The 72089-nt window shown below is 36.0% G+C and overlaps 1 protein-coding gene across 1 annotated transcript; it reads left to right on the forward strand.

Annotated features, from left to right (window-relative positions):
- Nucleotides 1-2993: 2993 nt before the first annotated feature.
- LOC112693392 (transcriptional repressor scratch 2-like) lies at nucleotides 2994-49126 on the forward strand. The gene is made up of 4 exons (XM_025568433.1): nucleotides 2994-3824; nucleotides 30499-30601; nucleotides 34165-34637; nucleotides 45905-49126. Exons 1-4 carry the CDS (start codon nucleotides 3647-3649, stop codon nucleotides 46570-46572), a joined length of 1422 nt encoding a protein of 473 aa, XP_025424218.1. The 5' UTR covers nucleotides 2994-3646; the 3' UTR covers nucleotides 46573-49126.
- Nucleotides 49127-72089: the final 22963 nt, after the last annotated feature.

Consider the following 72089-nt stretch of genomic DNA (forward strand, 5'->3'; position numbering starts at 1 on the left):
GCGAAAGACGTATTGTATGAACACGTTGTCATCATGACTGTAAATATTCAAAAATATTCCAAAAATCGTTCATGATTTCGCAATATTTTCCAAATCTCAGATAATATTATAGTATTTGGTTTGTTTGTTTAAATCAAGATATTTTCTCGCTTCTTGAACGTTGAATGTTCAAGACGAAAAGAAACTTCATCGATCAGATTTACACGCGAAAATAACGACTGAAGAAGACGAAAAAAAAATGGAAGCAGATGTTTAACGAACTACGGTTATGCGTTGATAAGTAAAAAAAGAGAAAAAACAAAGCAAAGGTTGAAATTGGACTTGTTCTGAATTTCGTGTGTTTTCAAAGGGTTCATTAGGAATATTTCTTGTTATGCGTTTATCGTCGATCATCACTACTGTGGGGAGGGGGGGATAATACACTTGTGGATCATGGTGGGCAAATGTTCGCATGAAATACGCGTATCGGTTAACAACTGTCACGACACACAAGGGTGATACGTGCAGAACTTCTCACGATCAGTAGCAGCTTGTAATAAATATTTTGGAGAGACTTAAATTATTTAACATAAACTCTGTAAAAAAAAACAAAAACAAGAAAAACCTTTTTATTGGAAAATTAATTATACTCAATACTTAATTTAATATTTAGTTGATATTTTTAACTTAATTTAATTGTAATTTTTTTTGTAAACTCGCGCATTACGTCTTGTGCATTATCGTGGAACCAGACAAGATCCGCGACGGTACACCGAGAGTAACTGGTACACGTGCGCGTTAACGAAACGCACTTTTCGATCGAACACCAAAACCGCCGTTGGTGTTCCTTTCCGTGGCCATCGCGGGTAGGGTACGGCATGTGTTAGTGGCAGTTATAAGGGGGATAGGTGGATCGTCCCCTTGGGATTTGGTTTTTTTAATTTAGTATATCGCTGGGCCAATAGCGATTGTCTGCAAATCTTCGAACTCATGATAAGACAGTGAAATATTTTTTCGTTCTAACCGCAGATAATATATTATCATATTGTATTTTATCATACTCTAGGTCTCGGTCACGCACAACCGATATAATTACAACTATAATAATATTATTTTTATAGTTATTATAAGATACATTTTACAAGTCAATACATTTATATCATTTCTTATAATACATTGACGTTAAAGTGTTTAATATTATTAATATATAAACATTATTATATATTTATACCTATAATCCGTATATATATATATATATATATAAATGATGGGAAGGGTTGGCTCTATTTTCGCCCCCCCCCTTGGAAATCATGTATAACCACTACTGTTGTGCGTTGGTATCTCGCTCGTCGACCGTTCGTCGGTTTCACGACGTGTTCACCTTGTTAAATTGCTATCGGATTTCGACGACGACGAAAACGATGACGTGAAGGACCGAACAGAAAACGGGATCATCACGGTTTGCCTGAACGCGGGCAAAGCGAAAACATAAACCGAAGAAAAAATAAAATAAAAATCAGCATCTCAACTGCACATCAATAATAAAATTGCAAACTTACGTGTATGCACATCGAACCGTATTATATTTTCATATCGTTTCGAGCGTATGTTTTGTAATATTTATGACTTGCGAATGTCGTTGTCGTCGGTTGCGCTCAGCTTCAAACGGTCCAAAGTCCTTGTAGCGAAAAAATAAAAACAAAATAAGGGAAAAAAAACAATTTAAACCCCTTTCAGTCAACGTCGAATAATCACGGTATACAACAATGTTATAAATTAAGTATGGTAGATGATTAAATTAGGTGCTAACATTTCGAGAAAATTCTATTAGAACATGCATAATCACTTCTTCTAATTACGTTATTACTTCGAGTATCAACTGAATACAATGTTCGAAACCTATTTTACGGATTACTTTGTTGATGAATCAGAATTTTTTTCGATTTATTATTGTTTTAGAGATGTAATAATTGAATTGAATGAAAAAAAAAAAAAACAATAAATAATTATAAGATAGATCTTACGTATTTAAATGTTGTGAAAATATAATATTTTATTACAAGTCGTCTGACTGTTGTACATTTCGTTCAAATAAGTATTCTATTATTTGCACAAAATAATAAATAACGGTGAATATATACTTTTATTCCACACGGGTCATTTAACGGAGTAATATATTTCTATTTATCATTGAATCGTATACAATTTCTAAGGAAACGACGTATTATACTCGCATACATGTAATATATTCGTCTTCACCATCGATTCTCCAACTGGGGGTCGCCAACAATATTATTAATCTATCCATTATATAAAATAACTAATGAGGTGTTCTTTTATATACATTTCATAGTTGATAAAAGTTTAGGACTGTCAATATAAATATTATACTAAGCATAACATAGGTTAACTAACCTAACCTAACTAACCTAACATTTATCATTAAATTTATAATAAAATTTAATGATATTTTCATAAGAAAAGGTTCGCTCAAAATCTTGGTAACATATAGGGGTGTTCCTATCGAAAAATTGAGAACCGCTCTTTAAACGTATTATATTATTAAATTTCGACAACGTATGTATTTCATGATTGTACGGAATCATTCGATCTTCGGAGATTATCAAGAACCGGTTAATTATGTATATTAATATTTATGTACACTATAACATTTATTATTTGATATATATGTGTTGAGTTAATTCGATTTGGATGTAAAATTTATTTCGGGGTCACCGTCAACGTTCGGTCACACGACTTCTTTAAATTCAAAATAAATGTCACATACGAATTATTAAAATTACTTGAATAAGATCAAAACCATTAGTGTAAATACTCGATATTTTAGATTCTCAATGATACTCAACCTGAACGTAGTATCTAGAACCATATAAGTATTGCTGTGCGCGCGACACATCATGAATCACTGATTTTTTAATAATTGCATTTCGACGTTTTTACATTATCGTATCTTACGATGTACATGGTTTGACAAATACGTGTTTATGTTTCAGGTGTATCAACGAAGTCTTCCGTGCGGAACTTAATCTTCTTCTTCCTTGGACAGCAGAAGCACATTACTTCTAAGCATTTTCCGCTGGCCGAAAACGCTACATTGTTGCTCGCGAAGCATCCGAAGAACTTTCCTTCTCATTGGAACACAAAGAGCGATAATAAATATAGCGCACGCGAGTCAAAGGAGAAACGAAAAAAGAATATAAATTAAGAAGTAAACCCACGTGCAAATAAAAACGCAAACGTGTGTACGCACAAAAAAGCTCAATACTCGGTAAAACCCGAGGTATTACAAATTGAAGAACAAATCGTACGCGAAAAATTATAGCAATAATAACAATTAGCGATTAATCGCAGTTGATGTAAATTTTATTTTTTATTTCAAACGAGAAACAATACGTTTACATAGATTGAGAACCAGAACGAATCGAGTTTATGTACTCTGCATTAGCAATAGTTCCTTCTGTCCGTAATCATTTAGTGCTCAAGTTGTTTACATTTGTACAATATAAAGTAGAAATCCGGTTTTCCATTTTAAAACTATAATCTCATATAATTTCGTTATCATCACACATAATATATAAATATATATGTGCTGACGATAAATTATATTTTCGCCACTCCCACGGTATCGTCATCACGCACAACAGTCATGCCCCGGTGCTACATGGTGAAGAAACTTGGACCGAAATTAATGCAACATCAGTCGATGATGGACCTGGACGAGTGCAGTTCTAGATCCGGCACAGAGTCTCCGCCGCCGTTCACCGATCCCACGTCCGTCAAACTATACAAACCGCTGGAGTCCGTCACCATGTCCAAACATAAAGGTAAGGGTTGTTTTTCATTTTGGTCCGTCCCCCGCTCGAAAAATCGCACTCGTTTCCCCGCAATGGGAAATGGTTCCAAGTGACCGCGTTCCAAGTCGAAACGTCGCCCGGGAAGTGTAAATATTCGTGTCCATGGAAAATAACTCGAAATTCCTCGCACAATGGGATTATGAGTCGTTCGAGGAACACAGTCGGGAATCGTCACCGTAGACTTATCGTGCGATTTCGGACAGGTATTTTTTCGGAAACGTTATTTTCCGTCGAGAGCGCGGACTTTTTGAAAGCGTTGAGTCCCGGGGAAAAGAAAGTAGTTGATTAATTGGTCCCGGCTAATAATCTGATTCATTTTCAACGATAAAATGTCAGTGATCTATTTGATTACGCCTAATTAAGATACGTATATTTTGTTCGGTATACTATTGTGTATCAGTTATCACCGATTTTTATGATGGTTTATTTATTTTTTTTTATGGATATTTTGTGATCATACACTAGGTACTTAATTCTCAGCTGATGCTTAATTTCCCACGAATATTTGGTTTCACTTTTCTGCTACCACCGTGCGTACAACCATTAGCTGTGAATCAAATCATTCACGATTTAAACCTTACGATGATAACAACTCCGAGGAACGGGGAACGCTGGTCGGTGGCGAACGTCGCGGGCACCAGGGTAGTGAAATTGCATACCCGGAGCGCCGTGTCTCCGTCACTGTACACCAGTTGTACACGTTTATGTAACCGGTAACGTCGATCGTTCGGGCATTATGTCTGACGTCGCGTAGTCTTAGGAAATATACACAATCCCAATAGCTTATCGATTTTTTTTTTTTTCATATTTCGATTGGGAATCATGTTAAATCGTTGTTTAAAGTTTAGATTTTACATTGGACTCGAAAATATACAATGTTTACACGAAATGCGATGGCTGTTCGTCGACTGATAATGGTTCGAACGATTGGACATACGGTACGTCAATCGTGCAAATTACCGATTTATGAGTACGATTATTTGATAAAAGTCGTAGTGTACTCAGATAAAATTAGACTGCAGATGGTCAAAATAATGGAATGCGTATCGTTCTAGGCTTACACGTCTGTACGTGACTTCTTACCTATCAGTACACCTCAACACCAAAATCGATTACTTATCACGTTGTCTAATGAGCATTGAATTCGCAATGCCTAGTCCGTGTTATAATTATTTAAATTTCCCTGTGTTTTTCGGCATTATTTATGATGCGTAGGCAAAATGAACAGTGCCGGATTATTCGCATTTCCGGTAACTTATATACATATTATAATGCAGGTATTATGCGACAACAACAGCACACGCCGTGTGTACTATAGCGAGCGTATACGCAGTGGAGCGCAATAATAATAACGGAATTATCTCATTGTTTCTTCCCCCCCCCTCACCGACAATCAGTGACAATAGGTTCGAATATTAAAACGCAATAATATTAATACAGAAATAAAAAAAAAAAAAACAGTTTATGTATTGAAATAAATATATTAAATATACATTTTTATTTTCTTTATAGTAAATTGCCTACACGTAAAATGACTAATTGTTCTCAGTGTATTTTCCTTCCTTTATTATTTCTTATTCGGTTGCGATTTTTTTTTCATGTCCAGTCACAGTTTTATTAACTTTGTACATACCTGATAATGAATTTTTTCAATAAAACAAATTTTTATTCCTTATTCAATTTTGAACTATTTCTCTATGAAATAACATTATAACACGGTGAATTATTAAGGCTTCTTTGCGTCAACGACAATTACATATATAGGCATTTACGTCATACTCGCGTAGCACTCCGTTGCCGTATCAATCAATTTGACGAATCGTGTACGAATTTTTCGGTTGTATCAACGTGTGTGCATCATCCGATAGCATCGTTTTTATGTTCGCATGTAATAATGCCATCCAATAATCTGCGAAAGTGTGGCGCTCATCTCGTCTCGATCGAAAAACATTGATTAGCATAATCGTATCATAACGTATTTTCAACCAGCCGGGTGGATTTTATTCAATGCCAATCGATCAATGGGACGTAAACCAGGAGCGCCTTCAAGAAAGGTAAATGGGGCGGTCGCTCTCCCATGGCCATTTTTCCTTATTATTTAGTTATTTATTATTTATATCACACTAGGAAAACACCTAAATGTAAAGAATACATGTGAGAATTTTGCCTCCCCCGTCACCCAACCACCCTATTTAAAAGGGTCTACGGACGTCTTTGACGTAAACGCTAGTCGATCACAATCGGCTACGTTATTAACATGGTTACCGGTCAATGTACGCAGATGGTAATTGACGTTGTGCGTGATAAGAATGTCATGTGCACAACAATCGGCCGTCGAAGCCGCGCCTACCGTTTTATTGATATAAAAATAAAAAGAATTATCGACGATGGACTTCTGCTTCCGGTCGACCTGTACCAGTGTTACCACGTTCTCGTAACGGTTTTATTGTTTTTAATTGATACGGTTTTTACCGGCAACGACGCATGACACGAGGTGGAAGGATCACGTTTAAACCGTTTTACACGTGATTAGGCGTCAATGTCGGCTTTAAATTGACCCGCCGCCCGTCGGTATTTTTATCGACTCGGAAATTGAAGTGATGCGTTCCGGAGTTTCTGCGTATCGCGCACTACGTATATATTTTTAATCCGTACATGCGAATCGCGACCAGTGGACCCCTTGGTATTCAGACTACCCACAAATACCTTTCCGACGAAATTATAGATATTTTAACCATGATAACGGTTTTCCGTTCGAACGTATTCGGGTAATAATAACCCGTTTCGTTTCGCGCATTTTTTACTGCATTTCGGAAGAAAAACAAAAAAATAAAAAACCGTTGGACTAACAATAATAGCCACGGTTCATATATACGAGTATATTTTAATGTCAAAATCGGTTCACGCGACATATATAATTAATAACGACTAAGCTGTGAGTCCTGTTCAATTTACCCGATACCCAATATGATGTATCCGTTCAGGCCCTACAAATCGAGTGACCGTTTTTTTTTTTCTCTCCTCGTCATTCAGTTAGGCGCGATTATACCGCGGTTATAATACAAACGAAGTTGTAAACGACAACAAATGTATTAAGTTGTTTTTACATACCAATAATATGCGACTTGGAAGTTTTAATTGAACCGATTCGGGTACGTCCGTACGGCAATCTTTACGTGGTCGTATTTAATTTTAATATGATACGTTGTAAAGCACGACTTACAGACTATAATTATGTTATACAAAAAAAAAAAAATCATAATGTGGTGTTCGAGTTCATTTTTTGTTTTAAAATTTTCAATTTCACAGTTTTTGTTTTCAATTGTTCATGCACAAATAGATAATGTTAAGTAGTAAACCGCGTGAAACCGTAAAAATGTAATTTGTTTTCCAATTGTTTTACCGTTCTAATCGTTAAACGTGTTAAAAAATAACCCCCCCCCCCGTACCACCAACTAGCGGAAAACCCAAAAATCTGTGACTGCAGTTATTGTACAATATTTTATAATCGGCACACGTATGCACTTCTCTTGTGGTCGAACTGACAGATAAAAAATCGGCATACTATATATACACGCGCACTTGAACCATACGATCTATCACACGCCGTCGACATATAACGATGTTGTAATATTTTTAAAACCTGCTTATACGATTTCCTTCGGTGCTGGAAACGGTACATTTTCCGAAACGTGACACTCGTATCTCGCAGAAAACGTTTGTGCTGAATTTCGGTCCCGAAAATGTTTACAGTGCAATAGAAACGCGTACGGGTGTACCCGGATGCACAACGGGAGGATAGGTGATACGCTACAGACAACCGGACGTCATCGCTGTAATTTTACACGAAATTTATTTTACTTAAAAATATTCAGAAATTTATTTTATTACAGACGCTATATTTATGACTGTTCCGAGCATTTGTGGTTTCGTTTGGTGGAACGAAAAAACAGAACAGCTCATTGTGTGTGTGTGTGTCTACATCTGAGTGTATGTATTTAAATTACGCCATTGTATGGCAGCGTGGCCACAATGGCAACTGTCACGTGACAGAAGCTTTCCGCTATCCATTCGTTTTCGCTTGGGTATACGCCTATGTTATACGATAGACAAAGTAAAAAGCGTGATCCTTAAAAATCTACTTGTAATCGCGATCGGTTTGTGCGAATATCTGCTTTGTTAAAAACACGTATATATCGATTTCGCTGTCTTCGCTTTTTGCGACTTCGAATGTGTTTTATGTGTAATATTGTTGTGGTTGATAAATTTGCATTATGCTCGGTCCATGTGTACATAACCTACATAACCGATCTACAACTGTCAATGTCCACGTTTCGTCGCAATTAATTAATTCAAATTAAAAAAAAATGTCTATATTACATAGCGTGTCAGAACGAAACTAGTACGTTATCCAACTGTTATACGGATGGTAAAATAGTTTTATCATGCATGTTTCGAACGTGTTCGATTTAATATCTTTGCATGAATAACCTTCAACATTTCGACCGTACATTTACCGAGGACATCTCAGTCGGTTTTATTTTTATTTAAAAAAAAATTTAAACCAATGCATACGAACGCGTCATTGTATAAGTTTCGGTGGTTATTTGTAATGGGATTTTTGTTTTTCTTCGATCATCGTACCGATTTCAATGCGACCGAAAAAAAATCGTGTCGTCTGAAGTACTTGCGGCAAAACCTTTCAGTCGTCATGGACTTTTTGTGTACGACGACAACGACGACGGTTGAAATCCAACCACTGCAGGTGTGTTTCGAAACACATACTGCGGCTGTTCGTGGAGATAGATTCCGCAGTCACGGGTCACGTTTCCAGGTCATCGTCAACCTTGAATAATACATTTTTGACTACCGATTCCGAAAACATTCGAACATTCCGAGTATTTTTCCCGGTCTATTACGCACGTGTGGCTTACTTTGGACCAAATATATTTTTAACGGACCATGTTACGTGGGTGTATGTTAATATTGAAAAACCCTATTGTTCTCTCGATTTCTTTTTGCCGGCGTGGTGACGTTTCGAAAACAGTATACTTGAAAACATTTCGGTTTTTGCAATTGTATTACGGTCTCGCCAAAAGCGTCGAAATAATAAAGTTGTGGACATTCTCGGCGTAAAAGGATTATGATAGTTATTTTTTTTTTTTACTCTGGTCCATAAATTCGTTTTGACCGTGCAAGTTCAGAGCTAAATTTCAGATCTAACCAATTGGGATATTTAAGTGAATATAAATTGGTATTCGATAGATCATGTAGTAAATATGACCCATAAAGTTTTTGCATAGCTTTATCGGCTTAAGTTAATATTCAGAGTAGATGATTGGTAAAATAAAATTAATAATATATTTGATGTTTTAATACTCTAGGTCTTGCGAATCAGAAGCAATAAATATTAACACTGTGTACACACTATTAATAGTATTATAAATTATATAAGAAGTGTAAAATTAGTAAAGTTAATTTTTATTCGGCCCGGATACTAATTAAAACAGTAAATCAACGTTTTTTTTCTTGTTTAATAAATCTCTTAATTGTAACTTTGAATTTATAACCTAGTCAAATTTAATACTTGTACTCTATAAACTTTTAATTTTAAATCCCTGCAGTTTTAACTTAATTATCTCGAGTAAATTGGTTTTTTTAACCTTTGTTTTAACCGGTATTGTTTAGTTCAAACATCGTGGTACACGTGTATATTATAATCTGGAAATAAGAAATATAAAAATTTTAAAATAACTCGTATTGCGACAAACAACAACATAACGTACAAATTTATTATTATTATTATATATATATTTATATTCGATAACAATATATTACTATTTCTATAACGCGTATTAAGTTCTAAAATGTATTACATATTTTTCTTTTTTTTTATATCCAACTGTAGATATCTGCACATATCATAGTATAAACGTACAATTTACCATTGCTTAATAACTACGATAATTATTCTGGACGCTGTTGTACTTCATCGTAATGATATAGTCTAAGTCTTGGGGCGAGCCTGTGTTACAGAGATACCGTTGTAATCCTTGGATAATCACTTTTTTCCTCGTATACTTAACACGAAAGTACAGCTATAATTGCTATTTTTATTACAGGATTGCGAAAAAAAAAGTTACCCCTCTCATTTCAAGTATAATCCCTCAATCATTTATTATACTAAACAGGAAAAAAAAATCTCTTTTATTTCATTTATTAGTATATTTACTCCTACCGTTGCCATGCATATTAATACCGTACATACATTTATATAAGTGTGTGTAATTAAACATTTTTTTCCCCATTAATAATAAAATATTTAAATTAAGCCAGACTATATGATGCTGTAAAGTCTTTTTCAGAGTAAAAAAAAAAAAAAAAAAAAATGGAAGGAGCGTAAGGAACGGTTGCACTTTAATTATAATTTTTTTTTTTTTTTTATAACTAGTTGAAGGTATACCAATCGGGGTCTGGATGAATATTTTTTTACTGTAGACTAAAGTCTATAGTTTTTGGCCGTAAAATATAATAGATACAAATAAAAAGAGATGGGTCGGAACCCATATTTTTCTACACTGCCCAGTTAAGCTATTAAAAACGAAATAATAAAATGCGCAACATATTGTTTTGTGCGATCGTTACAGTCGGAACGTGCAGTTGGCAAATCTCTAAAATCGATTCGTTGTCCTTTTCCTTCGGTTCGACATCACACAGAACATATTTATAGTGCAAATAATTTTCTTCCCACGGTAGTAATACACAATATTTTAATTAGAACCCCGGTTCGCTTTGTGCGTCGAGTTGAACATCGAAATCGGTATTACAACGCGTGATCAACATACGCCGCGAGCACCTTCAGCGTAACCTACGTTTAATTTGTCACCCGCAATATTTTCTTCAGCCGATATGCAATCGGATTTCCTTACGAAAGACTCGGTGTTTTTCTCTCTCTCTCTCTCTCTCTCTCTCTCTCTCTCTCATTCTCCCCTCGCGATTGTTTCGTCTCGCAGTAATCACCTGTGCATACACTCCGTCGTTCGTTTCACTCGTCAAGCGCATAATAATCTAGCGAGTTCTTTGAAAATCTTAAGCACAATAAAATTATCCTCTCGCAGTTTATTAGCGTGTATAAATATTGCTGATGCTGCTGTTGCATCAGTCGTACGCGTGTAGGTACACGGACGACGACGTCGCACGATGAGGGCCGGCCGACGGGAACATACAGTGCAATATCAAATAGAATTACGCGACGACAGCTGAATATTATTCGCACAGCACTCAAGTGTATAAAACTTTCTCCTCAAGGAGACATCAAAGTGACGGCTCAGCCGTGTTTACGTTTAGCGGTGCGCGATGTATTATGACGTACCGTCTCGCTTTGTTTCTTCGTTATGGATATGTATAAACGATATTTACATCGTATCCGGTTCTGTACACTCAATCGTTTGTCGGATCGACTTTTTGAAACATTTTAGTTCACCATCACGCGTACTCCGGCGCTCGTTTTGTGTCCGTTGCTGCCGAGACGATGACGGTGTTGCGAGGTGGAGGTAGCAGATTACCATTAAAACCCGACAGCATCGCAAATGTGCACTTGAATAAGTATTGCACTTGCACGTGTCATATAATATGCTCTCATATAAATTCGAGGTATGATTGACCTTGATTAGACGAAGACACGATACAGCGGTAACGTGTATAAAATATTCCAGGATATTATTTTATCAATAACATAATATTAACGGTTTTCCTTGGGCACGCTAACAGCCTTGACAGTTCTATCGAGTAAACGCATTTTCCGAAATAAAACCGTTAACCATAGGACCGAATGTTATATAATGATATGTGGTTGTCATAATTAATGCTATGAAAACCGTTAATCAACATTTTACAATTATTTAAAATCTCAATGGTATATAAACGAATAAAATATAATGTGTTTTATTTTTACCGTGAAATAACACGGCACAATGTGACTTAAACCCCGCCCAAAAAAAAAAAAAAAAAACGAAGTAGATTCCTAGGTCGGGTGAGATACAGAGACGGATGAATGATATTACCGTGTAAGTCTTCTGAACTTGAAACTAACGTATTTACCCTCTTAACGTTGCTCTCGAAAAGGGATTCTTCATGAAAGAGTTCCGGGGAATTAATTTTTATTTCTTAATAATGTAGATTTAACTTTAAATCGACAATTTCAAGTTTAATAAGTACAAATTGCATTTAAAGGTTTAAAAATTATGAAATAATTATCAAATGGTAATATCAATATTTGGTGAATGTTTCAAGTCACTATGATTAATATTCATAAAATAATAACAGAATAATTCTGTTAGATATGGAATTATTTCATATCTATGTCATACACTCAAATTCCGTTATTATATTCAATTTTTTTCAAAATGAACTATACAAATTTTACATTATTTAATATTAAATACATTTCGCAAATTTATAAAACATATATCTTGGCAATAGACATTCGTCAATAGTATATTCAATTTTTATACCTTTATAGTCCAAACTTTGATGAAGTAAATTTTCTGTATTTAAAATAAACTTTGTATTCAATTGGATCGATCCGGTTTTAGATCTCAAACACTGTGCGTTTGAGAGATGTTTGAATCCATTTGAGAGAACGTTTTTCTGAATAATTTGTAAATGCAATAGTAACAGTATTTTTTTAAATAAATCCATGGACTCTTCAACTAAAAGTATTCGTTACGTTCATCATTTACATTCTGTCACTTTTGATATCGAAAGCAAAACGGTTTATAAATGGCAATAATAATATTATTTATTAAGATATTGACGAAATAACAGTTAACTCAGTAGGCATTCAGTTATCATGACGGAATTTGTGAATCGTATTTAAAGCAACATAACAGCGACATCACATCTTTACCCATTATAACAAGACTCGGAAGGTAGGTGCCTCTTGGTACAAGCCTACACGTCAATCCACCCCTGCGTGTACTTTTCTTTTTCTTTTCGAATACACACCGTAAAAATTTGATTTCCTCGCGGTCGCCACTTTATGACTTACGTGTTGATGGTGTAACACGCTTGTCACGTTTATCGAATTGCGAAACGAACACTATAAGAGGTTGGCCCCCATGTCGCCACGGTTCGTGCGAGGGATATTTCACCCCGGGATATGGTGGTGAGAAAACGAAAATCAAAAAACACGACATAAGTTCGTACTATCGTCTACGAAGGATTACACGTGAGACGGGCTCGTGTTAGGCTTTCTGCCACGGACAATTTCTGCAAACGGACAGGCGCAAAATTAATCACGTGTTCTCGATGATCGTGTTTGTTCCGTCCCTTTCGTTGTGGTGTCACGCGTCGTGGATTTCTTTCGATCTGTGTGCCGTGATCACGTATTCTTTCCGATGCCGTCCATTTCTCATTCGACGTGCGTCGCACGCGCTTTTACGCGTTTAAGGTCGGGACAAAAAAGCACTCATGATGGTAAAATCAATATCCGTGCAGTCGTTTATACTCTTAGCTGTAATAACTGATATAATTTGATACATACAGTACGGGAGTTTCGCCGAAACATTCGATTTTAGGCCATTAAACCCGGTTTGTCATTAAAAACGATTTTTCCTGTCGATACCGTACGCGGGATGTGTTAATCGAAAATTTCGAACCACCCACACGTTGTCGCGCCGGAAAAGGATAGAGAATCGAAAAGAACGGTAACACGCGTTTAACGCAATCGGTTTAAGTCAGAGACACGATCGCTTCGCGTTGAATTTACGATAGATACGACATAAATCGCGTTAACACAAATCGTTTGCGCATAGAAATCGGCTGTTATTGTGCGGCGTTTTAGTTTCACGAGTTTTGCGATATATTGTACGGCAGTGGCGTTGGACAACTGTTAATGATCGTATTACGAAGGATTTTTCGATCCACCGATCGAACGGCTTCCGCGGGATCGCTCCCGGATTTTCGAACTCACCGTTTTCGACCAACACGCAACACACCAAACGCGTACGCGTGATTTTACATAGTATTATCTTACAGTTATACTATCACTCATTATTATTGTCATTTAAAATTGCTGTTGTTTTCAGTTCGTTAATCACTATATAGTCCTTGCCGAAAGCTCCTGATTTAATAAAAATGTTCTACAGTGTACACTAGTGTTCACTGTTTGTGTTATAAATATTTTTTTTTTTGTATTATGTATTATAACCACTGCCGTCGTTACATCGTTCGCTGGGTTTCGTGGTACGCATTATAATATAGTATTTGATTTTCGAATATTTATTTCAATTTTTATCAACTCATCCTGTTCTCGTTCCGCGTGCGGAGCAGTTTTCCGCCAACGCCACCGATAGACCGTTGATTTAGTTAACGTGCGCCCGTTTATAATCTTTATATGTGGGAGACATGGTTATTATTATTATTATTATTGTTATTATCATCATCGTCGCCAAATCGAAAAACTCTGACGTGAAAACGCTCGTGCTGCATCCGTGTTACAAAACTATGTTCGTTCGCCTCCACCCGTCCGTGTAGAATCTAGCCGATATTATTGCAGACTATTTAATATTGTATTAATAACAATATAAAGTCTTATGACGTTCAGTCATAATATCCGAGTAATTAACTCGACGAACGTTATCTGAAAAGAGCATCACATCTTCTAGTTTGTTCTTTTTTTCAATTATATTATTTCAAGTTATTAACTATACGATCATATTTAACACGAATTGTGTTTCATCTCTTGCAACAAAAATAGAATACTGAAAAAAACTAACTAATATTGATTTAATTAAACTAAAATCACATACTTTTGAGCCTGATACTTTTGATAAACACAAGAATAATTTAAGGCAGAAATTAAGAAAAAAAAAAATACTTTTGTAAGCTTATTTTGGCTTATTGCATTCGAAATCAACATAATACCATTCGTCGAAAAACACGTAAATGTTAGTTAACGTTAGTCAAGGAACTAATCACCGAATTAAACCACCTATAGACGATCTATAAAAGTATTTCATAGGTGTTTCTTCAAATATAATGTTACGTGTAATGTTTTGAACTCATATAAATCATTAATATATTGAAATATTTAAAAAATGTACAAAACGACATTAGGATGCCAAAAACATTTTAACAAATATTACAGAATGTGAAAAATTCATATAAAGAACTTTTCATATTTAGTTAATATTCTGACTCAAAAAAGTTCTTCTTAGAAATCATTCCATCAACAGGACCGTTCAAAATAAAATCGTATTCGAAGCATTCGAATCCGACTGCTAAAGTTTTTACAGTTTACGAGAATATTTGTTTGAACGGTAACCGCAGTACACGATCGGGTTGTCGTTAATAATACGATGCATGTGCGGAAGATGGGTGACGCGGTAACCATAAACTTGTATCATTGCAATAATAGTTTCGCGCGGGTGCAGAAAGCCGCAAAACGTAATAATTCGCGAACGCGGACCCAAAAAACGGCGGCTGAAATACAATCTGCTCGTTGTCCGGCGGCACCGCATCGTTGAAACTATAAAACTGTCCGGGGCACGCATTATAATAATAATAATAATAATAATAATAATAATAATTGTTATTGTTGTACGAAAAGCATTTTGCAGTTCGACCGACCATATGTGCGCGCGGAGGAGTGGAAAAACATAAAGAACGGACCTAACCTTAATTCTGCTGCGCACGTAACGGGCGTGTGTTTGTGTAACGCTACGGGGAAAGCACGAAAGAAAGAGGGGTAGCGATAGAGGGTGGCAGGCAGAGAGCGGGAGGCAGCGAGAGTGATGAAGAGATGCGGAGTTGTCACCCGAACGAAACAATAGGAAAAAAGGGGTTAGAACTTGTTTTTCGCACCTCCTCGTGAAACTCGCATTACAATATATTACGAACATTGCGGCGTCATCGCGCGCTCGTATTCCGGTGGTAATTTATGTGCAACCGCGGTTATCTGCACCGGGTCGTGTACGGCACTGGTTTGTTTGGCGAACACAATAATATTTTATAATAATACGTACAAACGCACGTGCATAAATAAATAAATAGTGCCGGGTCGGTGAAAGCGCTCTGTGGGTGTGTGCATAAATTCTACACTGGTATCACTATTGTGGCGTGTATTGTATTGTTATTATCGTCGGAGAGTCGCCCGTGCACGGCCGCGCAGCGCACAATTGTCGTCGTTGACCCGAGACGGACAAAAGCGCGCGCCGCTATTTTTGTCGCACGGTCGGCCCTGGCCCGGGGCGCCACCGCCGGCGGAGAGAGATAAATTTTCCCCGGACTCGGTGTTATTTTATCTTTTTTTTTTTTTTTTTCCCCCTCCCTCCCCCCGCCCCCCCCTCCCTCTCCCTCCCCGCCCCCCCCCCCCCCACTCCACCACGTACGTACACGTAGGCCTAACCGTTTCCGCGGACGGCGAAACGAAAACTTTTCCGTAACGCGCACGTGCAAAAGCAACGCGATACGCGTTTGCTCTTGTCGTGTAACCGTCCCGGGAGGTGCGTCGCACACTCGGGTGTACGTACACGGTCTTACTAATAACCGTTTACGCGGCGGAGCGTTGGCGGCCCGTCGCCCGAAAGTTTCGCGCAAGAAGGCGAACAATAATTTTCCGGGGCAAAAGCCGTACGCACGCGCACGGGTACGGTCGTGCGTGTACGCGTACGTGTAACGTTTGTCTCGACGTCGTTCGGAATATGTTAAAACTGTTTTCGTCGCACAACCGTGTCGGTTGTTGCCGCTACTACCGCTGTTGTTGTCCCCGTGATGTAAACAGCAGCTGCCGTGCAAGTGTAACTCGTGACAAACACACCGTCGTCCCGGGCACGAGTTAATTAATTCGCGCACGTTTGTCGCCGTAGGACATAACGCGTAACGTTTGCGCACACGTACACGCATTAGGTGCACATTACTGCGTACATTTATGTATATATATATATATATATATATATATATATATATATATATAAATATATATGTATATAGACGCGTACGCGAATTAAATCTTCGGCGGTCGAACGCGGTCGAAATCACGTAAAACAGTCGCCGTAAAGCTGCCCGTTGTTATCGTCTTCGGGGCTGGACCGTGCGAGATAACGTATGTACCCGCGGGGAATACATTAAACCTGCGTTTCCAAACGGACGACGGAGTTAGTCCTTACTCAGGACGGAGTATAGGATCTCGGAAGGGGATCGTGGGATAAAATAAAAAATTGAATTGGGAAACTCTGCATTGAACGAACACAACGACTATGAACCGTGAACGCGCCATGAATTCTTTATACGTTGCGTTTACGATAACGTGTACGGATCACTCTCGATGCGAATGCGCCGAAAACGTTTACCGTTGACACACGGCTGGTTCGCGTACGGCTCTTAATTGTAAACGATCGTGTCGTTAAAAACGTACGCTCGTTTTGTGGCATCTCCCCCGTGCAAATCATTTGTGATCGAGAATTTAAAAGGAAAAAAAAAATGAAACATAATCGCCATAACTACTATGGCCGCTATCGATTTAAACATTAAGCCCGTGAAGTCGGAATATAATATCCGTTGTTAAGAGTTTAACGCTTTTAAGAGTATAACGCTGCACAAAAGAACATAGTATCAAACAAAATGTATTGTTTTAAAAACAACAAATCTGTCGTGGCCTTGGGATCTTCGAGAAAGTAAAATATGAATATATTTCTCACACGTAACCGATTTCAAAATTCGATTGTAAGACGTGTGATTGTTTTTAGACTTTGGATTTTTTTTCAATCGACCGATTATCGCGAGTTAAGTTGTTTTTTTTTCTATTATATAAGTTTTATCATCGTTTTTGTACATGAGACTCACAGGCATAATTGAAATTTAACAAAGCGAGTGTATGTTAAGTAACTTGTTTAAAAAATTCACACCGACATTAAAGAGGTTGTCGACTCGCTGAAATTACCTTTTAAAACGTCTAGAGTGAACCGTTTGACAAACGGTTTAGTTTGTATCCCTCTCCCCATTATATTTTTCCTACAAGTTTCTTTTCACTTAAACACGAGTGCCACATAGTAATATCAATTTATTTCTAACTATATAATAATACCAAACGCATATTGCGATATCGATGAAAAACTTTTATCCACGGTTTCTTACTTTTATTGATCCTGCCGCTAGTATCTGGTTTACCTGCAAGATCTTCTGGATGATTTCATAAATACTGTTTTTTCCCTCGCTCGTCGTACAAGACGTATAACAATTATAGTTCCGACACGTTTTTACGTTATACTTACCAAAAAAATATTTTTACGTATTCTTACGCACTCCATCTACAAGTATTTCCCAGTCATTTCCCGGTAAACCTCAAAAATGGTATGTAAGCATATATGTGAGCTATTCATTTTCGACCAACCGGATTTTGATTTTTTTTTTTTTCAACACAAATCGTAATATTATTCGATTTACCCGGAAGGGCTCAACGATTTTCTGTCGATGGATTTCATGGTATGGTTTTCTAAAAGTATACCGCTTAGATACGTCAAAAAGTAAACCAGCCAGTAAATAGCACGCGGTACGTATATATATATAGATAATGGAATGGGTGTTATTGTTGTCTACCGCGTACGAGGACCGTACATCAGATTAACCGTTCAGGTTATTTCACGTTGTTGTCTGCGTCAGCAGTTTCTAGGGCAACGTAAAGTGTTTCCATGGTCACAGCCATAATACTTACACGTATGAAATATAAGTGGACGAAATTGTTGTGTTAATGCAAGTACCGAGAGGAAAATGCATCAAACTTAACAAATATTGGTTGCGGTGTTATTGAAATTTTAATTAAAATATAATTATAAGACAGCCATCGTTTTCGTATAAATCTACAACAAATTATGTACGCGTATAGGCGTATTGCGTTGTAAATCCGTAGACAAAATGGTTCTTAAACTAGCTGCATCAAGTTGGTATTGTTAATAGCTAACTCAATTCCGCTTCAATCCGGTCTTCATGAAGAGAATCAGTGGCGTGTTTAGTAATTAGGAGAGCATATGATTTAGACAGTATTTCATTTACCTGAAGAGGACTTCACTTCTTTATCACCCATTACCACAATTCTTAAAAATGTTATGATTAATATTATTAATACAAACACAAATCGGTTAAATTGATTTTTCCAAAAAATAATAACGACTCATATAGCATAATATGGGACATAGAAAATCTGTAACTAAATCTTTTATATTATAAAACATATTTTTTAATTTTACTTTTACTGTAATACGAAATCTAACTTCCTATTTTTTAGACATTGCTTATCGATGATCTTGTAATTTACTAAACTGATGAGTTTTGAATAACATGAAACATGATAATAAAATCAAAAAATATAGTATATACAATGTATATGTATATTATACATATACTAAATAACAAATTCACATATCTATAAATATAGTGTAATTAAATTTAAATTAATATTAGAGAACGATAAGATATTAACTTCCGTCATATATCAAGAAAACTATCGTTCCGGATTTACTGTAGATACTGGTAATGTGCAGAATATGTTAAGTATTTACTTTCTATCACAAGTATCTAAAGCGTGAAATCCGAAGAAGAGAATTATATTGCCCGTAATTTATTAAATTTTTCCATATGTTCAATTTAACAATGCATTGCTTTCTGTGTTTGTACATTAAATAAGGTGAATACAATTCAAATAATTTTCGAACTACTCTTTTTTTAGTTTTTTAACAATATTGACTGTCGTTTTAATAATAAAAATAAAATTACAGTTAAATCCTAAATAAATAAAAGTGAGGTATATCATTTTATTTTATTCTCAAAAAGTTGCATCATTTATTACCGTCAAATATTGTTTTATGGTTAATAAATCGTTCTGTCAGTTGTATTGTATAAAAATCAATGTGTGATGAAAATACTGCGACACAATAGTAATGTTAAATAGAACAATTCTGAATATTTGGATTGGCTCTTTGGATTTGTATAGAATTACGTAGCATTCGCGTTCACTATTGAAGAATGTTAAAAACAACGAGCGTTCAGACATTGAATTCTTATTAATGTATTTTCTCTATTAGGTTATCCTGGTAAAGATCATATTACTCGTTATAAAAAAAGAAAGAAAAAAGTTCATAGTAAGATCTGTCTCTATATCTTCTCCACTCCCCCCCCCCCCCCCCCCCCCCCCCCCCCCCCGGAAGTACGCTACTGAAAAAAAACAGAGGATGATCACGTTTTAAAGTGAATATTTTACTTAAGTCTTGAAATAAATCTTCCCCTTGATAACAATTATGTCTTTTTTGGTATAATCCCTTGCTCCGAAAATTAAGTTTACACTAAGAAATGTTGGTGTTTTTTTTTTTTTTATAACAATAGTAAGAATTGTTTAACACAGACGCTTGATAATCCAAAAACCTGTTTTAATTGAAATGTGATTTTTTTAGCTTAGTAGTATGCTGTTTTTTCTTTGACGGTTATTATCGTATTTTTTATTCGACCACCTGTGTCTAAGTTCAACCACAGTCAATGCGGTCATTATTAAATATATAATATATTATGGTAATCATATACTGTCTGTAGCGGTATATACGACCAGTCAATGACAGGGGTGTAATAATTGAATTGAAAATACCCGTCTAGTTTGATAAAATTACGATCGCATTCATTTGGTCGAATATTCACGGTCGTTCGGAGGAAAGTCGGAGAGTTCGGTCGAAACAGAACGACGGCGTCGTGCCCGCGGTCAGAATATATTACGTTATATCAGTGCATACGATAAAGTCGTCTCTCTACTTCCCCAACCGTTTGCCCGAACGTTTCCCAACCGACTCGTGTATTTCAAGAAAACCCTTCATGAAGCCTATACCTAGTAAACGTAGACTATAGTTTGTTTTATGTATATTTACCAAGTATCGTCTATCCGTTGCGAAAATGTTCTTCCAGTCTTGCCGTTATAGGTTCAATCGCACATTACTGAAAAATCCATAACGCATCACGCGCGTTATAACTGCCGTTTTCCACGTTGAGAAATTTCCACCGTGATAAATATATTTTCGTGACGGATAGACGTAATATTTCGTTCGGCAGATTTTGACACGAGGCTCTAACGAACGAGTTTTACACATTTTTATCGCAGTCAAACACACGTGTACCGTTACATACAACATTATGCGTAGCAAAAGATAGGTAATATGTACCATCTGATTTAAGCGGCGATTCGGTTAGACATCTTATAAATACTTTATACATCTTCCCAGCAGGAAGTCCGGGCCGGAGACGCGTAGTGCAAAGTAGTTCCGTATGCCGAGAGATGATATGTAGAGACGCGCAAAAAACTAGCCGTCAAATTCGCGCAACGGTGATCAAGGTCGAAAAATTATTATTTAAACACTTGTCATCGAAGAATACGTTAATTGTGATAAACGGGTTTAGACCAAGTGAGTTACAATATCAGATATTCGTTCCACATCTCAGATAAGTGCAAACTTTGTTTTGTTCATATCTGTTTCCATTTAAAACGCTCGCATTGTCGACGATATCGGTCGATATGTAATATCCTAAGGATTATCGTGAGTTTTTTCGAATTTACCGAGTTGAAAAAATTGTTAATAAAACTTTTATCGGCGGAACAGCGTTAACACGTGTAGGCTGACTTTACGAATATTCTTAAACAAAATTTATAGAACTCTATCGAAATTGAATTATAAATAATATATGCGAACAAAACGTTTCTCGATATCGAATTTATGGTTAAATTCATTTTTAACTCGATATTCAAACATTTAACCTTCCGAATCAGATAATTTTCAGCATCGGGTAGTGTAATGATATAGCCGACATGTATTTTTGAAAAACATAACCAAGCGTTCTGTACTGGGATCCGTTGATGGAAATACTGGCTCGTACACAAGCGTATAAGCTTGCAATAGTTTTAACAAGTTTGCAACCACCTGCAGTGTTCTATCGATTTGTCACGACTACGCCCGAAGGGAAAAAAAAGCAAAAACTCGACCGAATCGCCTCGCCGTATACCGCACGACCGCGAGCACTAACCGTCTAAAAAGTTTGGAGGCCGTGTACAACAAATACGCGTGTAATCGAGGGAGGATTCGAGGCACTATGAACTATGCGGTCGCATAGGGTGACACATTTTAAAGGGTGGAAAAATATGATTGAAAATTGATTTTTTTTTTTAATATAATGAACTTTCTATATATTTTAAACGGCGTATGAGTTTTCGTATTCGTTTATTTTTAGCAAAGTAATATTAATTTATTTCCCAGGAACTCGTTGATAATCAGGACGATGACAACTTTATTATAGCTTATCTCATTGTTTATAAAACATAGAAACTACGATTCTATACATATATGTTATACACTGAGGTCTAGGTAGTCTACACTAACTAGGAATCGTGTATGAATAAAATCAATGTCCCCCCCCCCCCCTCGCGTCTGGACTCTGCAGGAAAACCGTATAGTTTATTTAATAAGTAAATTAATTTATCAATTGTAACCAAACTATTTTGAATTTCGCTTATACAGACAGACCGTAAACGAATCGTTGATGTATACAAAACGAAATCGATCAATTATTGTTCAATCTCCATCAATAATTATTATTACAAAATAGTTATATTTTCTTTCTTTCTACATATTTTAAAAATTGTATCGTTGAGTCCTATTATAGGCTGGGGTCATGGGACCATTTGTTTGACATAATCAAAATACCACCTGATTATCGCAGCAATCAGTCTAGAAAAATGTTCGCTTTATAAAAACTATTAGATATAGCGTTACCTGGGTACAGGTTCACCTTCAATTTAATCATTCGTTAGTTGAATAAAGAGTGGCGCTTCACGGTATTATTATTGTTAGTAATATTACGATTATTCGACAAGTAAATTCTAGATTATATCCGTTTATAATTTTATCGAGTTAGTCCATGGTTGTCCGTCCACCGATAAGTATAAGTCCGCGTAAATTATCTAAATCGGTAACAGTGTTGTTTACACGTAAATTCAAGAACATTTTATCAAGTAAAAGTTACTTTTTAAAGCGGCAAATTTAATTTTGCATAGAAGCGGAAAATCGTCGAATCCGCCCATGCGCGTAATAATATATTGTAGTGTGACGATCGTGAAATTATTTTCAAAGTATCGGCACGCACGTGCATTCTTGAAATTCGGCTCGGTGACTATCCTTGATCAACGTTTCGAGCTTGCCACCGGTAACGTTTTCGGTTCGTACATACGTTGCATGACGGTGTTTGTGCGCATCGAACGGACTTGTGTCACCCTCGTCCGGGTTCGGCTTAATTTATTTTATCGCGGCAGCGCGTTCCGTCGGATGTAAAAAAAAAAAAAAAGTCTTAAACCCACACGCGCGCAGTTACGACTCGTCCGACATCCGAATAATGTTGTACGCGCGTGGCGATTCCACAGATTTTCGACGTTATCGTGTTTTACGACGGTACTTTGTGTTGCGCGTAATAATAGTAATGTACGCGCGTCGCGGTATTAACCGTGATACACCGTTTCGGGGATCTGACTTTTACGATCGTGCGGTCTCCGTCTGAATCACGGACGTGTATCGATACGCCGGCCGATCGAAACCCATCCGATTCCAGAACACGCGCACGTTTTTTACCGCGTTGTTTTCGCGCGCAGCAGCGCGTGACTTTCTCGGCCGGTACCGGTTTTGCATTTTCCCCGCCGCGACGACCACGCGCACTACGGTCGTCGGCCGCACGTGGACGCGACGTCTCGCCCGAACGGTTTCGTCCGATTATTTCGTCGATTTATTATTACGTCGGCGACGTATCAATCCAAATATTATTGCGGTCGTAAAGCCCGAAGATAGTGCACGAGTCTTGGCCAATCCCGAGACCACCGCAGTGCGTGTTACGTCCGATCGCCCGTATAAAGTTATGGTTTTCACTGTATCCTTGTCTCCCGCCACACTCCCTTTCCGCTGTTTATCCTTCTTATGCTACTCGGTGTATTATTTTTTATTACGTTTGAAATGTACACCGAAACCAAGGAGACCAGAAGAAGGGAATTACACGCGAACGCGCGCACACACATATATAACGCGGGGCACTGCGTACGGCGACGAGCGAATGGAAGGGAATTAAAGAGAAGGAAACGACCGAAAACGGAATAAACCATTAACGCGCTGGCCGACGAGGTCGGAAGTCCGTTGCATGCGATTTTTATTGGTTACCGCTGCGTACGCGGCAGGGAATCTCGCGCGCGGGGTCTTGAGACGTCACACGCGGCAGCAGATAACGACTTGAGGTTTATATTGGCTTTCGTTTGGCCGCCGTTAACGGTTCTCGATATCTATATATGTTTCATATATCTCGTACACGCTCGTGTGTATGAATGCGCGTGCACGTCCGCGCAATACCATAACCCGGCGAAAGTATCCCGGGGACGGAAATAAAGAGCGTATAAATCGAGAACGGCCTTGAAAGTGATCTTCTCGCAGTTCACCGATATTTTTTGTTCGCTACGTCCATCGTCTCGGTACCGGTATACGTTTTCATTTGACGTTTCTCTCACTTTTCTTCTATTTTCCGTTTTCCGATTATTCTCCGCTCCGTCCCGTCGTCTCGTCGCGCGTGCGATCGGTCGGTCTGCGGTGCTCGGTAGCAACGGCTTGATTCGCCCCGAGCTCGAACACTCGGTAAACGTAAACGCGACGTGCAGACGTACCAATCCGGTGGAACGACGGAACGAGTCGGTCGGTAGGTACACACAACCAACGTTTTGTCGATGAACACACCGAGAACGCTTTTCATTATTTAGAATTGGTAACAATACACACACGCACGCACGCACGCACGCACGCACGCACACGCAAACATATATCTATGTGCTCCGTTGGTGTGAACAAGCACCGGCAACGGGTATCGTCGCATCGACCACACGAGTAAACAGGAAACGGCGCCGACGACTTTGTTCACGTTTACGGACGAATCGCAGTAGTTTTCTTTTTCGCTCTTTCGTACGCGCGCACACGCTCGTTTTACACATTTACACCTCCGATATTCTTATGCTGACGAATGTAAAGGATAGAGAGGTTCTACCTCCAACCCCCTTTCCGCCGTCCGACGGGGTGCGTTCTCTCTCCCCCGTCTACACGACTGTAAACTTTTAACACGGTTCGTTTAAGCCGGCTGCGGCACTCAATCAAGACCACTTTTATTCCTGTGGGTACTGGTGTGCGCGCGTGCCTGCGCGTGTGTATGCGTGACGGTAACGAGCCCACTTGTCACACGAGATTTCTTTTTCACTCGCCACAGCCCGCCGTCAAAACGGTTTTCGCTCGAATCGATGACTGAATATACGTACGCACGTGTATACGATTCGTCGTGTTTAAAGGTCGCCGTGTGACGTTTTAAAACGAAAACCGTGTACAAGCGGTAGAAAGGATGGGGGGGGGGAGAAAAAAAAAAGGCCGGAGACATATAATATCCGACGACGACGCGCGTACACTGGTCGCCACCACCGCCGTTTGTCGTTTTTCTCGTGTCCTACGCGCGATTCGGAAAACGGTATTATTGTTTTCGGTGGTCGTCCGGATTTCGTTTTTCGCGACCAATCGGAACGCTGCTCCGGACCGGGACGTGATTACCATTCCCCGTTCGGTTGATGAAATAAGTTTGGCGGTATTATAATGTTTTATAGAGATTTTTTTTTACTTCGCGGAACCATCCCGTTTCGGTGGAAACGAAAATTCTCGACGGGACGCCGACCAAGCAACACATAAAAGAAATATTCCGGAACAAGACGTTCTTAGAAAAAAGGAAAACGGATTTTCCTCTTAGGCCGATAAAGTACACTTATAATATAATACGTACGGGCGTACGTATACAAATACAGTCGGTTTTTATTATTATTTCGCGTTATTTGTTATTTTGTATTATTTTTCGTTCCGCGAATTGTGAGACCGTTTTTATGTATGACCAAACAATCGCCGTTGCGTTTATACATAGTAGAAGTAACAATGGTAGAGACGTTAATGTTCAGTTGAGTGGAAAACCGAATTCCCTTTATGTGAACGATGTTATCGCGTAGACATTTAATTGGACGGAATAGAATTAATATTCTTGGATCAGAGTTGAGTTTGAAATTTAATTTGCCCCGATGTTAACAATGTTATTCTTAACGTACCAGCGGCGTGTTGTTAGAAGTAAATACGCATAAACAATACAATCTGTGGGAATTTTATCAACTGAAATTCGTATAATCGTACTGCGCACGGAGTACGCAACAACGATTAAACAAAACGACTTCGTTTTCCGCGGTCCTCTAGGGTGTATGTACCATCGGGATTCTTATGTTTACAACCGACCGTCATCTCTCCCGTACGCAGTTGGAACGCAGTTTGTTCCGTTCGCGAAACGAACTCTATTTCGGTGTGCTTCTTCGGAATCGTATTGGTCAACGCGTTCGTTTGCCATAGCTCCGCTGCAGCTAAAACGGTCGTGTAAAAACGGTAACCGTTCAATGCCATAGGAATACGATGGTCGCGTCTTTCTGATGGTTTTCCGATTACAAGACATTCGGAAAAAACCTCGAAACGCGTGTGGGAAACGTATACGCGCGAAGACAGGACAAGTACAGATCGACTATGCTCGACGTTGCGAGGAAAAGTAAAAACTTTCGATACATTCGTCTGATATTACATAACCGTTTCGTAATAATAATCGTTGTAATGTATCGCGCACGCGATACGGTTGTATTTCAACGGCGAAGCGAAAACGTTTGCGGGGAAGAGTCGTTTTTGGACGGGGAATGCGTGCGAGCGTGTGTGACAAACGACCAACCGACCGCAGTGCCCGGGAGGAGGCATTTTAATTTTGACGCGGAAAAAGCACGTACCCTGGTGGCACGTCGGTCCAAGGAAAAGGCACACCGTCTGCAATCGGTGGAGGCAGCGGCGACAAGCTTCTTCCCCTCTAACCTCTTGGCGATATTTTAACGTTTCGCATTTGTCTTGCACGCGTTAGATGTGACGGCAGTGGCAGCCCGACGAAATTGGTTTTTCTCCGGTTCCCGATCGCTTTTCAAGCGCGTACGTTTAGAATAAATATAGTATTCAGCCATATGATTCACATGTATTCTATACACACACACACACACACACACACACACACACAACTATACATATATGTATGTTTGTATATGTGTGTGTTGGTATTCATGTACACGCGTATGTTTTTATAGATCAATGTTTCGAAACGTTTTTTTTTATTCTACGTCCACTACGTGGTTTTTCAACAACAATCAAACTCAAAATATAATATCGATACATTTTTTTCTATTTTTTTTTTTCTGGTCATATACTGGACACGTGAAACCGCAATATTTACTATACATTTTAAATATCACTATTCCAGACTGTTGGAAATCTGAACGTCGGAAAACGCTTCAGGTATAGAGCGCGGTGTGTGTTGTTTACATCCTCCGCGAAAACTTCTCGAGCAATAACGAAAGCGCATATGAAAGCTCATTAGCGGAGTGCAAGAATGGAGTAGTTCAGTTCGGTATCGTGAGGATAACAGGTGACACGTGCAAGACTACCATCTCATTCGATGACATTGATAGCCTCGGCGGAAAACTTAAGCGGATAACGTTTTAACGCATCTTGACCAGACGAACGATATTGTAGTATAATGTAAAGGCACGGGGTTAGGATGATCGTTTTTTCCTGTTCTTCCATAAAACCGCTTGTGTGCTTGCGCTCGACGAGTGTTTATAGCCACGGCCCGCAGAAATAATTTTCGTTGTGCAACAGCGGTAAAACGATAGCTGCGCCATAATCAATGGATCTTAGAGGGGTGTTCGAAGCCGTACCGCTTCCGGAGTTTTCAGTCACGAACACACATTTTCCCTGACAATTTTTCCTGCAAGAGCCGTCCAATTGTTGCCGCCAAAACACGTCGTATGACGAGACACGTTCTTATCGTATCGTGTGTAGTTATACACCGATATTATAACGGTACATCCGTCCATGGGCTTTGTCCCCGGAGATTCGCGCTTGCACTCTTTTATTGCTATTACCATTCGTAATGCGCTCACACCACCGCCACCGCAGCTTGTTAGCTTCAGGGTTCGCGTTTGACGTGCGTCCACGTTTCACGAGGGTGTGTAACGTATTAAACCATCTACCGCACCCCCCGATCAGGGACTGTAAAGGGTCACTGCCACAGGTTGCCACTGAATCAACACGCGAATTCGTCACGTCCGTCCTTTTGGTTCTACTCACCCGTCGGCTGCGAGTAAAAAAAAATATATAGATATATATTTATAAATACGGTTTTAAGTCACCGTGGTTATTTTTTTTTCTTCCAACAGGCAATTTTATCGTTGCACATTTATCTATATATATAATATGTACGAGTGGTTCTATGCGAGTGACCCTTCATACGCTTGTTAAATATTTCGCAAAACGATATGGAAGTCGACACGGCGTGCGCGACCGGAGCGTGACCGTATTACTGTATACGCGATCGTCATTTACGCAGCCACCGTCAACGTCATGTCCCTGCAATTTCTAACGAACGCGTGTCATCGTATACACCATTGTGCGTATGTAAGTCATCGTGAATGTAGGAATTTCATAAATTCACTTAATGACTATGCCAGGGACGGTGAACATAAAAATAATGTCGTGTTTGAAACTTAAATTTTATCCAAACCGGCGTGCCAGAACGAAATCATTGAAAAAAATACACACATCAAAATCGGCTATTTAATGTTGCAATTAAGCTTCATATTATTTACTACGATATATAAAAATTAAAAGCATTATTCGAAAAATTATACCAAATTATTTTAAACTACTGTTTATTTTTGGATAGTATCAGTTATGAAAAATATTTTTAATTAAATATTAATTAAAAATATTTCAAACTATGACATTTGCGGCAAACCTTTGCGTATTTTCACAACCGACTGATTTGAAATTAAATTACTGTCAGTTATCGATGTTTCTTAATCAGTTTTTAATCGACTTTTAGTTTTGAATATAAACTGAAATATGAAATGTATTTTGTAACTCACTTTCAGTAGAGTTTTATTGTCATGTGTTTGCGTACAATATCATTGTGAATCAAATTATAATATAGGATATTTTAAAAATAACGCAGGATTTAAATCTGCTATAAATTAAATATATTTCTTTAAAAAAAAAAAAAAAAAACATTTTAAATGTATCATTCTCTTTGGGAGAACTTAAGGTTTAACAGTAAAAAAAATATCGGGTATATGATTATGGTCACGCAACGAGATTAGTCTGTCCGGGAACTTCTCACGCAGCAGAGGGATTGTTTCTCCTGAAGTGTAACAATCTGCGCCATCCTGTTGTAATCATAAAAGAATACCTAATGAGCTCAGTAATTTTCTTTGTCCTTATTTGGATCAAATAAATATTAAAAATATTTGGTTTCAACTTGTCAAACTTCAAGAGAAAAAATCACTCGGCTGCGTGAAAAGTTTCTAGTCAGACTAATCTCGTTGCATAGAGATCAAAGCTACCCACTTCGATCTTACGATTTGACGCCGTGTAATTTTTTTATTTTGGGGATACACTTAGTCAAGAGTTTACCAGAACGAAGTTCGAAATGTCTTGAAATTTAAGCAAGAAATTCGTCGTGTTCTCAACGAACTTAATGGAGCAATGTGTGATCGAGTGATGCCAAATTTTATAGAAAGAATAATCGCCTGTAGGGTTAGTAGAGAGGGTAATGTGCCTGATATTGTTTTTTACTGTTAAACCTTAACTTTTTCCTAAGAGAATGATATATTTGTTACGTTTTTTTATAAGAAATAAATTTAATTTATAGCAGATTTAAATCCTGCGTTCTTTTTGAGAAACCTATAGAACGAAACATTAAATATTGGGAGATAAAAAAAAAGGTTTTTAAAACATTATCAAATCATTAAATACTGTTTCGCATCAAACATAATATAATATATTTTATGATATTCACTTAATAACCTTTTAATTTAATTTAGGAAAATAAATAACATTTTCACCAACTGGACTGTAAATTGTATTCATTGCATTCAATAATTGTAAATGTTTATGTTTTCTGACTGAACTATCAATTTTCAACTACTGATATAATTATTAATTCTCAACGTTGGCGGTAAAATCAGCATTTGTCTTACGGAAATCAGTAAACTCATAATAGAACGGCCGATTGTTGTATTTGACAATCGACGGTACTATTCATTACAATTAAGCGTCTGTTGCGACCGATCGACATTTATTTTATTATATATAAATATTATAAATCAATTTTGTAATTTTTTTTTATTAGACCTTGAAAGGTTCGTTTAGATTACAAACTATGGTTGGTTGATTCTCCTGTATGTACAATTATGTTATGGTTAAAACTCGTCCGTTCCAAGGTCAAATATGTTTACTATCCTTGCCACGTATATACAGTGTTCCAATTATTAAAGCATTTCAAACTTTCGTACAATAGTCCGTGCATAATAATTCCGAACACACGTTCGTCGTTACAACTTTTTCGGCGGAAATATTTTAATAAACCGAAGTCGGAAAAATATAATTAAAAAAATTTAAAAAAAAATATTGAAACTTTTTACATTTTCTTTTTGCAGATTATTTGAAGTATTGCTACGAGCTGGAACAAAAACAGAATTTGTTCAAGGAAAGGAGCAAAGAAGAAACAGAAGCCGCCCACGATTTGCTTGAACTTTCCAGGTATTTCACGGTGCACGCGCACACATTAATAACAATTATTGATTCTTCTCCGGCGCAAATCTACTTTGTCGGCCAAGACTGTGTTCGTTTCCACTCGTAGACATCTAAAGGAAAAGAAACGATTTGATGATTTTCTCGAAACCAATTAAAAGCTATTTATTAGTCTGCTGACCGTCCATTGTTCGAACTTGCGAAACGTAATCGATAAACCGTATTGTAATCACGTTTTACAACGGCGTTAAAAGCGTAGCCCATTCGTTATGCGACAGATGTCTGTTAGTAGAAAATCTTAACATTGTTGTATCTTGTGCTTGTTACACCCAATTCGTGAAATTGCCGATTTAATTAATCAACTACGCCGTTTTTGAAACACGTGAATTTGGCAGTACGATCCACCCGATTTCATGAAATAGAAAAAATATAACCACCGTCTCTATGGATTGGCCAGAATTTTTTTCAAGCATTTCGTCCAATCTGCGGTTTTATATCCTTGCAGTTGCCGAATACGTGAATACTCATACGATGTCGTTAGTTGAAATTGGCCATTTTATGAATTCGACATAATACATACAACGAGTATACGTCCTCTCTTCCGTAATAATATTTCCAACTATCTGTTTTGCAACACGGTTATGTCCATTAAATATTTTATCCTGCAAAAAAAGCAATATGACTGCGTTCTAAAAACAAGCGTAATTTCGTCCGATTGACTTTTCTACTAGTAAAAACACAAATTGATATAACTATATGAAATTTAAATATTGTCACTGTAAAAATTTTCAAATAACCCAATAAAATGGCATAAAATATTGTTCTATTACAATGCAATTTTCTTGTATTTAATTATATTCTAATTTTGTCAAACTTTGCATTATTTGAATTTGTTTTCTTAATATTTTCGGTATTTGTTTTATTTTATTGAGTTTCACTGAAGATATATAATAAATTATCGAAAGTTTCATAATAAAATATATAACATTTTCTATTAAGCATGAAAAGGAATCACAGATTAAATTTTCTGGTAAAAAACCGAGGTTGAAAAAATATTTTATACAAGACTTATTGACATTGAATGGTATTGTTTTAATAAATTACTTTGATAGCTTTGGATTTTTCTAAACTCACTAAGTTGACCTATATTAAACTTAAAGGACATAATTTTGATATTTGGAAAAAACATATACAATTTGTCATATTGAAAAAAAATATTTATTAAAAATAAATAAAAAATAAAATATTAACTATGAAAGAGTAATATGTCATATGTTACTATTTTTAAACAGTATTCGAAAATCAATAAAAGAACAAAACCTATATTTTCTTATTTTCTTTAGCGCAATCGCCTTATATTTTATAAAGTTTAAAAGGTAAATCGGGTACATTCATACTATTTTTTAAAGCTTAATTATATTGCATTTTTTTTTTTGTAAAAAGGAAAAACAGATACGATTGTGTTACCATCGTGTGACGGTCGATCTTGTACCGCTGTAATCGCTACGAACAATCCAAAATACTATATGTACCATCATTTAGTGTTCAATTGGGATGTGATATTTGTCATAATTTTTATCAAAACCCAACTTAATAATCAATTAAGAGTAAAAATAAGCTATATTTTTCCTGCATACCTAATTAATAGATTACCGATGTAAGAAGCAATACACGCTCACAATGATATTACATTTATACGAAAATTAAAGTTGTTCGATTTCTGATAATCGGGTCACTTTACGAAATACGAAAATGCACCGAGTTACCGAAGACTTTGAAACTTTTGAAATTATTATTGTATGAGTAGCGGGAATATCAAGAAAATGGCGTCTCTTGTTCAAAATCAAAATAACTGAGTTAAAAACTTTTACTTTGATACATTTTTCTGTATCTTCGAATTTGTGACAATAAAACTATACCAGTCTGGTTTTATTTCGACCAAACTTACTACATTGTTGTAACTTCTAAACTTTAACGATGACAGATGTGTTTTTTTTTTTTTTTTTATAATCGCTTTGAAAAATGAAGAATAATGGAATACAAAGATTGTCCGTTGTATAGACCTAATTAAACGTATTAAAAACACCTCATCATTGTTCAGATAATATTCTTAAACGAGTCCGGGATGAATTTCTTATTATATGTTATACGTTTAATTTTTATTTAAATTGTTTGGATATGGTCCGCGGATAAAAACGAAAAAGAAACGAAAGCTGCTCCGGCCTTAAGTCCTTGTCATCGTAATATCGTACCGGCATTAAATTGATGTACAAACTGTGTGTACACAATATGTTTATATTGTTTTTGTAAACGGAATTCCTCGAAGAAACATTTCGGCGCGTAACGGTGTTACTATTTTAGATACGGCAGCGGGGTAACTGTGCCACAAATATCCCCGAAACCGGACGACGAACGAAAACGAAAATGCGAAAAAACGTTTATCGATAACAATCGTCGCGTGTACTGTATAACCATACGGGAAATAACTTCTAACAGTAAACGTATACGAACTAAAGTAGTGGAGAGTTTTTTTTTTAAATAATAAAAAAAATTTGATTCCTATACAAACAGCATGCGCACATAACACATAAATTAGGGTAGTCGATTTTTTTTATGCGATTTCGTTTCTTATTCAAATATTACTTTTAAGTCACATTCCATAAATCAGTATCGACCTACTGTGAAAATAATGCATAGAACATGTAAATAATATTGATTGAGTAGTCTTTGCCTCGAATTCTTCAAAAGTTCTCGGATAATGATCAGTTTTGCAGTAATCATGATGTGGTACGATTACATCATTTTAACTCAACAATTTGGATTTTGTTATTACACGGGATTGCGTCAAGGTCGTTTTAATATTTTATCTTTACTATAAAAATTTTAATGCATCGCAGTAATGTCAACTGTAATGGCGCTCACGGTTTATTATTACAGTTATTGCATTTAATCTGTATTATTACCATATTTAAGTGTTTAATTTTCTACTTAGTTACATAATCTAAGTTTGTAGTTATTAGATACGTCGTAATTAAAGTTTCCACAAAACCTCGAGTGTGAGTTGCAACATGGAAAATTGTAAACTGAGAGCATTAGTTTGATGGACAGATCGCTGTAAAACGTGTTTGCGTACGTCGTAAACCGTGTCGATATTTCGATTTTTAAGATCACGGACTTTCGATTGTCAATAAAATTTCAAAAGCAGATCGTTTAAGACGTAAAAATGAATTATATAGTGCACTGGTATAACAATATTTTATGTTTTATATATTACACAGTTTTATTCGTAAATACGGCTAAAGATAATAAATGTCGTTAAAAGTTAAAAAGTAAAAAAAAAAAAATACTGTTCGTGAACCTCTCAAAAAAACATTATACAGCTAAAAAGTTACATTTTAAGATGCTTCGTATCGCAACCCCAGTCAGTAACATCCCCCTTCAGATCTTAAGTGATTTATTTAATCACAGTCGTTATAATATACCGTAGCATACGGCCATTTAGACAAATATTATCTTAATTATTCACTCGTAAGTAAGTTAATAAGTTGAACGCATTTTCTCATGTCTCGTAGATCGTTGCCACCGCTTCCACCGCCGAGCGTTGTCACGTTGGCCGCGCCAACACCGCCCGAGACGCCCCTGCAGACCTCGAGGAGCAGTGACGGTGCGCCACTGTCGCCCCAGTTCGTCTACGTATCCGCTGCTGTGTCGACCGGACCGCTGACGCCTCCGGCCTCCGAGTACTCATCGGACGCAGAGAACACGCCGGCCGACGCCCTCGTGGGACCAGGACGTTCGGCCGCGGCCGCCCAGACTGCCACCGCCGCTGCTGTGGCCACTTCTACGGCCACCGCTGCCACGTATAGTCTAATCGACTACGTGATCGAGCGGGGCGGTAACGCGCATGATCCGCTGCAGCAGAAAGATTTGAATGCCAAACTCAGGACTTCCAGCTCCTCCGGGCACCGCGGCGGCGGCAGGTCGTCAACTGCCACGGCGACTTCGACGCACGCGGTTATCGGCGGATGCAATTCTGGAGACAAGGGTAAGTGTGTACGGTCCTCCTTTGTTGTATTGTTGTTCGTATTTCATGTTAACCGTCCCGAAACTGGTCCAAACATCAGCCGGCTATGGATTTAGAGCTTAGTACTGCGACGGTACTTTTCTCGGGTTTCTTTTGAGGGGATAATCAATAATGTTCGATGGCGGGCATACTTCTGGCTTCGGGATCACAGTTGTCTTGTGAAGTTATCTCGCAATATTTTATACCACGTTAAAGACGGGTAACTTCATTTACGTGACACGGGTCAACGTGTATAACGCTAGTGATCCGTTGTGTGACTAGCAACATATTTTTTTTTTTTTTAATTTTATAAAAGCTTACTGTTATTCAGTCCGTCGATAATCGTTATTCGTGATTGAAGAATTCGATATAATAATAATAATTATGATAAAAACTGTCGCAATGACGTTGCGGTTTATTTTGTAACAAATGTAGATTCGTCTCAATGACACAATGTATACATAATGATAATAATAAAAATTACAACGGATTTCGAACGGAATCGCGAGGACGGGACGGACTTGAACGGAAATAAAGGGAATCGGATCGAACGATTTGACAAATGGTACAATGCTGGAGTACTCAAACTAATGCGGTATGCACGTGCAGGGGCCGATACAATACCGGAATACTCCGGATATTGCACCATTGTTCACCATATAAAAACATCCGACCTTCCCAGAGAGAACTTTTACATTTACAGTCTTTTACGTGCAAAATGTAAGTCAGCCCGTGGTAGATCTTATTACCGTTCGATTGTCCGTACGGCTTATTATACGCAACTCGTCGTCAATAATACACCGATATTGGTATGTTGGCGGATAAACCACATCAATCTATTCGAAAAATAGTCGCATAAGGTATAACAATAATAACGATAAAGATAATAAACGAGTCATATAACATTGTAACATGAAAAAAAAAAAAAAAAGGCCGTGACATTTTATTCGCTAATAGTGTTCGACAAAAAATAATAATAATAATTTGATACGATTTAAGCTTGTATAATCGTAATCGTTTGATATTTAGAGTGACATCGCATTACTTATCTTACCGTTTTAGATCCATTAACTTCCGTAACGCGGAACGGATACTGTGTAAAATTAATAATATATCACATTTCGGTGGTTAGATATAACCAAAGATATGCTAAAATCAAAACTATTTTGTGGTTGTGAAAATTGCTAACCACTTTGCCACAACCACAAATATTTATATGCCAGCACTTCTCACCATGCACCCAGCTCACCTCAATTACCTGTCTTTAGTAATAATCGTTTTTCATTTTTTATTTATTTATTTTTTTTTTTTCATAAACTGCAATCGCTCTAAGCCGCTTGAATCTGGTATAGTGTTCCACATTAAAATACGCCACTTTTACAGTGGTCGATAATGTTTCGTTTCCGAGCCATTCGGTGCAACGTGATCATCATATTTTATTTTAACATCGGTATAACAGAAATATGTATATTTTTGACACGTAACGTAAATACTATTTTTAATATCGTGAATATATCGACGTATGGCGTCACTTCGATTCGAGTTTTCATGTAGTACTGAATACAAGGTACGAAAGGAGTACGGCGAAATCTTGGGTCCCGCCGTTTTAGAAAACCGTTGGCTGGGGAACGAAAAAGCGAGTCGTAGGAAATCTAAAAAAATAGCTTTTTTTTTTTATTAATATTACTATTCCGTTCCGTATAAAACATTGTTCGTTGTGTTTCTAAATATTTTATATAAAATAATACATTTAAATATATACTTGTTGAACTCGCTCCGGCAAATATATATATATATGTATATATTTGTATATGCATGTACACATCGTCCTGCGTAATATTATCGTGCGCGCGCGGGCGATACTCGCGTACAGTTATTTCTTTATTAATTAAAGCATTTGAAATTCGTTGGCGTTGCATAAATAATTCACGTCCTTCGGCGTATAATATAACGTGCGTGTTAAAATAATTAATTGAACGTCTCTCGCGTGCGCGTATTTATCGAAACGAGTACGATGCCGCTCGCCGCCCACGTGGCGCGTTTCATGTATATTAAATTGACCTGTCTCGACGAAATTTCAATAATTCAACGCGCACCAACAGCTCCGGTCGACGTGCATCACACGCCCCATCTACATGCACCCCGGGCGTAGGCATGGGAAAAAATAAAAACCCACGCCCGGTATACGCGAACGGCGTTGGCGGACGCTTAAACGTCGGAATGTCTACGAGTTTTTCATTATTAAATATCGAATACGAAGCTTTTTCTTCCTCGCCATCTCTTCCCCGGTTCATCGGAATCGGACCGTAGACATAAATCAACGACCTCCACCCGTCGTTGCGGTCGTGCTAAAAAATTCCGCGCGAACCATTCGATCGCGAATACCTCCGGCCACGAGCGCGCGTCAAAATACGATATTATAATAATAATTTTTGTTCGACTACCGCCACCGGTCACTGTACGGTGATTAGCGAACGACTGATTTTTACGCTGCGTCGAACACGTAATAATAAATGGTGGTCCGGGATTTCACAGGTGTCCGTGTCGAAATAATTATAATACTCCGTGTACGGTGCTTGAACGCGCGGAAAGACTGATAAAAATAAAACGAACACGCTCGGCTGAAGATTTGCGAGCAAAGTTTATGTGCGGACTGCTACGACTACTGCTAATAGTTATGCTACTGCTGTACCGTGTCATGGGAACGTTTATGAAAACTTTGAGATCCAGAATTGCGGACATGGAAAATGTTTTCCGTTGGTTTCCGATCCGGAATAATTACAATGAAACGTGAAAAATTTATCTCTCGTATGACGGTTTTCGTTAAATATATCGAACCAACGATTTATGAAGAATCCGTAATTATATTTGCGTTGCATTAATCTCGTGGATTATATTTTGATCGGATCAGTAAACCGAAAATGCCATATGATAATAATATCATTATTTATGTATTATATATTATACTAAATAACAGTATTTAATTTTATTATTCAAACGAATTCCTTGCGAGAAGAAATTATGGCCACCATCACAGTTATGTACTACTTTTGCCTACATATCGCGCCGTCGGTTATTTAAAAAAAATATATATATTTAAATGTCAATACCATAATTTTTAATAATTGATATTATAAAATGTATTAAAATAGTATGAAATAAATTAAAATTGGTAGCAACTTGAAATTCGGCATTATCTTTTGGATTTTGAGTGATTAGCGAGTTTCGGTTGGGTACACGATTGTATTTTGATTTTATTTCTTTATCAGATTATTTGGAGTTTTATATATCTGTACTGAAAGTCGCGTCGCAGCAAATTTTTAGAATCCAAAATATACACTTTCACTGTGAAAACATAAAAATAAATTTTTTTTTTTTTTTAGTGATATCATTTTTACTTTCATTTTTATCGATAAAAACCGACGAATAAAGAAATTACAAGTGTTTTGTGGTGAAAGTAAAAAAAAAAAGAAAACAAAAAAACAAAAATAACGCAATGCGCACTAGACGTACTATTACCGCTAACGGTACAAAATACATTGCGTTATCGCATTCATTTTTTAAATTCAATATTTCTCTACCACCAAATCTGTTGCACATCTTCGTCCGACTCGTACTGCACAGTATTAGTAAGTGTCTCGCGTTGCAATTCATTCAACAAATCATGCCTCTTTGAACACGGTTTACGAGTCAGTGGTGCGCAATACTGTCGTTAAAATTATAGTCACGTTAAATTATCTCGTAATCTTTCACCCCGTCTTCCCCCACTGCCAGCCCGTCGTTCACGCTATCAATTCACTCCGCTTTTTCATCCAACCCGTTTGTAGTGAATGTATACACTTGGGCGGTGTATACAAAAAAAAAAAAAAATATCCGACCGGTACGTTTTGTACACGGTCAGTGCAGCTACGTATACCCGGGAGTGCAACTCGTTAACGTTACAACATACATTCGAGTTAACCGTAATATAACGTTAACGCCCGTGCAGGTCACCGAGTCGGATATCGTATTGCGTCTGCGAACCGAAAATATTGAAATCGTGGGTACTTGGAATCGTTTTTCGTGTCGTATAGTAGCTACATTATTTATTTTACACCATTTGATTATGAAATCGGTAATGCGTATTATTCGTCCGAGAAATTTGCTCTTTCTATCGTAAAACACACATTTTCACTGGACATGTGCCCAAAAATAAGGTTTTATCGATTGGGAATATATATTGATTGATCCATGAAAATTATCTACCGACATCGGTCGGCTATGATTTTGCCTACGATTTGGCGGGCGCCTATGAAAAATAGTTTTATTATTTTTCCCGTAGCGCGCAATCACGAACACGTCGGAAACGTATTACTGCTGTTTCCGGTCGGGATCGCACACGATTGTTTTTAATGGTGGTTCATTTTTTACGACTGAAACAACACGCGGGACGCTTGCTTAATCGATTTGTCGATTGATTGTGGGGTACGTTTTATGTACGCTTAAAAAAACATGCGAAGTTTTAATAATAACTATAATAATGTAATTACATAAGAATCCATCTGACGTTTGCCAGGAAATCCATTTCACTAGGGCGTGTACGTGACCCGAGATATAGTTTAAGGTCGTTAAGACAAAAACAATACCTAATAATAATAATTCCGATTTTTCTACCTCGTCAGTCGCCGCGCCCCGTATGTACGACGTATAATAAAAGTTCGTGTCCATGCGTATAACGTTATAACGTACATCACCAAATGTTTGTGTTTTCGATTTTTAATGAGTTTATCTTTCGTATCTTTGCGATAGACAATATTTCAAAATCATTAATGTTACAACATTTTTAAATACTTCCACTGAACATAACCAGTTCCATTGGATCTCCATTTGATAAAAATATATATGATTATTTCAAATGTAAACGTGACCCATAAAAAATATGACCACGAATGAATCGAAAACGCTGAAATTTCTCTCTTAGTGAGGCTTGGGTGACGTCATTCCATCGTTTTTGTTCGATAACCGGAAAACCAAGTTTGCAAAGATTCTGAAAATGGTCATACAAATTCATAACAATTTAACTCGAAAATATTGGTGATGAAACTTTTTAAAAATTCCAATAAGTCACGATGTGATATCGTTTCAAAGTCACCTCGCATGGAACACGGGGCTGTACGTCACAGTACAGACGCGTATAAAAAAAAAAAAAATTAATGCACCGCAAGAGCGAAAAGTTTTTCATCGCCGCCGTCGTGAACGGTTATGCGGTTCGTGACGTTGCGGGTTTGGAAACGGGAAAAATTAATTAATTAAAAAAAAAAACCGACCAGACGATTGAGGCATGCGCGGCGGCGGTGAACAATATATGTGTTCGGAAAAGTTTCAGAGATTAACGGCGTTGATGTCCGTGTTATAATTACGTTTTGACGCGCGGATCGCAGCAGGCTAGACGGAAAAACGATGACCTCGAAGAATAATATCGTCGTGCATTCAAACCCCATCGTCGCCTTCGTTCCGTGTTGAAGTGCTACCGTTCGGGACCCGCGTGCAAAACGTGAAACTATTACTACGATTGTAATAATATACATGATGGCGGTTGTCGATGACTGTTTTAAACGATATCGCGATGCACGTACGTATCGTTCCAAGACGAACGCGTTTCCGGCGGTTCGACCGCGGGTGCCACGGTGATCAATGCATTAGTCGTCGTAAACATCGCCGCGTGTTCCGAAGCGATAATAAATAACGCGAGGGAAAAAAAACCGATGGCTGATGGAAGGAGATGGAGTGGCGGGGGAAGGACGACAATTGTTATCCTATAAATATAACTTTCCTTTCTGTTTGGCTCCGTCGTATCAGCCGCCAAAGACGTTACCGCCACCGTCCGACGGTTCGGGTTCTTTAATCACGTTTCCTGACCTTCAATTACCCCCCTAACAGTTTATAACGAAATTACGTGTACTTCTTTCTACTTCTTTGTGGCTTTGAGCTACTACCCCCCCCCCCCACGTTAGTCGTTTTTACTTTATACGTTTACATCATATTAATCGTTTTACCTCGCTGTATTTATATCAATTTAGTTTTCCCTCGGCATAATGAACACGTAAAGGTACGCGTGTGTACTATACATTTTTACATTTTCAAACAGACTTTTTTTTTTTTCCACTGCATACATTTTTTCTAATCTTATCGTTTAATTTAAATTCTTTTCTCGTTCGTTTTTTGCACGTTCATTATTTATGCGAAAAAATCATCTGATTTCGTCAACGGCGCATAACAATACGGTATGTACCGCGAGAAGAAGACTGCATGCGTATTTTTAAATTATTAAGTTACATGCTCGCGAACCAGCCAGCCACTGGCCTAAATTGGTAATGATTTCGTTTTAGATAAAACCACGGTTTTTTATCCATGGTGTATATACGAGTATACGTATTACTAAGTCTTGGGAATTAATTTCTATTAAAACTGTAGTTGGTTTCGGAAGAATAACAACAAACCGATGAACCAAGCTGAGAAATAAAGGATAACAGTACAAACTTATTTAATTAATGTGAACGAGAATTAGATTATATCGACTATATAACAAAACGTTATTTTCGTCGAAATTAAAAGTAATGCAAATAAAATTTCTCTTCGTGATGATTCGTACACTCAACCGCCTCAAAAAAATATTTTGTTTAAAATATTATAATTCGAGTATAAAAAATTTCCTATTCACGTAACGGTATGCGTTATACAAAACTTTCCATGCATGTGTTTATATTTTATCGGTGACTAAAACCTGTTTTAAATATATTTTGAGATCATTTGTAATAATTAGATTATCTGTAAACAAAAATAACGTGTTTTAATTGCCGAAATATTTGTTAACAATACACTATTTATTCTTGTCATCAATAAAGACTCGATTAGCATCAACGCTCTTCAATCGAAATATTTAAATGTTAAATAAATAACATAAAATGTGCTATACTCTTCTCCGTTGTGTATCGCGAGGTACAACTCATCGCACGGATATGTAAAACTGTACGTAAAATAATACATAATGGAAGGATAGAAGAAATCATTCGAAAATTTGATTGTTAATACAATATAATATACTCGAAAGTTTTTTCCTTAATCCTAAACTGATTGATAACGTTCGCTTAGGTCAAAAGCATATAAATTCAGTATTACTGTTAATACTATCGCAATGTTTTAATGATGCGCGTGAATTCACCGGAAAAATAAATCGTTTTAATCAGTTTCGCGAATCGCATTATTATCATGTATGCAATAACGTATTGTATATGTCGACAAACGTAATAATATACACCAAAACGGTTTTAATACTGCAGCATACGCCTAATACGTAATGCATGTAGCAGGGATGTACGTCATTTGTAAAACTGTATCGTTCTTAAAAATAATAATTACTCGATAAAACGTTGCAAAAATATCGTACATTCATGACCCCATACTAAATACATCGAATTAATATAATTTGTGGAACGTAAAAAAACTTTATTTTTGTAATTATAACAATACGCATAATAAAATATAATAAAATAAATCTACTCCTTAATCTATGCTTGTGATATAGTATAAAGTTTCTTTCTAACAATCAAAAATACTAATTAAAAATTATTTTTCACTCTCTGGTCCGCCACGATCCCGAAAGGGTTACGAGAACTGACGCTCTGAGAGTTTCTCGATGTCGCCCGTTACCAGTGGGGGTTCCCTGTGGTGAGATTAAAAACTGCCGGGTACGACGTGTTCGATGGCAAGTCTTATTATACCGGACTTGTGCAATATCGTATTCATCGTGTACACGTCAAAACGTCATACAATTTTCGTTTCCATCCACCCGGAACTGCACGCTGTGCTCGGGCAGTAAAAAATAAAAAATAATTGAAAACGTCAACCCGATGAGACGCTCGACGTTCCCATTAGCCGAGACACGACATATACGTATGCGATACGCATACACGCCGTTATATACCAGTCTCGACCCGCATAAATCATTCGGGGAGTTTTTCGTTTTCATCCCCTCAGTTCCTTCCGACTGTCCAATCTCGGACCGACGGAAATGTAATCAAACGTCCGCCATCATCGAAAACCAATAAATCTCTATCTCGCGTGTGTGTACGAATGTAGTTTTTCCCCACTGTACTACACACGTTGTTGCACTGCTTTCGTCCGGTGTCCCGCACCCTCTCAGTGGTCCAAAAGAGTCGCCTAGATCGACCACGACCGGGGCTAGCTGTGTCTTCTCCTTTTCGAATCTTTTATTCACGGATTTCTCGCAACGACCGCACGATTATTTGCCGCCTTTGTTTCTTACATACATCGCATTTTGGTCTTGTGCTGTAGAACAGTAAACAAGATTCGGTACACAAAACAATAATTTGATAGAACTCTTGATTTTTTGAAGGGCTGCGATAACAACAGCTATGAACAAATAGAGAACGAAGTCGAAAAATTGGATTTATTTAACTTTGTATGTAAATAACTAATATATGTTTTCTCGGTCGAAATTAACGATTTTTCAGTGTTAGTATTAAATTATCTTTCAATTTGATAGGAAGTGAGTTTGAACCCTTAAGACTCTCTTTTATTATACGCCCATGGAGGATTGAATCAATGTTTCTCGAACACGTCTATGTGAGTTAGTGTCATAATATCGTTCAGTCCGATCTTCGGCTGTCCTTGTTCTTCGTGTACACATCTCAATTCCCTTTACCCGACTAGTGCCGAAAACTTGACACCAACTACAGAAACGCTTGGCTATCATCTGAATTATGCATATAAAATAGTTTTTAGTGGCGAATCCACTATAAGTTAACCTTCTTTGTTTAGACAAAAACTATTGGCATTATACCTTCCTTCGTAGATATTATAAAAAAAATTCCGGTGATAAAATATAAATTAATTAAAAAAAAAATTTAATACCTCGATTATTTTTCTTATTAATTCATCTCTATTATTAATAAACATTCGCTACAAGCAGTCAACAGATATCAAGGATAAAACAAAACCATACGGTCTTCGAGGGAGCATAATGTTGTGCCTCGAGAGTAAATCTACCGTTTGGATATTGCCTATCCTGAGATTCACGTCCAATCCTAATAACACCACATTTATCACTACAGTATTCCAAGTCGGCTCCCACACGATATATAACAGGAAGTAATCGGAAGTTCTGACCCTTTTAGGATATTGCATTTGCCAGATATTGTTTTGTTGTGTCCTATGTGATGCTGTATAATATAAATTATAAATCTAATATAATGTTGGAATATTTATCATTCTAATATAATATAAATGCGTTTTCGTGGATATTTTATTTGACTTTATCCATTATGTCTATCACAAATATATAAATAATAATATAAAACTGTCGGTTTGTCCATCAATCCGTTACGATGATAAAATAATAATTTATAAACCACAGACATTTACCAAATTATTATAGCTTTTTTTTCTAATTTAAACTAATCATAATTATATAATCGGGTTAATTTATACTTAATATCTGTCTGTTAAAAAATTAAAAAACAAAATTCATAAATAGGGTTTTAAGAAAAAATTTATAACAGAACAAGCGTTTTTTTTATAACATGATTTAGAACCGAGACCAGAAAAAAAAAAAAATAATAATCGAAAAACTTAAATTAATTCTGCGAACAACCGATAAAATACAAAAAGTATTTTTAAAATTTTGTCTAGACGAAAGCGTATGGTTTTATTTTTCTAACCGATATGGCATCAAAAATTGAAATACATAATCCCTAGACTATCGGTGGTCGCATGTCCGCCGATCATGATATACCAGCTGATCTCTTCGTACGAACAGAGAGGGGTGATCATACAGCGATCGTGCGACTCGGTCGAAATCAACTATACCGCGACGAGCTATTACATCAAACGGGTTTCTTATTTTTCAACGTGATCACGTTTAAAAACGTGTGTCGATTGCCACGAACTTAGGATATCGAACCGACACCCCACACTGCTCCTCTCACAAAACGCGTACGTTAGTAATGACGAGTAGAAAAAAAAAACTAAATAATGGATCTTTTCCATTCATTCATTACCACTCGATAAATGTTCTATTGCTCTAAAAATTATATCTTATCTTATCTAATCTAAATAAATAAAAAAAATTAAACTCATAGTTTAATGACGAAGGAATATTAACCCGAAGGAAGTTTTGATCTTTTATCGTAACGAAAATTGTTTGCATTTTTTTTTCAAAAAAACGGAATTTTAATTTTAAAAATTTTAGGACTTCACTCGTTAGGTTATATTAACTGCGTGGCACTTTTCAGCCCAAGGGGAATTATAGTGTAAGCCTAACCTAGTTTTTGTACAAACCCTGATACCGTTGAAAATGAGATTATCCTTTGTACGTGAACCTAAAATCTCGGTGCACGAGTAAATCACACATATATAGACTAAAAATACAAGGAAATATACTATAACCAAGGCTGGGCAAGATACAAGATACATTTATAGTTCGTATCTAAATATAAGATATAAGATACTTCGATTTTTAAAGATACTAGATACAAGATGCAGGTAGCTGAGATACATATAAGATACAAAATACTTTATACATTTATTAATATTTATTTGTTTGTTTATTCAATTACACTAGGTACAGTAAAAAATAATATAAATTACAATTTTTATTTATTAACTTTATATGTTTAAATTTAAAAAAATTATATGTAGTACTATAGTAAAAGTTCTGCCGATAAACTGGATTTATGTAACTTACTGATTACAAAATTTGCTCATAATAAAGATTAAATTAAATGTAATCTTTATTGTGAGCAAATATTTAATATATTGTTCATTTATCAAGGAAATGACTTCGACGTGAAAAACTAAATTATTAATAATTATTAATAATTATTATTACATAACACTATATTGTATCTAGTATCTTTAATCATAAAAAAATACTAGATACAAGTCAAAAAAGTATTTAAATCCACGACACAAGATACAAGATACAATCGTATCTCAGATAAGTATCTTAAATACTAGTATCTAAGATACTGCCCAGTCCTGACTATAACTAACCGATAACTCGCAAAGTTATCATTTTATAACACTCGATAACTTAGATACCGTTGGAAAAAATAAAAAAAAAAATAAAATAAAAATAAAATGGTTGTGTCGAATGTACTCGGAAAAGGTCCGAAATAATAACGGTAATTTATAGACCAGCTCGGCGCTATATGCAAACCGTAATCAACCGTAAATGCGTTCTGTTGCAGCTCGGTACACGTGCACGGACTGCGGCAAGCACTACGCGACGTCTTCGAACCTGTCGCGGCACAAGCAGACGCACCGGAGCCTGGACTCGCAGTCGGCGAAGCGGTGCAACGTGTGCGGCAAGGCGTACGTGAGCATGCCCGCGCTCGCCATGCACCTGCTCACGCACAAGCTGTCGCACGCGTGCGGCGTGTGCGGCAAGATGTTTAGCCGGCCGTGGCTGCTGCAGGGACACCTGCGGTCGCACACCGGCGAGAAGCCGTACACGTGCGCGCAGTGCGGCAAAGCGTTCGCGGACCGGTCCAACCTGCGCGCGCACATGATGACCCATTCCGGGGACAAGAACTTCGCGTGCCACTGGTGCCGCAAGTCGTTCGCGCTCAAGTCGTACCTGAACAAGCACCTGGAGGCCGGTTGCGCGCCAGCCACCACTACCTCCAACGCTGCGGCCACCACCGCCACCGCTTCGGCCACCACCGCGGCCACCAAGACCGCGACCGCCACCGCCGCGACCAAGTCGTCTTCGTCCTCGTCGTCCTCGTCGTCCACGTCGTCCGCGTCGTCGTCGTCGTCGTCGTTGTCCTCTTCGTCCTCGTCGTCCTCGTCGTCCTCGTCCTCGTCGTCGTCCTCGTCGTCGTTCGCGGACGAATACGGTACCGACGACGAATAACGTTACGCGGCGCAGCAGATGACCACCCGGCGAACGTCAGTTATCCGTTTCGCCGCCGTGGCCGCTGCCGCAGCCGTTCGCTCGTCGTCGCCGTCGTCGTCGCCGTTGTAGGGCCACCGTCGACCCGTGACGGGGACGGGTTTTCCCTCGTCTCCACTGTTCCCCCTACCCCATCCCGTTTCCGGTGCTTTGCTGTTTCACCCCACGCCCTGTACGGACGTGCGAACCCGTCGGCGAAGAGATTTTCGGACGGCGACAGGAACGACCGGTGCCCTATCGAAAAACGTAAGGATTTTTTCTGTACCCCCCCCCTCCAATTTCCATTGCCCAAAACCAGACATGGAACAGACAACTGTGACACCAATATTATAATTATGTACGCCATACGTATAACATGTACGTATATCATACATTTTACCGCACGGGCATACAAATTACACGTATTTATAAGATAACATTACATTATATAGTTTTCGATCTACGCATACATAATTATAAACTTTTAGAGTTAAGTTTTATCGTAAAATTAGTTTTTAAGCGTATTTTTTATTAGACCATCGGACACCTGTTAGGTGTACGTGTAGTAACGTAAGAAGATGCAATATTATTATTAATTATTTTAACTATTAGGTGTATATATAACAATATTCTTATCGAACGCAGTGCCTAGAAATACTTACCGGTAGTGTGTATACAAACAAGCAATATTAGAGGGGGATCCGCCGCGACAAGCGTTACGGTTCGTCAACATAATATATTATTATTACGTAAAATATTTATATTTTTAGAGAAACATTTGATCTTTATGTTTTTTCGGGTCCATTTTATCACGATACCATTAGATAATCATAATTGTTTTCTATTTCTCTCCGTGCAAATCGGCAGTGAACTTTCATTCCATTATGATTTCGATTTCTTATTATACATAGCCAACGCGACTAGTATAATACGTTGAATAGAAATAATGAACAAAACACAAATAGTTACGCAGCTTTTTTCGGTCTCTCTTTCTGGACATTAACTATTCGATTCTTTGATAAAAATTTTAACAGTATTACTACTTAGTTTATATTTTCAGGAAATCATTTGCTCAATAACACGGTGTAATCAAATTACGTAACCCAAAATATGTTTTTATACGCTCGAAAATCGTTCAAAACCCATACATGCTTAACAGCTGAAATCCGAAGTACTTCCGTTTTACACGCGTATCAGATTATTTTTTTTTTTTTGTAAAAATGTTTTTAGTTTTTTCGTATCCAAGAAAAATTTCCATTTTCGATCGTTTTGAATTTTATTATAATTATTTAACTTTTTGGGTATCAATTTCACAAACCAATACAAATTAATTACGTACAAATATTTTATTAGGGTATCTCATATTTTTATTATTATTACTATAATTTGTACTATTATATTATTACGAAAATCAAAATAGGATTGAATAATATATTAGCAGGCTGTGATTTTCGATTTATACATGTGTATTTTAAACTGATGGTGTATTATCGAAATCGATATTTATTTTTACGAAAATTCATACCAAGAGAAAAAAAATTATCTCTGTAGCGAAAATTTACATTTTAGGGATATTGAGTACGATATAGAGAGTCTGAGTTTTATCGTTTTTTATTTAAATCTGACCAAAGGCTGAGTATTGAAATATAATTAAAAAATTCGTTTTTTTTTTATTTTTATTCAAATAAAACTCCCAAAACAAGTATATATATATATATATATTATATATACGTGGGTAGATAGTTATAGGTGGTAGATATCGAATTTATACGTAACGAGTTTATACAGCAATATTTTTTTAACCTTAAATTCAGTTGTGATATATTCAATAGTGGTAGCTATGAAAAAATGGAAAATGTTATCGCTTTGACGCTTAGGAAGTTTTTTCGTTTGGGTCAATGTTTGTTAAAACGTTAGACGGAATGCTGTGTCAAAGACAAGAAATAAAAAAATCAGCTTAGTTTAATATCACTCGCGTGAGCCAAAGAAAATGATATTTTTTCTCCACACACTGTTTAATCCTACTGTAGGTCACGTATAGGTACACTTATATTACACTTTAGTGGATGCTTATAAAACTAGAGTTAGTTAGAATTGCGCTTCGTCTCGTGTGTACCAAACGTTCCGATCTGTTTCTCAACCGCATCGTGTTCGTTTTTAATAGAAACATTTTTTTTTTTTAATATAATTTTTTGACACGCAATCACGTACATGTGCTATATGCGACGTCTTGTCGCCAGCGAATCCCTGTTGACCGCTAAAATTCTCACGAAATCCAATCAATACGGGCGTATCCTTCGGTTTCCATCCACGATAGCTGCTGCAATACGGATGACTGTATAATAATGATATACCATTCCCATGTCATGACTCGAGAACATACCGCGTCGAACAAAAAGAAAAACCGCAACCATCCTCATCGAACTGTATTTTTACGTCGGTCGATATTAAAAATACTTGTACACTGTGGACCGAACGGGAGATTTTATTTTTCCATATCAAAAAAAAAAAAAAAAAAAAACCGCTCCACACATTTCCATAATCCGACGACATTGATCATTTTATAATAACGAGATGATGTACCTATGTTATATATTGTATAGTCATGAGTCCGCAGATATTAGAAATTCGAAGCGAACGACCGACGTCGTCCTCCCTCTAGTTCGGGATGAAAAAAATGGCCCTGTCGGATTATTCGAAGATTTTCGTTTACACACTTTTTTTCCAAAATCGATATTTTGATATCAGTTTTTTAATATAATAGGGGTCCAAATCTTATTTTAAACATGCACACGTGGTAAAAATAATTAGTTTTTTCATTATTTCACTATGCATATACTTATGCACCGTTTAATAGTTTCAAGATTATATAATACTTAACGGGTATTGAACAAACAACTGTCTATAAATCGTTGTGCGTAGTATACACACGATTTTCATCTTTGTCGTGTGTCAACGTTGAATTCCATAGTGATACAAGGGACTTAAGTGCTATAATTTTCCGTTAGACTGTGCCTAGTCTGAGTCGATATTTCCTCGTGGTAAACCGTTGAAATAAATTAAAACACGAACGTATTACGACGGACTCGATAAAATGATTTTGTTTTTTTTCTAATTGTTATTTTGACTTTTAAATACGAAATCTGTTCGACCATAACCCCTCCCCCGTAAGCGACGTTCATCGTATGTCATTATTGTGATTGTAACCACTGTATTATTATTGGACACGTGGAAAACATCCAATACACGCGCGTCCCTGACCGACCAAACACGGAATCCGAAACAACCAGACGCGTTCGGAGGACACCACTTGCGGACATCATTGATGAATACACGCGACTCACGATCGGTTTACAGAGGCGTATTGCGTTTAGGTACGTACGAAAAATGAACGGAAAACCAAACGACGAAGCTCGTGCCCGCGGTCGTACCGCGTCTAAACGTTTCCCTTTACCATTATTTACATTATCCGGCGCGCAATGAAAATTCCATCGGTCGTTCTCCGTACAACTATTATCAACAATACGAGGCTCCGAACTCGCCAATCGCACATATCATTATCATTATTATTATTATTGTTATCGTTATTATTGTGCCCAGTGTGTATTGCGGTGTGGCACTGGTGAAATTTATCGTTTTCAAACGGCACTTCCTATGTAGTTCGTTCTCCGTTCGTTTCCGCGCAGATCGCGCGATAACAATAAACGGTGCCCAACAGCGAAACATCGCAATGCACGACGATAATTTTGCATCTGCGGGGTTTTCGCTTCGCGCCCGACCAACTCCGGTGTTTATTATAAAATTATATCTACACGTTTCCCGTACACGTTAAACATCAAACGTTTACGGACATCACGGCTGTCGCGTCGGTAGTGCGAATGTACCTTTGTAGTACTCCGCCATTACCGTTTGTCGAACCGTATCCCTGCAATATTTCCGTTCGTAGGTGTACGCATCGTACCTACGTCGTACGCGACAGAAATAAAAACGGTATTTTTTGATATCCGATTCTCGGCAGTCTCGATACGGTAACACCTTCTACCCAGGTCATTTATACGCCGCCCTGGTACGTCGAACACGAGACGAAACGCCCTTGTAGTACATTTATATTAGCCTAAGCGCATTTCAATATATATATCGTAGTTTTACTCATCACTATATACATTATATACGATTTTTACGTGCATTTAGACTATTTCACATTTTACACACGCGTTGTATAACGTTCGGTACCATAGTAACATTATCCGTACGCATATATATATATATTGTTGTACGCGATAGTGTAATTATAATATTATTTACAATTTACTGATAGGTAGGGTTTGGAACATAATTTATGAGACTATAACCATAATTTGTAATGCTCAATAAAATTTTAAATATTTAGTTTTGTATTACGTATCGAAAATGTCGATTTGTGAACGAAAAAAAATAAAAATATTATGTTTAGCTGTTCTAGCTATACGTTATTGCCGTATTTGTAATGTACACGATAGTATTGCACATGTAACAGCTGTATATTATAATAACCGTCGCGCGTCCTACGCATTAGTGCGCTATAACGTGATATTATTACAAAATATTGTACGTCAATATTATTATTATTATTATTATTACTTTTACGATTATCATTATCATTATAATTATTATTATTATTACATAGTGGTTTTTCCGGATTTTTTTAACGTAATTTTTTGTAGTGGTTTTTTTTACATTTTTTTTAGAAATAAAAAAAAAAACGTTTATAATAAATAATATGTTTAGGTTACGATTTTATATTATTATTATTATTATTATTATTATATAGTTCGTGAAAATCCTTTGACGCGTTTGTAGTGTAAGAACGTTATAGTCATTTGTACACGTAACACTGTGTTGCACAGTTATGATGTGCGGACGACTACTGCAACGCAACGGGTTCGATTACGGTGCACGCACGGCCGCCTCGACAGCAAGACGCGCGAACTACGTGCATTGGTCCCGGGAAACACGACCGAAAACATTTTAAAGACGGAAACCATCGTTACCGGTGCTAAAGCTCGAATCCTTGGGGAAACCGGATAGCGCTGTCCATCGTTTTGTTCGGATATTCCTTGCGTTCTTTTTCCGGAAATCGCGATAATCTGCGGTCGAAGTGGTTTTCTTATGCGTACGATCTCGTTTCCAAGCAATCGCAATAACCTTTTGGTACCGATTGTCCGATGTCGTACTCGAGGATTATCCATCGCTGATTTCTGTCTGAAAATCGGACACCTTACGGTAATTACAAAACAGCGGAGTGGCAGGTGGTTCTGTGAGAACAGCGGTCGGAAATGTGTTTCAGAACATCGCAGAAGCTTAGGACGCCACTGTCCGAGGCCTTGAACTCCTCGTGCGGCACGAGTACAGACTTGCCCGGACTTTCGTCTGCGGTTTCCTTCGCTCTCAGCTCTGCTAGATCGGTTTTTGTAGATCACCAACGGTGTTGCACTCGATCCTCGTTGTTCGTCTCTTCGGTCGTCGAACATCTTGCTAACTACTATCCCCAAGGCCCTACGGATAGTTTCGTTCTACCGGACTCCGAGTCTTAAGTCCTTAGATTTTCGAAAAATCGTTTTTTCCGCTTTAATCACCAGAAACCCGTGTTTTCCGCTAGCCTATCGCTGATGATTTCTAACAACTACTGATAACGTTCATGTGCCTTCAAATAGTGTTCGTCCCGCCCGCACCACTGCATAACCTTCATTTGCCGTTTTTGCTGCAAGAGGCCCCGGTCGTGTGTACATTATAATACGTGTGCGCTGAATGCGGCACAGTCATTATTTTAATTTAGTCTTAGTAACAGTCTAGTCTCGTTTTTTCGTTCGTTTTTGTTTTGTATTGAATTATCCTTTTTACGTGTATTTTCTTGTCATTTTTTGATAATACTATTACTAATATCGTATAGATTTTTATATTTTATTTATTTATTTATTTATTTATTTTTTTTTTTTTTTTTTTGATATGCTTGTAAGATAAAAATTTATATATTTTATTTTATAATTTCGAATAAAAAATACATATTTATGCTGAATGCCTTGTGTAGACCGTCAGGTATAACAAACGCATGCTACTATACTATATATATATATATATATTAATAATATGTATCGTATAAGAATGAAAAAAAAATTAACTCTGAAAAAAAAATATTTAGGATGTTGTAACCGTATAATTTACAAAAATCATTTGTGTGCAATAAAGCGTTCTGTACGTACATATACATTATAATATATATATATATATACGTACGTTTTGTACAGGGTGGGCCGACAAGTTTGTTTCTCGTTTTTTCACGTGTACGATTGTACGAGGAAAAACGAGTCAACATCGCGTCTCGCTCTGTGTTCGGTAGTGTGTATATTAATATATTATGTTATATATGCCTATGTTTGTGCGTATTGTACAACAATTTATGTTCTCTTGGCAATAATAAAGCAATATCATGTGAACTTTTTTTTTTTTTACATTGTTTCCATAATAAACGATTCTAGTAAAAAAAAAAAAAAAAAAAATCTCTTATTTTTTTCTGTATTTACGTTGTACACGTGTGCGGAGGTTTTTTCAGGTGAAAACTCGACTATTGTCGATATGATCCACGCGGGTGGAAGGGCTGCGATGTGGTGGTAGAAAAAAAAAAAGTCGGCTGTGGTTCTTTTGTCGCCGACGAGGACTTTGATCACGGTGTGCGTGCTCTAACCCATGTAAAACTTCTGTCGTACTCTATTTAAATATATATATATATGTATAGATTTATTGTATCAGCTCATTCCGCCGGGGATCGCTCTCGGATTTACTGCGCAGTGCACATAAACGACACGCAGTTTCCAGTTCAAAGCTCCACCTTGGGACAGCTTAGCGGACGGGTTGTCATCTCCATAACAATGGCGAGACCGCGTGTTACCGTCACGCGTGCACCGCGTCCGCCGCAGCCCCGCAAAGTTGCTGCAGGTCCTTTTAAACTCCGATCCTGATTATCGTGCGGTTTACCGCGTGGACTCGGGGATCAAATGTGTATGAATTATTGCGCATCCGCCACCGGTTTTATAACGGTGTAATAATGTAAAATACACAACCCGAACCGCATCCTCCGAAACATAAATCGTCATTACGATGCGTACCAAACGTGATATTTAGGGAGCACTCCTCCCGTTTTCACTGAGAAAAGGCGCACGGCCTTGGTTCGGTGAAAACTTTGTGTTCTTTAATCTGAATCGGTGAATGCGATTTATTTTCAACGCGGTAAACTGAGCGTACAAAATGATGTGGTTTTCGTGATATTTCTCTAGAACATGAACAGACGACTTTATTGTAATAACGATTACGATATGGTTCTTAATAAAAACATTGGTTATCGAATAAACTTTGTAATTATACTAATATAAGTTTATTCTATGACCAATGATAGAAGATTTTTTTATTTATTTTTTTTTTTTATTATTCTCTCGCAACGATTATTCCTCACTGGATCGCAAAAATATCGATTGTGGTCGAATATTATTTATTAATTTCCGTATCTCATTTACCGCATGTGCACTTCCCCTCTACGTTAACGATACAAACTTCATATACTTCGGTGAATAGTAATTTCTCGATGCGCTCAAGGAATATTTCAAGCATTTCATTGGATTTCGATATAAACAATTGGACACGAACGACTCTTTATAGTTTTCTTATTTTTTTTTTTTTTTTTTTAGGCACTAGGAAAACTACGAAAACTAACAATGAATATAATGTCGAATCCCATAGTAGATAATTATATATTTCTATAGAAAAGCCATTATTCCTGCATCTTATCTTATCTTATCGTTTAGAAATGGCACCGTTAAATTGTACGTACAAATCTAAATGATTTTAATCCCTCGTTAATGATTCATAACATTTTTATTATAACCATTAATTTTTTTGAGTTCAAAATAAGATACACCCGGTGTTTTCATGAACAATACGATTATACATATTTTTCTGTAGACGTTCGTTTGGAATGTAAAAATAACTTCATTAATCAAAAATTAGTAAAAAATAATATTTTCGAACTGATCATTTGGCAATTATTTCGGTTATTGCTATGAAAGTAAGACCAGAAAAAACATTGGAAATAATATTAAATTTGTTTTTGGGTAACTATTGCATTTATTTTTAATAAAGCGAGTGATTTTTTACTGCACGTCAAATTTACTTTAAGCCTATTAGTAAAAAGTCGAAACATTCGGGCTAGTAAATTTTTTTTATTGAATTTGAAATACGGCTTAACAGATTATTTTTTCATTTCATTTCGGGATATGATAAAGCTTTACGCGATACGTAAATAATTTTATACTATTAGTTTATCATATGATTACGTGATACATTTGGTTCACCGTTTTATAATTGTATTGAATCAGTTTTAATGTATTGTTATCCGTTTTTTAGATGCTTTTATTCATCTTTATTTTTTATATTGAAACAAATTTTATCACAAGCACCGGACATCGTCTTTATATTTCAGTAGTTAATCAAAAAATATTTTCTGATCGTCTTATATTTTTTGATAATTTTTTTTTTTTTTTCATAAAAAGCAATCTACTATTTTTTCAGTTAACTGTCCCTGTAGTTTTATTAAATATAAATTTTAATTCAGCATTGATATGGAAATACGAATGGTGTATTTCTACAATGCCATATTCGAATGGAAAATGTTCTTCCGAAAACAATTTAAATCGAAAATTGGGTGTCGACGTGTGTCGACTAATTGTAATATACATTTTTAACCGTATGATCATCTAATATATGTATCTAAATAAGTATAATATATTCAAAGTACTTAATCGGTGATGACCGGATCAAGTGAAACATAATTATTTCCGGCTGCAAGCAACCGACTTAATCATAGTGGATTTTTTTTTTTTATAATTTAATTTATCAAATCCCGTTGATCCGTAGACCATCGTTTAAGCTTCTTAGGCTTCGTGTAACAGGCCTCTGGGTCAGATAAGTGAGTGGATTTGTCTAAGTCCGGGGGATTAACCCTCTTTTCTCCGGAATGCCGTGGCTTAAATATTCGCACTGCTCGGCTTTGCTCTTTGAGAACGGTATATAGTGTGTCGACCGCGTAACATATAATAATACTGCGGTCGGTCGCGCCATGGCGTTTTGTTAAATCACTCGTTAAATATGATAATATTATTATTTTTCCTTGAGCGATTATTGTTCTCTCTTTTATTATTCGTTTGCCATCTTCGACAACGTCTTTTTATTTTCGACGAAAACAGTATCGATTAGTGATCCATGGTGTACCGCTGACCAGCAAATTACATTATTGGAATCACAGCAGATTTGAGTATCTACCGACATTATTACGTTTCAAGACGCGCATAGGTACGTATTGAAAGAGGAAGAAGGTTCACGATGTCTCCCAATATGTTTCCCTGTTTGGCTAAGAATAGTTATCATTTATAATTTAAATGTAAATAATCCGACACATTCCGATACATCAGTTGCCGAATACGCGGATGATAAAGTTATTTATTCCACTCACACTGACCCCACAACTGTCTCAACATCACTTCAAAAACATTTTGACCTACTTTCTCCTTGGTACTTCCAATGGCACACAAAAATAAACGAATCTAAATCAATCAATACCACATTTACCCTCAAAATGCAACAACCCCCTCCAGTATCACTAAATAATGAAATAATCCCTAATTCGGACACGGTCAAATACTTAGGATTATACTTTGACAAAAAACTCAACTGGGCCAAACACATTCACATGACCAAACTAAAACTAAATCAAAGACTCTCTTTTCTCCGTAGTACTATGGGCAAAACCTCAAAGCTCAAATCAAAAATTAACTTGTACAAACTACTAATAAAACCCATCTGGACGTATGGGATTAAGCTATGGGGAGCTGCTAAAAAAACAAACATAAACAAAATTCAAGTAGTCCAATCTAAAACTCTCCGTCTCATCACTAACGCCCCTCCGTACGTCTCGAATGAAACTGTACACTCAGACCTAAACATACCGTATGTCAAAGAAGTCGCAAAAAATCACTACCTTAAATTCCACAACAGGCTACAAAACCACACCAATCCCCTCATTAAAGATCTTTCATCACACTCCCTTTCGGGTAGTACGGTAAGGAGACTCCAGCGTAAGTGGCCCAGAGACTGGTTAGCATAATACACAGGCTATACGTTAATCATTAAAAAAAAAAAAAAAAAAAAAAAAAAAAAATTCTCGCCGAAGTGCTGTTGCTGGACAGTCTCTTCAATTCAAGATTTTCATGTAAAATAAGAATAGCGTTATATATAAATTGAATGCTGTTGCGTTTGTGTTTGTATTAATTCTATTACTATTGTAATTCAAATATATATTAAGCTTATTGTACCACGAGTACAGATTGTTAAATTTTCTTACTTCAAAAAAAAAAAAAAAAAAATGTGAATAAAATGGACTTCATTTGATGGGTAATTAAAAGTGTAATGTTATTTTATTTTAATTGCATAAAAACTGAATTTGAAATTATTTTTTCCTAAACAGAGTTCAAATTTTCAGTGAAGAAAAATATATTTTTTGCCAGCTCTCACCAAAACAAAAAAACAAAATTCTGCTTGTCATGCTTGGCTTCAAACGTCAACAGAAAATTTCTGTTCAGAAAATTAACCATTTAATGGTCGAGATTACTTTTTGGTCGCCGAATTATCATTACAGTACTATTGTCAAACCGCAATTGCGCAGCTCATACGTTGGCAATGCTAAAAAAATCACAAAAAAAACAACGCTTTGACTTCTTGTGTATTATTCATCCACCGTAATTATATCGTTTTAATTGAAATTGTTCGACAAAATTATTTTCTTAAAATTTATTCTTCTCAAAAACGTTAAGGTTTTCGCAGTAATCCATTTACGATATTACAAGGACTAATAATTTTAAGCCGAATTTTATTGCAACACTTTTACAAAATCAAAAATCTATAACTTTATGATTTGGATTTCAGGTGTGATTGTTTCAATTTCTCGCGGATTTCAAGTGGTTTTTTCACTACGTGGTATACGTATATCAATGAAATGTTTTTTTTTTTTTTTTTTTGAATCGCCAATATGCGGAAAAACATTATTACGTACACCTACGACCGAGGACCTATATATAAAGCCCCAGGAGCATTCAGCAGTTAGTTATATAGTATTGAGCACTGTGATAATATGCGACGCGCGGTAATATCAAAATTAGTTTTCGCTTTATGATTTCATGTACACGCACCCACGTGAGACACGTATTCCTTCCAGATTTCGAATTTCCTCGAAATTCAAAAAATATTGTAATAGGATGGCAACGTAGAATGATAATTGGACTTGTAGAAGGCGCTGCAGTAACAGGCGGGACATGGAAATTATTTACCATAATTTTAATTTTACTCAACAGCGAAACATTATTAAAATTTACATATTCGTTAATTAAAATTGCATTGTAAGTTTAATTAAAACTAATTCATTCCCTTCGTACAGAAATTATTAATCAGATAATTATAGAGATGAATATGCGTTATGTACTTTGAATCTAATTATTTGTACTTCTTGGGTATCCGTATATGCTACATAAACAACATAATACATGGTGTTTGATTTGGTGAGTCGGATAGCATCTGTGTTGGGTTTCTATTTTAGCTAAAACATATAACAGCTTATTCCTTTTGATAAGTTTTAAGGCGTTTGTTAAATCAAGGAGTATTCCCAACCATGTTAAATATTAATTCAACCACACTGATCTCTAAATCATAAGGTACAAAAATATCTGAAACCTTGGAATTGAATTATATTCAACTACCATATTATAGATTTATTATGGAAGAACAATATGATTTTCATTCAACAGCAGCTTGTAATATTGTTTTTATTAATTTTATACTTGAATCATTTCAAGTAGGGCATCGGGTTGAAGTTTTCTACAACTATTTTAATACAGATTTTGATTCGGTGAACCAATGTATTCTTATAAAAATTCTAAAAAAAATCTGGATTATGAGAACCACTTTTAACTTAGTTTAAATATTACCTAGAGAATCATTGTCCTTGGTTTTAAATCATGCTAGATTTCCACATAATCTGGTGTGCCCCAAGGAAATCATGTGTATTCGCTTCTATTTTCGTTTTTTGCCAATAATATTATTCATATCTATAACACAGTCACTTATTGTGTTTTGTTGACGATATGAAAATCAATATGAGTACATTAACGATTTAGAATACAGTCATTAAATTTCATAGTGATTTAGACTATTTTTGTTGGGTATTTGAACCTGTTAGAACTGTCGCTAAATATCGCTAAGTATAAAATTATAACATACCATGTCCTTTCATATTTCCCCATTTAAATACAATCACACGAAAAACAAACTAATAATATGATTAATGTCTACCGTCAATGAAAAATCTTCCTTTCTTATTTAATCATCTTTTCTGTCGTTTCAATTATTTTATCATATAATCGTATTTTATTGGCATTTTTTATATTATTATTGTTATTATTACGATTATTGTGTACCATTATTACTAATGTTTGAGTGTACTTACCTATTTGTATTCAAAGGGTGTACTCCGCTGATTAAATACATGTGTTCTGAAATAGGTGCCTAGACACTCTCGTGTACGACAAAATAACGATAAGTTATTATTGAATTGTAGTTGTATTACATGCGCACTGCAATGTTCGTGTACAAATACATTTGAAGCAGCAGTAATGATTGCGGATAATTTGATTATGATGACTGCAGTGTACATGATTGTACATGACGTTTAAATCATAATTTATTCGAGTGCACGTAACACGATTACGTTTTTTTTTTTTATTACGAAAACTTACTAAAATAAAATCACTCGTTGCGTCCGTATACACAAATAAAACACCGTTACACTTTAGCGTAGAACTTTTGAGACGATTTGTATTGTATGAAACGCAGATTTATGGTTCTAAAGTAATCCAAGCACTATACATATCATTACATATCACATACATTCGTCGAATATCACAAAATAAAGAAATATAATATGTGTTTCTCGAAACTAATCAAATAGTATTTACTTATTTTATACTAATAGTATTTTATTATTAAATACGTTTTTCACGCAAAATCTGTTTATTTTTTCATTCTTAAAATATACCAATATAAACAATAATCTAATTTAATGGTCAAAATTATATGAACTCGAGTACTTTATGTGTTCCAGGAGGAAGTATTTCTTGATACCTTACAATCAGGTAACAATTAAAATCATTCATTGTATATTTATTTATTTATAATAATTATTTATTTATAATAATTAAACGGACAAAGTCCTTAAACAAATGGTTAGATTACATCTAAATGATTACAATTAAATATAATGTGTGCACTGTACAGTATATAATGTAAATTGAGAAATACAAATTAATATTAATAATAATTACAAATTATTATTTTAAGATACTGAATATATAAAATAAGCAAGAGTATGACAATAGAAAAGTGAACTTAACTAATTAAAATTAAATGTAAAACTATTACCAGCAAACATTAATTGATTAGCAGGACAATTAATTATATATTTTTTGTCAGAATAAACAGGATAAAAAAGTTCAGGATTTCTGGTATTAAAGGAATGAATTTTAAAGTTGATCAAATAAAGTAATTCAGGACAATCAATTAAGCCAGAAATCAGTTTATGTAGAAATTTTGAGAGCAGCTGTAAACGTCTGACTTTAAGGGGCATAAGATCTAAGTAGTTAAGAATATTTTCATATGAACCATGTGGTGGCCTATGTATGTTGAATTTAAAAGATATAAATCGCAAAAAGTTATTTTGTACGGATTCAATATTATCATCTTGTTTAGACGTATTGTTTATCCAAATAAGTGGACAATAATCAAAGTTTGAACGAACTAACGAATAATAAAGAATTTTTAAGGCTAAAGGATCAGAAAAATCATTACAAGAACGTTTGATAAAACCTAGGGTACGCATTGCTTTATTTTTAATAAATTCAGTGTGATAAGAAAAATTTAGTTTAGAATCAAATATTATTCCAAGATCCTTAAAAGTAGAGACAAATTCGAGATTAGAATTTGAAATAGAATAATTAAAAATAATTGGGTTCTTGATTAAATTAAAACGCATAACCTTACATTTTTCTATATTTAAAAATAGATCATTACTTTCACACCAATTTTGTAAATTGTTTAAATCTGATTGTAAATCAGTAGCATCTTGATTATCTTTTATTATTTTTAATAGTTTGGTATCATCAGCAAATAAATAAATTTCAGACTTTTTTATAACATCTGGTAAATCATTTATGAAAATGTTAAAAAGGAGAGTTGACAAATGGTCACCTTGGGGAACACCAGATGGAACACTAAATTTAGAAGAGCAGAAATGTTGATATTTAACTATTTGAAAACGGTTAGTTAGAAAGGAGCGAAACCAGGAAAGTAAAGGATCAAAAAATCCAAAAAATTCTAACTTACAGAACAATATTTCAAGATTGACACGATCAAAGGCTTTCGAAAAGTCTGTATAAATAATATCAGTTTGTGAGTTAGAATTAAATGAATTAAGAATTACATTTTTTACTAGGGTTAAATTCGTGCATGATGAACGTTTGGATATAAAGCCATGTTGATTTTTAAAAAGGTATGGTGAACAATATGATGTTAATTTAGAAGAGATTAAATTAGAAAATAGTTTAGGAATTGCTGATAGCTTAGATAAAGGTCGATAATTCAATATTGATGAAGGATCACCTTTCTTAAAAACTGGAGAAACAAAAGAAGTTTTCCAGAATTCGGGAAAAATTCCTTTATTAAGAGAGGTATTGAAAATATTAGTTAAAATTGGAGTTAAAATAAATCTACAATTGTACAGAAAAATAGGTATAGGTTATATGTACTATACAACCTATATGTAGTTAAACCCTATATGTAGTAATATTTATTTGTTTGGTGATGGAACTTAGTTAACTATTCATTAATAATTAATAATTATTAAATGTTAATTTTAACGTTTTATTTCCAAGTCACTTCTTAAGACAGAAAGTGATGTAAACATTTAACATTATTAAGTAATAAAGGTTCTTTTTTTTCAACTTTAGTAGTTCGGTCCCTTGGTTGAGTAAACTTTTGATCTGCCGATCAAAATGACAGTCTTGGATTTAAACGTCTCGCTTTCTGATCACTCAACGGTTTGGAATGTGCTTATTCTCGGTCGAAACGTCAACAACTTATAAGTATGATTTTTGTGAGCAAAAAACGAAAACGAAAAAAGGTAAAGGTATTACATTATTTACTCATAATAATATAAAAAAGAAATTTTAACACACGTAAAATACTATTATTTTCACAAAATTACACAATTATTGTGTTTTAAAAGATAAGGAAAAAAAAATTAAAACTGTGGATTTATGAAATGTTGTTAATTGTATATTTCCTATCATCACCGAATACACGAGCAACCGAAGCAAGTTAACGGAAAAACTGTAGGCGATGAGTTTATCACGCGATTGTCTCGACATTTTTTCAGTCTCCTCATGATAAAAGAAATGTGTGAGATAGAGAGAAAGAGAGAGAAAGAGAAAGAGACAGAGTTAAATGACATAACCACCACTGGAGTCAATAACGGACCGACGGCGGTATTGTGACGGTTAACTTTCATTTCCGCTCTATAGATTACAAAACAAGCCATCCATTACCGGCCACGACGGGACGAAGAGTGAAAAGGAATGCTGTCTAATAAGACATCGCTTATAGGGCTTCTTAAATCTTTACCCTGACTAGGTGGGCGCGGTGATGATCGATAATGAAAAGCAGTAGTGGTAGCAGTGAAGATGTATATAATTGTTGTACAGTATGTTTGTATATAAAACAAAACGCCACCTTACATCGGTTTGAACACCTGGGCCACCAGTTTACATACATAAATATATTGTGTGTTTGTGTGAATGATACGATGGACACATTGTTTATATTATTAAGCTGTAGTCGTAGTTTTAATTTTTGCGGCATTGTATTGCCACACGCGTAGACCCATACAAATTGAATAAACAAAAATAAATTCAGTTTTTGTACGTCACTTAGAAGTAATGCCTGGCAGAAGAAATGGAAATCGAATGGTTACCGGGAGAAGGAGAAGAATCTATATATATATATATATATATACATACATATAAAGCATACAGCGTAGTAGTAGTAGTAGTAGTAGTAACGAAAGAAGTATTTTCTTCTTTTCAAATTGTCTGTATATATATATATATATATATATATATGTATATACAATAGCAAGTTGTTTATTTGAATAAAAGAAAAACGCCAGTTGTGCGTGGCTTTTAAAAGTATATAGGACCGGCTTTCTTTTTCTTCCTCGACCCGCCATCGACTCTCGAGCGAATTTTATTTTATTTTATTTTATTTTTTTGTCGTGGAAAAGTAGCGTCTACGACGGGACGTGGAAAGAAAAAAAAAGCAAAAGTAGAATATATACATACACTAGGGGTTGTTTTTCACGCACGCACACACACACACACACACACATACACACACACACACACACTATATTGGACTGGCGCCGTTCCAGTGTGGCTGTTGCTGTTTGCTCGCGCGCGTCTACGCGAATTATTACTTCCGAAAAACGAATGTGACACGACCGAAATAACGCCCTTTCGCCCTCTCCACCCTGTCCAAGTGACCGTCAGAACATTCGAGAGTTGGAGCGAAAACACCGGGGGTGCTTTTAAAGTGGTCCGATGGTCCGCTACGACGACGAAGCAAAGTATTCAAATTACCACCGCAACGGACACTTACAAAATATAATATTGCTGTACACGTATTATAAGCCCGATTGTATCAAAAGAAAAAAACAAACCATCGAAACGCGTCTTGAACATTTCGTACTGTCACATCGATCCAATATCGTGTTAATCAACAGCCGTACGTTGTCCAAAAATATGCCAGCCGGTTTCCCTTTCAAGGGTCGACCGATAACCACTTGATCTCTTGCGTTGGTTCGGAGCCGATCGAGATCAGCGTTCTTGCGCACGGCCAATGGCAACAAAACACAAATTATGTTGATCAGAATGAATAGGTATGCTTCAATATTAATTCTCATCCCGCAATTTTTGGCGGAACCGGTTAACGATTAAATAAATAGATTATTTGATAAGAATAATAATTTTTGTTTGTATTTTTTTCGTTCACAGCAAACGCATTAATCCAGCGAAAGTTTGTGGAGAAAATACTTAACTGAAACAATACACATCGCGGGCGTGGTCTGGAAAAGAAAAAAAACACCTACCCATTTATTATATCACGCGCGTATATCCTTACCGTTAACGTCAGGACAACGTTAGAAATGTACACCGTTTTTCCACCGCTTATTTTACATTTTTTGATCACGCTCCATAATCCGCGCTCGAAAGGTTTTATATTTATTGCAGAACCATTCCGTTACGGTCAACGTGCTCGGCGACGACCGCTACATTAAGTCAACAAGTTCAAATTAAATTAACATTATTTTCTTATTAAAAAAAAACAATGGGACTCTTGCGGTCTTGAAAAACTCGACTTTCTCTATGCTCAAGAGTTTCGCCTCGACACGATCGTATTCGTACTATGGGGGGGGGGGGGGAGGGAAGTGCGAATGATCGCGTATACCGAAATCGGGTTTGAAGAATGACAAAAAACGTAACAGTCGCCTTTGATCCACCGAAACCTGAACACACGATACACACCGTTAGGTAATATGATGTGCGACATTCGTTTCACACGCGCGCGACGATCCTCGAAACAAACTATAATACCATTTTCTAACCGTTCTCCAATCATTTTCATTCATTTATATCCATCGCAATGTTAATATAGACCATTCGCGTGGGCTATCGGTAAGAATTCAAACATGATCGTTTCGTCACCGGTTAACAACATTCGTCGCGTTTTCGACCCCGTTAAACAGATGAAAATGTGATCGATAAGGGTGTTTCTTGAATCAAAGACGATATTCGCGGATCGTTTTAGCATTCGTTCCGAATATTTCCTGTATTATATTAACTTAACACTTGTCGGTTATTTATGTGCTTATTTAATTTGTTCGGTTCGACAATGGAGTTGTATAATTGCTCGCGTACAATGTACATTACGATAATACGTCTGTGCGCGCGTGTCGTAATTGGAAACGGTCGACGAACAACTGGCGATATCTAATAACGGAAATATGATTAATGTTATTCGATTTTTTTTTTTCACAATTCTTACGCTTTTGTTCTCCATCCGTCGCGATAGACCGGCAAGTAATTGTACCGTCGCGTGCAGATCGTAAATCGTAATACTATTGGTTTTACGACTCGAGTTCCACCCGAATCGTCACTGCAACGATGTGACGTTGTTCCACGTCTTCTAACGATACAACGGACGTAACAAACAAGCGGACGCGTTACGCCGTACGTATGACAACGGTTGCGATCAGTGGCGTGGCGAACTAAACAATTTTCAGAAGCGAGTATATTTTGTCGATACCCACTCCCCCCTTCCAAATCTGAGAGGTGACCGCCACTCGAATACCCACATCGCCACGCCGCTGGTTGCGATCGCATCGAATCGCCCAAAGTCCTGTTGTGTTTCGACCATTGGCGATCGATATTTGTGAACGTACATATCGGTTATTAGTTCGTGTCCGAGGGGGGGTCGTGTAGTGATTAAACGTGACACGTTTTTTGGTTCATTTCGGTGGCGACTTAATTACCAGTTCGGATTTTTTCACGCGTGCGTGTTTCACTAATAGCGCACTTGTAGGTGGTAACATGAACGGGTTCAGAGCGAACGGCCAAACAAAAAAAAGAGGATAAATCCGCCCTTGAGATAAAACCGTATATCAATATGCTAACCTACCTCTTTTTAATATTATTTTAACTTACTGATCCTTCTCTCCTTATTCGTCGCTCGAAAACGGTTCAATAACGCATTTATAATGTTGTCTAAAAAAAACAATAAATAAAGAAATAAAGAATAAAATACAATATTTTAATAGAAACTGTGCACTTAATGGTGATATTAAATTTCCACCCAATCGCTGTCGGCTTTCAGTGGCTTTCATAATTTTATATTTGATATATATTTCATCGATACATTATTCATGACGTCTGATTCACTAAACACGCGATATTATCAAAACTAAAATACATCTACTCGAAATATAATAAATTTACAAAGAAAACGTAAAAGATAATCTAGAATCTATATTCGTTTTCAGTATAAAATATCGTTTTTAAATAATGTTTTTAGTTGAGATATTATCATCTACTTATAAGATAATAAAACAATAATGAAAACAAAAAAATAATATAATAACAAAGTAATCCAAGTCAAGGTTTAACAAGTTCAGAACAGCTGTTATTAAAGAAGTATTTCGTAATATTTAAAATCCTAAATTTTATAAGATATAATCGAATAAAATATAATAATACAGATCATTATAGTGACTCAAATTTTATCGTTTTTATTGTTAGTATTAATCACATATTGGCCACTACTGGAGATATCACCAAAGGCCTTTTTTTTTTGTTGAAAAAAATCAATACAATTAGTGTGTCAACTTTTAGATTGTATCTAATTTCATTGTTCGCTTGTACCTATTTAACAATAAAATTGCTTAATAATTTATGCATATTTCTGATTTGTTATAAACGCATTTTTAAGAAACCAACTTTCGCGTGGTTCACCACAGGACATATTTGAGCTAAAATGAATTATCGTCAAACACTATTGATTAAACACCGTCGGACCACGTTAATAGACTCACGTGTTATATACAATAAGACCTACCCGGGTCGACCTATGGCCAATACGTTGCAAGTTTTCTGGCCATCTAATACGATTGTACTTCAAATTTTATCCAGCACCGCAAAATATGGTATTTCAAATATTCGAGTAAACCATCCGAGTCAGGGGGGCCATATTATTGTGGATGTCTACAATAGTGTGGGTAATAATAAGCGCTATCTCGCCTCGTTTTCATCAATCCAAATCACAATAAATTAATTTTATGTCGACCTGTCAAGGTATTTTAACTTTTGCTCTTCTAAGTCAACAGTAAAGAAACAGATAAATATTTGAATTTCGTTATAAATATTGTTGTCCCAACGCAATCGTTAAACGAACATTCTTACCTCCATCCTTATTTTAATTAACAGTGCTTTTTTTACAGAAGTTATTCAATCCTAAGACTAAAATAATTATACGCTATACCATAATTTTGAACTTTATTATTATACGGTTTTGTATAAGACATCAAATGATATACTTCATATGTAAGTCAGTACTCGTACATACATATAATAAAACTTATGACTATTTTTTCTTGACGTGATGTACGAAATTATTTTTTATACAATCAATACCATTATATAATTACACTTAGTAATACGCTCATTTAATTAAAATATATATAATTTCATTATAGCGAAAGAGCTATTAATTATTATCATTTTAATCACGTTTTTAGATTTTGTACAAGATTCACCCCAGTGATTTTATAACGATTATTTTATTTACTTTTCAAAGCTATGGATGACGTAACAGCGACACAACAACTTAGTAGTTCTCCAATATAAACAAATAATTTAATCGAAGAAAAACAAAAATGTTCAAAACTTATCATGGTAAATAAGTACTTTTGAAGAGTGTTCATTATTGAGGTAGTTTTATTTTAAAGTTTTAGTATTTCGTGGAATATTTTTTTCGTGCACTTTTTAACAAGGTGTTGATGTTGAATTTTATGATTTCCGAGAAAAACTTGAAACATTACCTTTAATATAGCGTACAATAGAATATAATTATAAATATAATTATTTAAAACCGTGTGACACAAACTGGCAGTTTTGAATTTCATATTATACACTCATCGCACGTGAGATGATAAAACTCCAATTTTCATAAGACTTCCTCTTACTCGGATACGCCGTTTTTTTTTTTTTTTTTTTTTTGATAATTATTATACTGAACCGTAAAGTTTGTTGTTTATCAATTAGAACTTCGAAAACGAACTATCACGTGATATCATTATATCCATTGCGAAAATTGTAAAACATTATGCAGACGACGTTTGTTACCGTCATGCTGTTATTGTTACGCGATATCGTTCTAGAAAGTACGGGCGCACGTACTTAACACGGAACCGCCCTTAGAATTTAAATCGAACGTTTCTTCTCGGAGTAGACGCGTACAACGGGTGTTTTATTTTATTATTGTTTATTTATTATTATTTGTTTAGTATTACGGGCCGTAGTCATTGTTAATTCATATTAAACCGAAACAGGTGGCGGTGTACCGTGACAAACACGGTAATCGAAAAAACTAAACTCTCTATGACAATGTAAGGTTAGGTAACAACATTTCTAATTTAAACACATTCGCGTGTGTGTATATATAGTCAAGACCATGAAAGTTACGTTCACGCATATAATAACAAGTTCAGGCGGTACACGGTGCGTATACGTGTACAGGTTAGATACTGTACTATATATGTACCTATATTATAAACCGTGTAAAGCGTATACGACGACGGTGGCGTATTTTTTCGGTGAATAATAAATAGCTTATGCATGTTTTATGATTAATTGAAGTAGAAGTTTTGATTAAACCGTATTTCGAAATTAATTTTCGTTCCGGCCTAGTGAATCTGGTACACCTACGCGGTGAGAGGAACAGAGAAACGGACGGGGAAACGCATTGTGCACACACGCAAGTGTACTCGTGAGCGTTTGTTTTGATATTAAAACCGTTTATTTTGGAAGCGCCTTTTTTTTTCACGGATTTCTAGTCAGCGGACAGGGGAAAAAAAGACCCTAAGTAAAAACGTCAAACTTTAATGGCGAAAATCACGTTGGATCCATGTATATAGTCCTCCGGCGTCGGATATATTTCGATCCTGATGAACACGCCGTTTGATTCAAGAAACAGTTGCCAGGACGAATTGTGTTTCGCCGCTAACAATTTGTGCGCACTGACCATACGCGTTCAATCCCACGGACTATTTCATTTGACCGCGTGAACGCGCGAAAACCCGATAGGCATTATTGTTTTGCGTTTCAGTATTTTTATTTATTTTCGCATCGTCGAAAATCAAGAACTATATAATAAATATAAATCAATTTTGATCATATTAGATTCAAGAAACGTAACTAAATATTGATTTGGATATAAAAAAAAAATCATATTGCCGTTGGAAAAATAAAATTCGGTACTGTCCACAGGTCGCCCCATAAGAGGTACACAAATAATCTAAATTTTTGGCAAAATATAGACTTATATTATTTGCAGATCGTATACAGTAAGGTATATAAGCATAGTGATATTTTTGTTTTTGGTTTTGTTTCGCTGTAGCGGTGTGAATCAATGCCGATAAGTAAATCAAACTTCTCCATCCGGCTGCGGCTGCGCGGTTTTGGTGTCGATCAAAAAGTCAAATCCTGTAACGATTGTATTCTGCCTTGCGCAGCTATGCGAGGACATCCGTCCTGTCCGTGTGGCGAGGGAATAATGACATGCACGTTTTCCGCCGTATGTTTCGCCAAAAGAAAATTTTTCCTCGCCGTTCGGTTAATCGACTAGGGTGCCTCCCCTCACTATCTGCACACCAAACGCCAGCTCATCAATCTGGCTTTCGTTCGTGTGTCTTTTGTAAGGTGCTTTTTTGTCTACACCAGTGCACGTTTGTAGACATTGTATGCGTGGTAGCGAAACGAGTTGTCTCGCTTTTAACGTCAAATCCGATGCGTTGTGAGTGACAGTCAAAACTCAAAACTTTACATGTTAAAAAACAATGAATTATAAGTATATGTACCTATGCAGTGACAAAAGTGCTATTATGCGTTATAATATGCGATTGTTTTTGAAATATGTATTTAAAAGCATATTCCTTAAAGGAAAAATATGTTTTCGGTAATAATTTTCCTTTTGTAGATCTTGAAGTTGAATCCCGAATCAGTTTAGTGTCCTAAATTTAAAAAAGTAGAAATTATCAAATACAGCAAATATTATTAATCTTATTATTACATTCACCTGAATTACACTGATCGATAAGTTGGTTCTTAATGTATTCGAGTTTGAACGATCATATCTTGTGGCTAACCAACCATGGTGAAAATAAATCCACTAAGTATGGAAGAGATTTGTATTGATAATTTTTGATAAAACATTTTCAATATTTTTTTCGTTTCACTTACAAAATAATACCCTTATATAAATACTAGAACTTTGACACGATTGTATTTAAAAGACTAGTTAACGATTTTCTTTCTACGGCATTTTAACTTTTGTCTGTTAAAATTAAAATCACAATAAATATTATGTGATTAATATTTAGAGAGCACGGAAATCGAACACACTAATAAAAGCAACAGATTACAATATTTTCGAATAGGTTTTCGGCACACGATACACTCAAATACAACCTTCGAATACAGTACTCAATAAAATATTATTGATATAGAGGTATTTTGTTTAACGCTATCAAACGAGTAACTACGATTTTAAGTTACGATCAATTCTTATTTCTTCTTATTTCTTAGGAAAAATGTTACGGTCGCGTGCGTTACAACAGCTCTTGGTCAGTTTAAATATATAGTCTTGAATTAAATATTATTATTTTTTATTTTTTATTTTCTCTAATGAAATAAAACCGATTATAACAAATCAAAAATTAATACTGGACATATTATAATTCAAAGTACAGAAAACACTGTGATGTGCAGCGTTTTGTTATTTTTGAATTATTAGTTTTACAATTTTCATGTATCGAAATTCTGTTAGTTTTTGATTCGTAATAAATTATAAAAATAATGTGTATTAATATGCTTAAAATCTTTAAATATGCAAAATTGCTTACACTTAGTAAAATATGCAAAAATATGCAACATAAATTTTTGTATTTAAATTGTATAGTAATTGAAACAAATTTGTATCGAATCAGATTTTGAATATGCAGTTTCCTAAGAAATATGGAAATACATGTAGTTCCGAACCTTGGTGATAATCAATTTCGTGTTCGTCGGATTGCAATTACTATACATTCGGATGTTAACTCGAAATGAATAAAAAATCAAATACCTAATAATATCGTAGAATACCCTGCTGACAATAACCATGCGTGTACGCAAAGGGTTTACAAGTGTTACGTTGTTCGAATGGCAAACGATGCGTAGCATTTATTGCGCACATTTAAACTAATTTTATTTCAAATGTATTTAGGATCAAGTTATTTTAAAGATTGCTTCAACATTACCAAAGGTAAGTTAAGAATTCTTCTGAGAATAATATCAAAAACTTAATATCAATGATTTTGAAATATGCCATATAAACTTAACGTTCAAATCAATTGAAACAAGTAAATAATAAAAATTACTACGAACCATCTTCGACACACTCGTAAATAACTAAGTTATAAATTCTAATGTACAAAACTTGCATGATTTCCACAGGGTTAGTTTAAAAAGCAATATTTTATTTTTATGTGAAACTGAAATAAAATAATTGAAATTGATGTTTGAAAATTCACGAGCTTTGTTGTATAAGTTGGCGATCGCATAATAACGGCTACGACGGTCATTCGAACGAAACAGCCGATGAGAAATCTGACCATAACCCGCCGGAAAAACGTAATATTTCTCCGTGCGTTTTCCAAACATTCTGTCGGCACTCCCACTCGATATAAATATCGTTTTAGATCCGGTGCGAATTTATCTCGGCAGATAAATATTAGCGATTGCATCATTATACAGAAAACAGTTTCAACTAAAAGTCATTGGTCTAATAAAAAGTTATTTCTGTGATTATTATAATTAATGATGAAAAATATTTCCACTACAGTGTTTTAGTATTGAGTGCGATAGTCTAGAAAACGTACCTATTCAAATTACTGTTTATGCCGTTGTCTACTCTGCAGATATAAAAATTAAAAGGCATTTGCGGTTTTTTTTTCTCTTTGAAGATAACGTACTGAACAGGAAAAAAAATGGTTGAAAAGTGATACATAGTTATTTTGTATAAACGAAAAACAACGAAGTAAATATTGTTTATGTTCACAGTAATTGAATTTCAAATACGCATAGAAACATATTAATTTAAAATTACTTCAACGTCACCGTCCATATATAAATGATTACCAATATTATTTAACTTAACTTTTGTTCAAAGACTATATTATTTTGTCACGTTTGCAAGTAATAGTCTCAAAAAGTTTGGGAGCCGCTGCAATAGATGACTACATGGATCTGAAAATTGTATTCGATGAAAGTTTTACCATAGGCTTTCAGAATTAAAATCATAGATATTAGCTGTGTGGATTAACAATTTGAACTGTTAAATGTAAACCTGAACCGTATCATTCATAGAGTTGTTCGCTATACGGAGAGACTAAGTTGTATACAAATATTCTTTCGATAAGAAGTTTTACAATAATTGTGGTGATCGAA

Source organism: Sipha flava, unplaced genomic scaffold (assembly GCF_003268045.1).
Source record: "Sipha flava isolate LNK unplaced genomic scaffold, YSA_version1 86_pilon_pilon, whole genome shotgun sequence".
Classification (NCBI taxonomy): Eukaryota; Metazoa; Arthropoda; class Insecta; order Hemiptera; family Aphididae; genus Sipha; species Sipha flava.

Bases quoted from the DNA above. Each gene is read 5' to 3' on its own strand.
- LOC112693392 (XM_025568433.1), top strand. From the start codon at position 3,647: ATGCCCCGGTGCTACATGGTGAAGAAACTTGGACCGAAATTAATGCAA. The intron at 3,825-30,498 runs GTAAGGGTTGTT...TTCTTTTTGCAG, and splicing joins CACCATGTCCAAACATAAAG to ATTATTTGAAGTATTGCTAC. The intron at 30,602-34,164 runs GTATTTCACGGT...CATGTCTCGTAG, and splicing joins GATTTGCTTGAACTTTCCAG to ATCGTTGCCACCGCTTCCAC.